At 37.5% G+C, this 72,089-nt stretch overlaps 1 protein-coding gene across 1 annotated transcript; it reads left to right on the forward strand.

Annotated features, from left to right (window-relative positions):
• Positions 1 to 24,237: 24,237 nt before the first annotated feature.
• Positions 24,238 to 26,975, forward strand: LOC145106846 (uncharacterized). Its single transcript, XM_079043774.1, has 5 exons — positions 24,238 to 24,521; positions 24,847 to 25,445; positions 25,577 to 25,885; positions 26,431 to 26,520; positions 26,617 to 26,975. The coding sequence occupies exons 1-5, from the start codon at positions 24,238 to 24,240 to the stop codon at positions 26,973 to 26,975; spliced, it is 1,641 nt and encodes a 546-aa protein (XP_078899900.1).
• Positions 26,976 to 72,089: the final 45,114 nt, after the last annotated feature.

Raw genomic sequence — 72,089 nt, forward strand, 5'->3', positions numbered from 1 at the left:
GAGCTTCCTTGATTTGTATGGTCGTGTGGGAATGGATCGTCATTGTTAAGGATTTTACTCGGCAGCCCGAGTACTCCTTCCTGCTTAGAGCATCAGCCACTACATTGGCCTTGCCCGGATGATAACGAATTTCGCACTCGTAGTCATTCAGCAACTCTACCCATCTCCTCTGTCGCGTGTTGAGCTCTTTCTGATTGAGGATATGCTGAAGACTTTTGTGATCAGTGAAGATAGTGCATTTCGTGCCGTAGAGGTAGTGTCTCCAGATCTTCAAAGCGAATACCACTGCTCCTAATTCCAGGTCGTGCGTAGTATAATTAACCTCGTGCGTCTTAAGCTGTCTTGATGCATACGCGATAACCTTCCCTCTCTGCATGAGCACACATCCGAGGCCTTGATTCGAAGCATCACAGTACACTACGAAGTCCTCGGTTCCCTCTGGGAGAGACAAGATCGGTGCGCTGCATAGGGCTTGTTTTAACATTTGGAAAGCAGTTTCTTGTTTATTTTCCCACTTGAATATCACACCTTTCTGCGTCAGGGTGGTGAGTGGTTTCGCAATCTTGAAGAAGTTTTGTATAAATCTTCGGTAGTAGCCAGCAAGCCCAAGGAATTGTCGAATTTCGGTTGGCGTCTTGGGTGCTGACCAATTCTCGATTGCCTTGATCTTGGAGGGATCCACATGTATGCCTTTCTCACTTACCACATGTCCAAGGAAATCCACTTCTCTAATCCAGAATTCACACTTAGAGAACTTAGCATAAAGCTTCTCCGCTCTTAGTGTCTCTAGCACCTGGCGTAGATGTAGGCGATGCTCTTCTTCGCTTCGCGAGTAGATCAAGATATCGTCGATGAATACGATTACAAACTTGTCTAGGTAGGGTCGACACACTCTATTCATTAGGTCCATGAATACCGCAGGTGCGTTTGTTAAACCGAAGGACATCACCACAAACTCGTAGTGCCCATAACGAGTTCTGAATGCAGTTTTGGGAATATCTTCTTCTTGAACTCGTAGCTGATGGTAACCTGACCTTAGGTCGATCTTTGAGAAGAAATTTTCTCCTTGGAGTTGGTCGAAAAGGTCGTCGATTCGGGGTAGAGGATATCGGTTCTTGATGGTGAGTTTGTTTAGTTCCCGATAGTCGATGCACATGCGAAAGGATCCGTCCTTCTTCTTTACAAAAAGGACTGGTGTTCCCCAAGGTGAGAAGCTTGGTCTGATGAACCCTTTGCTCAAAAGCTCGTTCAACTGACTGGACAACTCTTGCATTTCTGTTAGTGCGAGGCGGTATGGAGCTCTGGCTACGGGGGTAGCTCCGGGTATTAAGTCAATTTTGAAATCGACTTGTCGTCCGAGTGGTACACCAGGAAGATCTTCTGGGAACACATCCGGGAAGTTACACACTTCGGGGATGTCTTTGATGTCTTTCACGTCTTGTTTCTTGTCTACTACGTGGGCCAAGAAGGCGTGGTACTCCTTCCGGAGATACTTTTGGGCTTTGATGCATGAGATGATTTGTAAATTCGCACTAGGTTTGTCACCATAGATGAGAAGGGTTTCGTCATTTGGTAGATTGAGGCGAACGGCCCTTTCGTAACATAGAATGTCGGCACGGTGAGGAACTAACCAATCCATCCCGATGATTACGTCGAAGCTTTTTATGGTGACCGGCATCAGGTCAATTTTAAATGTATGGTTGTCTAGAGTGAGAGTACACTCTGAGTATATATCGCTAGTGCGTTCTACTTTCCCATTTGCCATTTCTACTACATAAGTATCCTTTAGTGATTGGGGATTTTGTTCAAGTAATTGTTTATATTGGTGGCTTACGAAACTCCTCTCCGCTCCACTATCGAATAGTACGCATGCATAAGAGTTATTGAGGAGAAACGTACCGGTAACTACCGTGGGATCCTCGACTGCTTCCCGATGTCCTATTGCCAGGACTCTTCCTACTCCACCATCATTAGGGGCTTGTGCTTTGGGGCAGTTTCTTTTGAAGTGACCTGCGTCTCCATAGTTGTAGCAGGTTCGGGTTGCCCCCGTACTGGCGACTTGGTTGATTGGTCGAGCCGGCGCTTTACAGAAACGAGCAGTGTGCCCCTTCCTGTCGCAGTTGTTACAGTGCATCTCCCTACAAGCACCATTGTAGTGAAAGTTGCACTTGTTGCACTTGGGTAGGGTTCCAGCATATGACTTCGGTGGTGCAGTAGTGGCAGCATTAGTGGCAGCATGGACAGCAACAGTTTGTTGCTTCTTAGCGGGGTCCTGTGCTGGTTGGCTCTTCTTTTGGTTCCAGAAATTCCTTTTGTTGTTTCCCCCTTTTGATTGATCATTGGTGGTGGTTGTAGTATTATGACCGGCTCGGTGGTCAACAAGTTGTTGTGCCAGCTCCCTGGCACTGTCAAAAGTAGTTGGCCTTGAAGCCAGGACACTACTTTGCACTTGGGGAGACAGTCCCCAAAGGTATCGCTCCACCTTTTTCTCCACCGGAGTAACCATTATTGGGCAGAGGAGAGCCAATTCATTGAATCGGGTGGTGTAGGTTTCAAGGTCGGAGCCCGTCATCCTGAGGTTCCAAAGTTCTTGTTCCAGCTTTTGAATCTCACCTCTCGGGCAGTACTCCTTCATCATCAACGTTTTTAGTTCTGCTCAGGTTATGGAGCTAGCCACTTCGAGAGTAAGTGAATTAATCCGGCAGTTCCACCAAGTAAGGGCCCGGCCGGTGAAAGTGAAGGCTGCGAACTTAACTTTGCTCGCTTCGGGGCAAGAGCACACCTGAAAGACTACTTCGGTCTTTTCAAACCATTGCATTAAAGTGATGACTCCCCCGCTCCCATTGAAGTTATCGGGTTTGCCATTGGTGAAGTCTTTGTAGGAACACTCTCTTGCACGCCACGTACTGTCTCCGTGGTTAGAGTTTGTAGCACCCGATCCAGAACCACCAGCTCCGTTTGTCCCTATCTGCGATATTGCAGCCGCTACGGCTGCTGTTACTGCAGCCTGGAACATCGCAGGATCAAACTGTGGAGGCAGCGGCAGAGGAGGTGTTGCTGTGTTGCCGGAAGGTCTTGGTCTTCTCCTTGGCGGCATGGTTCTGTCATAAGTCGTAAACCAATGTACTTTTAGTAAAAGTATATTTATAGGAAGAGAAATCTTTTATACATAAAGTATATTATTACGTTGTTTTCCGGTATGTTTACGATACATACGATTTTATACTTTTAATTGACCCAATACATTGGGTTATGAGGTAAAATGAAAGTATAAAATATTTTATTTGAGTTTCCTTGTTTCCAAGTATATGACTGTTTGTAAAAGTTTCACATATACTAATTTAGTCGGGACATAATTAATATATTATATTTTAAAATGATCTTTATCGGTTACTTAATTAGTTGCAAAGTGCATACCAGTCATATGTGATTAAGATATAATAGTCCTTCAAATAGATGACCCTAACTCCAAGACCACAACCAAACAAGGACAGAAAGTGAAACAAAGATACATAAATTCTAAGTCTATAGCATCTTAGTTACATATGACCTTAGCGCATCCACTTAGCAGCTATTGATCTATAAATAAAGACCTATTTAATTCTCAGATAATTTATTATAGTAACACAAAATACTCCTATAGTATTTGTAAATGTTTAGTTTTGAGTTCTTAAAGTATCATTTGTAGTCTGTTATTAGGTTTGTTAGATTTGTTGCCCATCCTGACCATCCCCCGGTATATGCAAGTCAATTCCCGGACAGATATAGTTGATCAGGCTATATCCTTCCCAGATTTAATCCACATATACTAAGGCATACTCAAAATGTTCAACTCTTCTTCTTTTGCTTTATGTTTTCGCTAGTTATGATACCATGCGAGCATGTAATGTATGTATGTATACTTTAATCAAGAAAATCATTTATTTTCTAAGAGTATATTTATTTGAAAAATGCACAAATCATTTATTTTCTAAGAGTATATTTATTTCTAAGAGTATATTTATTTGTATATCTTATGTGGTTTGATATACTTAATTCACTATAAACTGTGCTCTGATACCAATCTGTCACACCCCCAAACCAAGGATGGCGGAAACGTCCGGGGGTGGAGGACTTCATGTATAGTATCATAACAACAATTGTAATAGTAATTGAAGCAAACACAACCAACATATATATAATTGAAAAAGTGACATCATTGTATGAATTACATGTTTACGAATCAATTACAATATGTTGACAAAATATGAAATAGTAGACGCCTTAGCGCCCCATCCTCAAAAGCACTTGGTTACCTGTTTAATGATTTCCTGAGAATACAAGTTGTTTGAAAAAGTGTCAACACAAAGGTTGGTGAGTTCATAAGCTTTTGTTTGGTATTATTAAAAGCCTTTCGTTTGTAAAAGTAGTATTTGTGTTAGAAAATCCAATATTTTCCTTAATGTGTAAATGTAGTCTTAAAACCCAAAGACCGAAATGTACAAGTAATTTGTCATATTTATAGTAAAACAATGCAAGTTTAAATCGACATAAACTCGTTAAATTTTAATGAAGTTCCCGTAAATTCCAATGTTTATTAATACTTTATGTGAGTTTATTATAACCATACTATGACCAAGGTTGCCTAAAACGACGTTCTTCAGGCGTCGGAAATGTTATGACATTTGTCACCCCAGACCTATCGGTCTAACTGTTGCATGCAGTTTAGGTGTGGGTTTGTCAAACCCAATATAGATCTATACACAACTATCACGCTCTCCCTCAAGGAGACTCTGGTTACAATACAGGACTTAATGGTAATTTGAAGTAAATGTCTTACAAAGTCATTAACGGAATTACGTGTTATGAAAACTTGGTACCGTATGGCCGTACCTTGCTTAATGAAAATATCCTTTGTATAAATGTACCCTTTTTAAATGTATGTGTTATGTAATGTATCATAAAGTATACCTATTATAGTTTATCAACCAAGGGTAGTACGTAGTAATGTATGCAAACTATATTCAAAATAGTTTATTAAATGTTTGAATGTATCGGTTGTACTTTGATTATAATCACTTGTTATTCTTTATATTTTATATGTCCAAATCCATTTGTAAACTGATGTGTGTCTAAATATTAAGATAAAATGTCATATATTGCAATAACATATAATCACATAAAGATATACACCTTGCTCAACATGTTACAAGGTGAAATGAAATTGACAGCAACTTTTCGTTGAATACAGTTTCTGTTACTGTTCTTAGAAAATTTATAGAAAAATCATCAAGGCTCTAAATCCAAATCCGCAAATTCTGAGAGTTTGGAATATGAGTCTAGTTTGTTCGTAAATTTTATCATGATTTTTAGTGATCTCTAACAGAGGTGAAAATATTCATAATCACAGACTGGTCCGGGTTTGCCTCTGAAATGACAGGCACTTTTGTAAAAATCACCATAAATTGTAGAAAACTCATATGGAGATGTGCAAGTAGCCATTTTAAAGCTAAGAGTTTGAACTACTTGCACCTGGAACAGTTTTGAAAACTAAAATATTTAAGTTGACCAAAACAGTCCGTGATCGAAGTTCATCTTTTCTGATGTAATCTGATAGAAAAAGTTTAATTGTGTTCTTGATGATTTTACTTGTATTCCCCCCTTAAAACTTAAGAAAAACATGTAAATGTAAGGGTATGAACTCACCTTATGTGGTTTCAGTAGATAAAAGTGAGAGAGAGGAAGTGTTCAACCCAAGAACACTAAGAAGATGTCTTGATGATTCGAGAATCTAACACCGAATAAGATGGAATTTGTGTAAGATATCAATGATTCGGGTGGATGGAGTGTAATAATTATATGAATGATGAAGATACTTACTAATTGAAGGAAGAAATCCCTGAAGAAAGCCTTGAAGTTCTTGAAGTTGAGAGAAAAGATGAGAGAATTTTGGAGAGTGTCCTTTGGTTGCTAAGTGTAGAATGAAAGAACTTTATGGAGAATGAGGAGAGAGGATCAATCCTCCAGCTCTTAGAACGTGGGAAGAGCTGGAGATTGGGTGTAAAGGTCCACTAAGGAGACAAGGGGTAGTGGGAAAGAGTGGCTAATCATAGAGTGAGGTGGTGGTGGTTTGCTTTTGCCATAAATTAAGGAAAAGCAAATATTCCCTCAATAATTAGTTCAACCACTAATTCTTTTAATATATTTTTATAAAAACCCTGGAGATTTATATATTTTGGGGCCTTAGTTTATAAAATAAAGTTTTGGGTGAAAATACCACGTTAAAATAATGAAAAACGGAGTTAAAACGAAGTCGTAGTCGAAAAACCGGTAAAAAGGGGCCGTCTGCGAGACCTCTCGCATGGCTGTCTGAGAAGCTTCTCATAGGAGGCTTCTGTCCTGAGAGGCTTCTAATGAGAGGCTTCGGTCCTGAGAGGCTTCGGTCCTGAGAGGCTTCGGTCCTGAGAGGCTTCTAATGAGAGGCTTCGGTCCTGAGAGGCTTCTCATGAGAGGCTTCGGTTCTGAGAGGCTTCTCATGAGAGTTTTCGCTTCTAATAGGAGGGTTTTGGTTCCTTAAGGTTATTTTACCCGTTTTTACCCCGTTTCAAGTGGTTTTTGACCCGGTTAAGGGTCGAGATGACCCAAATGATTACAAAAAGTTAAAGTAACTTTTGAGAGAGATTCGGGAGAGATTTGGGAGAGATTTGGGAGAGATTTCAAATAGAAAGAGATAGAGTGAAAACGATTTAGAGAGGTTTCGTTTGTGATTAATTTGAGTGTCCGGCTTCACAACGCAAGGTTCGTAAACCCCGTTAAACCGTGTTTTAGTGTCGTACACAATCCCGATGATTGTGCAATAGTGTTTTATCGCTTTGGTTCGTTGTTTAGCACTGTTAAGGCTAAGGAAAATCAAACACATGAACTTTCCAAATGATGATTTCTCATTAAAATAGCGAATTGTATAGTGATTACATAACGTAAACCCTAACATACAAGGGTTATTAGAGTTGACCGGTTTGACTTGTTGACTTTGTTTGACTTTGACTTGACTGAAATTTGACGGTTGTCACATCATCCCCCCGTTAGAAGGAATTTCGTCCCGAAATTTTCATTTTGACTGGGATTTCAAGAGTTTGGGAAGAGATGTGGATACTTTTGTTTCATCTGATCCTCGCGTTCCCAGGTGAATTCGGGTCCTCGTTTAGCGTTCCAACGGACCTTCACGATGGGAATACGACTTTGTTTCGTTCATTTGATTTCCCGATCCATGATTTCGACTGGTTCCTCCACGAAGTGGAGATTTTTGTTAACTTCGATTTCGTCGAGTGGTATTACGAGTGTCTCATCAGACAAACACTTCTTTAGGTTCGACACGTGAAATGCGGGATGTACTTTGTCGAGTTCCTGAGGTAATCGAAGTTTGTATGCTACTGGCCCAATCCTAGCAAGGATTTCGAATGGCCCGATGTACCTTGGATTTAGTTTCCCGCGTTTGCCGAATCGTATCATTCCTTTCCAAGTGGAAACTTTTAGTAGTATACGATCACGCCCCTGGAATTCCAAGGGTTTGTGTCGTTTGTCTGTGTAACTCTTTTGCCGATCGCGAGACGCTTTCAGTCTTTCTCGAATTTGAACGATCTTTTCTGTGGTTTCCCTTATGATTTCAGGGCCAGTGAGGGTGCTATTAGAGACTTGCCCTCTAGCTAGCTGTGTATCCCCCACCTCAGCCCAACACAGGGGTGATCTGCATTTGCGACCGTAAAGAGCTTCGAATGGAGTGACTTTGATGCTAGTATGATAGCTGTTATTGTAGGAGAATTCGATAAGCGGTAGATGGGTATCCCATGCTTTACCGAAGTCTATCACACAAGCTCTTAACATGTCTTCCAACGTTTGAATGGTTCGTTCGCTCTGTCCGTCGGTTTGTGGGTGGTAGGCTGTACTCATGTCAAGCCTAGTTCCCAATGATTTTTGTAGAGACTGCCAAAACCGTGAGGTAAATCTACTATCTCTATCGGAGATAATGGATATCGGCACACCATGGAGTCGTACAATCTCTTTGATGTACATTCTAGTCAGCTTCTCCATCTTGTCGGTTTCTTTTATCGGTAGGAAGTGTGCTGATTTGGTCAATCTGTCTACGATTACCCATATGGTGTCAAGCCCGCCCGATGACTTAGGCAGCTTGGTTATGAACTCCATGGTTATTCGTTCCCACTTCCACTCAGGTATATCCGGCTGTTGTAATAGCCCGGATGGTTTCTGGTATTCGATTTTTACCTTGGCGCAAGTCAGACACTTGCTCACATAGGTATCAATCTCAGCTTTCATGTTCGGCCACCAGTATAATTTCTTGAGGTCCAGATACATCTTATCTGACCCGGGATGGATGGAATATCGAGTCTTGTGTGCTTCATTCATGACGACGTCTCGGAGTCCACCGAACTTCGGTGTCCAGATTCGATTCATGAGATAACGTACTCCATCATCCTTGACTTCTAAGTTTTTATCCATTCCCCTTAACGTCTCTCCTGCCACCTTTTCTGGTTTCAAATCTTCTAGTTGAGCTTCCTTGATTTGTATGGTCGTGTGGGAATGGATCGTCATTGTTAAGGATTTTACTCGGCGGCCCGAGTACTCCTTCCTGCTTAGAGCATCAGCCACTACATTGGCCTTGCCCGGATGATAACGAATTTCGCACTCGTAGTCATTCAGCAACTCTACCCATCTCCTCTGTCGCATGTTGAGCTCTTTCTGATTGAGGATATGCTGAAGACTTTTGTGATCAGTGAAGATAGTGCATTTCGTGCCGTAGAGGTAGTGTCTCCAGATCTTCAAAGCGAATACCACTGCTCCTAATTCCAGGTCGTGCGTAGTATAATTAACCTCGTGCGTCTTAAGCTGTCTTGATGCATACGCGATAACCTTCCCTCTCTGCATGAGCACACATCCGAGGCCTTGATTCGAAGCATCACAGTACACTACGAAGTCCTCGGTTCCCTCTGGGAGAGACAAGATCGGTGCGCTGCATAGGGCTTGTTTTAACGTTTGGAAAGCAGTTTCTTGTTTATTTTCCCACTTGAATATCACACCTTTCTGCGTCAGGGTGGTGAGTGGTTTCGCAATCTTGGAGAAGTTTTGTATAAATCTTCGGTAGTAGCCAGCAAGCCCAAGGAATTGTCGAATTTCGGTTGGCGTCTTGGGTGCTGACTAATTCTCGATTGCCTTGATCTTGGAGGGATCCACATGTATGCCTTTCTCACTTACCACATGTCCAAGGAAATCCACTTCTCTAATCCAGAATTCACACTTAGAGAACTTAGCATAAAGCTTCTCCGCTCTTAGTGTCTCTAGCACCTGGCGTAGATGTAGGCGATGCTCTTCTTCGCTTCGCGAGTAGATCAAGATATCGTCGATGAATACGATTACAAACTTGTCTAGGTAGGGTCGACACACTCTATTCATTAGGTCCATGAATACCGCAGGTGCGTTTCTTAAACCGAAGGACATCACCACAAACTCGTAGTGCCCATAGCGAGTTCTGAATGCAATTTTGGGAATATCTTCTTCTTGAACTCGTAGCTGATGGTAACCTGACCTTAGGTCGATCTTTGAGAAGAAATTTTCTCCTTGGAGTTGGTCGAAAAGGTCGTCGATTCGGGGTAGAGGATATCGGTTCTTGATGGTGAGTTTGTTTAGTTCCCGATAGTCGATGCACATGCGAAAGGATCCGTCCTTCTTCTTTACAAAAAGGACTGGTGCTCCCCAAGGTGAGAAGCTTGGTCTGATGAACCCTTTGCTCAAAAGCTCGTTCAACTGACTGGACAACTCTTGCATTTCTGTTGGTGCGAGGCGGTATGGAGCTCTGGCTACGGGGGTAGCTCCGGGTATTAAGTCAATTCTGAAATCGACTTGTCGTGCGAGTGGTACACCTGGAAGATCTTCTGGGAACACATCCGGGAAGTTACACACTTCGGGGATGTCTTTGATGTCTTTCACGTCTTATTTCTTGTCTACTACGTGGGCCAAGAAGGCATGGTACTCCTTCCGGAGATACTTTTGGGCTTTGATGCATGAGATGATTTGTAAATTCGCACTAGGTTTGTCACCATAGATGAGAAGGGTTTCGTCATTTGGTATATTGAGGCGAACGGCCCTTTCGTAACATAGAATGTCGGCACGGTGAGGAACTAACCAATCCATCCCGATGATTACGTCCAAGCTTTTTATGGTGACCGACATCAGGTCAATTTTAAATGTATGGTTGTCTAGAGTGAGAGTACACTCTGAGTATATATCGCTAGTGCGTTCTACTTTCCCATTTGCCATTTCTACTACATAAGTATCCTTTAGTGATTGGGGATTTTGTTCAAGTAATTGTTTATATTGGTGGCTCACGAAACTCCTCTCCGCTCCACTATCGAATAGTACGCATGCATAAGAGTTATTGAGGAGAAACGTACCGGTAACCACCGTGGGATCCTCGACTGCTTCCCCATGTCCTATTGCCAGGACTCTTCCTACTCCACCATCATTAGGGGCTTGTGCTTTGGGGCAGTTTCTTTTGAAGTGACCTGCGTCTCCACAGTTGTAGCAGGTTCGGGTTGCCCCCGTACTGGCGACTTGGTTGATTGGTCGAGCCGGCGCTTTACAGAAACGAGCAGTGTGCCCCTTCCTGTCGCAGTTGTTACAGTGCATCTCCCTACAAGCACCATTGTGGTGAAAGTTGCACTTGTTGCACTTGGGTAGGGTTCCAGCATATGACTTCGGTGGTGCAGTAGTGGCAGCATTAGTGGCAGCATGGACAGCAACAGTTTGTTGCTTCTTAGCGGGGTCCTGTGCTGGTTGGCTCTTCTTTTGGTTCCAGAAATTCCTTTTGTTGTTTCCCCCTTTTGATTGATCATTGGTGGTGGTTGTAGTATTATGACCGGCTCGGTGGTCAACAAGTTGTTGTGCCAGCTCCCTGGCACTGTCAAAAGTAGTTGGCCTTGAAGCCAGGACACTACTTTGCACTTGGGGAGACAGTCCCCAAAGGTATCGCTCCACCTTTTTCTCCACCGGAGTAACCATTATTGGGCAGAGGAGAGCCAATTCATTGAATCGGGTGGTGTAGGTTTCAAGGTCGGAGCCCGTCATCCTGAGGTTCCAAAGTTCTTGTTCCAGCTTTTGAATCTCACCTCTCGGGCAGTACTCCTTCATCATCAACGTTTTTAGTTCTGCCCAGGTTATGGAGCTAGCCACTTCGAGAGTAAGTGAATTAATCCGGCAGTTCCACCAAGTAAGGGCCCGGCCGGTGAAAGTGAATGCTGCGAACTTAACTTTGCTCGCTTCGGGGCAAGAGCACACCTGAAAGACTACTTCGGTCTATTCAAACCATTGCATTAAAGTGATGACTCCCCCGCTCCCATTGAAGTTGTCGGGTTTGCCATTGGTGAAGTCTTTGTAGGAACACTCTCTTGCACGCCACGTACTGTCTCTGTGGTTAGAGTTTGTAGCACCCGATCCAGAACCACCAGCTCCGTTTGTCCCTATCTGCGATATTGCAGCCGCTACGGCTGCTGTTACTGCAGCCTGGAACATCGCAGGATCAAACTGTGGAGGCAGCGGCAGAGGAGGTGTTGCTGTGTTGCCGGAAGGTCTTGGTCTTCTCCTTGGCGGCATGGTTCTGTCATAAGTCGTAAACCAATGTACTTTTAGTAAAAGTATATTTATAGGAAGAGAAATCTTTTATACATAAAGTATATTATTACGTTGTTTTCCGGTATGTTTACGATACATACGATTTTATACTTTTAATTGACCCAATACATTGGGTTATGAGGTAAAATGAAAGTATAAAATATTTTATTTGAGTTTCCTTGTTTCCAAGTATATGACTGTTTGTAAAAGTTTCACATATACTAATTTAGTCGGGACATAATTAATATATTATATTTTAAAATGATCTTTATCGGTTACTTAATTAGTTGCAAAGTGCATACCAGTCATATGTGATTAAGATATAATAGTCCTTCAAATAGATGACCCTAACTCCAAGACCACAACCAAACAAGGACAGAAAGTGAAACAAAGATACATAAATTCTAAGTCTATAGCATCTTAGTTACATATGACCTTAGCGCATCCACTTAGCAGCTATTGATCTATAAATAAAGACCTATTTAATTCTCAGATAATTTATTATAGTAACACAAAATACTCCTATAGTATTTGTAAATGTTTAGTTTTGAGTTCTTAAAGTATCATTTGTAGTCTGTTATTAGGTTTGTTAGATTTGTTGCCCATCCTGACCATCCCCCGGTATATGCAAGTCAATTCCCGGACAGATATAGTTGATCAGGCTATATCCTTCCCAGATTTAATCCACATATACTAAGGCATACTCAAAATGTTCAACTCTTCTTCTTTTGCTTTATGTTTTCGCTAGTTATGATACCATGCGAGCATGTAATGTATGTATGTATACTTTAATCAAGAAAATCATTTATTTTCTAAGAGTATATTTATTTGAAAAATGCACAAATCATTTATTTTCTAAGAGTATATTTATTTCTAAGAGTATATTTATTTGTATATCTTATGTGGTTTGATATACTTAATTCACTATAAACTGTGCTCTGATACCAATCTGTCACACCCCCAAACCAAGGATGGCGGAAACGTCCGGGGGTGGAGGACTTCATGTATAGTATCATAACAACAATTGTAATAGTAATTGAAGCAAACACAACCAACATATATATAATTGAAAAAGTGACATCATTGTATGAATTACATGTTTACGAATCAATTACAATATGTTGACAAAATATGAAATAGTAGACGCCTTAGCGCCCCATCCTCAAAAGCACTTGGTTACCTGTTTAATGATTTCCTGAGAATACAAGTTGTTTGAAAAAGTGTCAACACAAAGGTTGGTGAGTTCATAAGCTTTTGTTTGGTATTATCAAAAGCCTTTCGTTTGTAAAAGTAGTATTTGTGTTAGAAAATCCAATATTTTCCTTAATGTGTAAATGTAGTCTTAAAACCCAAAGACCGAAATGTACAAGTAATTTGTCATATTTATAGTAAAACAATGCAAGTTTAAATCGACATAAACTCGTTAAAGTTTAATGAAGTTCCCGTAAATTCCAATGTTTATTAATACTTTATGTGAGTTTATTATAACCATACGATGACCAAGGTTGCCTAAAACGACGTTCTTCAGGCGTCGGAAATGTTATGACATTTGTCACCCCAGACCTATCGGTCTAACTGTTGCATGCAGTTTAGGTGTGGGTTTGTCAAACCCAATATAGATCTATACACAACTATCACGCTCTCCCTCAAGGAGACTCTGGTTACAATACAGGACTTAATGGTAATTTGAAGTAAATGTCTTACAAAGTCATTAACGGAATTACGTGTTATGAAAACTTGGTACCGTATGGCCGTACCTTGCTTAATGAAAATATCCTTTGTATAAATGTACCCTTTTTAAATGTATGTGTTATGTAATGTATCATAAAGTATACCTATTATAGTTTATCAACCAAGGGTAGTACGTAGTAATGTATGCAAACTATATTCAAAATAGTTTATTAAATGTTTGAATGTATCGGTTGTACTTTGATTATAATCACTTGTTATTCTTTATATTTTATATGTCCAAATCCATTTGTAAACTGATGTGTGTCTAAATATTAAGATAAAATGTCATATATTGCAATAACATATAATCACATAAAGATATACACCTTGCTCAACATGTTACAAGGTGAAATGAAATTGACAGCAACTTTTCGTTGAATACAGTTTCTGTTACTGTTCTTAGAAAATTTATAGAAAAATCATCAAGGCTCTAAATCCAAATCCGCAAATTCTGAGAGTTTGGAATATGAGTCTAGTTTGTTCGTAAATTTTATCATGATTTTTAGTGATCTCTAACAGAGGTGAAAATATTCATAATCACAGACTAGTCCGGGTTTGCCTCTGAAATGACAGGCACTTTTGTAAAAATCACCATAAATTGTAGAAAACTCATATGGAGATGTGCAAGTAGCCATTTTAAAGCTAAGAGTTTGAACTACTTGCACCTGGAACAGTTTTGAAAACTAAAATATTTAAGTTGACCAAAACAGTCTGTGATCGAAGTTCATCTTTTCTGATGTAATCTGATAGAAAAAGTTTAATTGTGTTCTTGATGATTTTACTTGTATTCCCCCTTTAAAACTTAAGAAAAACATGTAAATGTGAGGGTATGAACTCACCTTATGTGGTTTCAGTAGATGAAAGTGAGAGAGAGGAAGTGTTCAACCCAAGAACACTAAGAAGATGTCTTGATGATTCGAGAATCTAACACCGAATAAGATGGAATTTGTGTAAGATATCAATGATTCGGGTGGATGGAGTGTAATAATTATATGAATGATGAAGATACTTACTAATTGAAGGAAGAAATCCCTGAAGAAAGCCTTGAAGTTCTTGAAGTTGAGAGAAAAGATGAGAGAATTTTGGAGAGTGTCCTTTGGTTGCTAAGTGTAGAATGAAAGAACTTTATGGAGAATGAGGAGAGAGGATCAATCCTCCAGCTCTTAGAACGTGGGAAGAGCTGGAGATTGGGTGTAAAGGTCCACTAAGGAGACAAGGGGTAGTGGGAAAGAGTGGCTAATCATAGAGTGAGGTGGTGGTGGTTTGCTTTTGCCATAAATTAAGGAAAAGCAAATATTCCCTCAATAATTAGTTCAACCACTAATTCTTTTAATATATTTTTATAAAAACCCTGGAGATTTATATATTTTGGGGCCTTAGTTTATAAAATAAAGTTTTGGGTGAAAATACCACGTTGAAATAATGAAAAACGGAGTTAAAACGAAGTCGTAGTCGAAAAACCGGTAAAAAGGGGCCGTCTGCGAGACCTCTCGCATGGCTGTCTGAGAAGCTTCTCATGCGAGGCTTCTGTCCTGAGAGGCTTCTAATGAGAGGCTTCGGTCCTGAGAGGCTTCGGTCCTGAGAGGCTTCGGTCCTGAGAGGCTTCTCATGAGAGGCTTCGGTCCTGAGAGGCTTCTCATGAGAGTTTTCGCTTCTAATAGGAGAGTTTTGGTTCCTTAAGGTTATTTTACCCGTTTTTACCCGTTTCAAGTGGTTTTTGACCCGGTTAAGGGTCGAGATGACCCAAATGATTACAAAAAGTTAAAGTAACTTTTGAGAGAGATTCGGGAGAGATTTGGGAGAGATTTGGGAGAGATTTCAAATAGAAAGAGATAGAGTGAAAACGATTTAGAGAGGTTTCGTTTGTGATTAATTTGAGTGTCCGGCTTCACAACGCAAGGTTCGTAAACCCCGTTAAACCGTGTTTTAGTGTCGTACACAATCCCGATGATTGTGCAATAGTGTTTTATCGCTTTGGTTCGTTGTTTAGCACTGTTAAGGCTAAGGAAAATCAAACACATGAACTTTCCAAATGATGATTTCTCATTAAAATAGCGAATTGTATAGTGATTACATAACGTAAACCCTAACATACAAGGGTTATTAGAGTTGACCGGTTTGACTTGTTGACTTTGTTTGACTTTGACTTGACTGAAATTTGACGGTTGTCACATCATCCCCCCGTTAGAAGGAATTTCGTCCCGAAATTTTCATTTTGACTGGGATTCAAGAGTTTGGGAAGAGATGTGGATACTTTTGTTTCATCTGATCCTCGCGTTCCCAGGTGAATTCGGGTCCTCGTTTAGCGTTCCAACGGACCTTCACGATGGGAATACGACTTTGTTTCGTTCATTTGATTTCCCGATCCATGATTTCGACTGGTTCCTCCACGAAGTGGAGATTTTCGTTAACTTCGATTTCGTCGAGTGGTATTACGAGTGTCTCATCAGACAAACACTTCTTTAGGTTCGACACGTGAAATGTGGGATGTACTTTGTCGAGTTCCTGAGGTAATCGAAGTTTGTATGCTACTGGCCCAATCCTAGCAAGGATTTCGAATGGCCCGATGTACCTTGGATTTAGTTTCCCGCGTTTGCCGAATCGTATCATTCCTTTCCAAGGGGAAACTTTTAGTAGTATACGATCACGCACCTGGAATTCCAAGGGTTTGTGTCATTTGTCTGCGTAACTCTTTTGCCGATCGCGAGACGCTTTCAGTCTTTCTCGAATTTGAACGATCTTTTCTGTGGTTTCCCTTATGATTTCAGGGCCAGTGAGGGTGCTATTAGAGACTTGCCCTCTAGCTAGCTGTGTATCCCCCACCTCAGCCCAACACAGGGGTGATCTGCATTTGCGACCGTAAAGAGCTTCGAATGGAGCGACTTTGATGCTAGTATGATAGCTGTTATTGTAGGAGAATTCGATAAGCGGTAGATGGGTATCCCATGCTTTACCGAAGTCTATCACACAAGCTCTTAACATGTCTTCCAACGTTTGAATGGTTCGTTCGCTCTGTCCGTCGGTTTGTGGGTGGTAGGCCATACTCATGTCAAGCCTAGTTCCCAATGATTTTTGTAGAGACTGCCAAAACCGTGAGGTAAATCTACTATCTCTATCGGAGATAATGGATATCGGCACACCATGGAGTCGTACAATCTCTTTGATGTACGTTCTAGTCAGCTTCTCCATCTTGTCGGTTTCTTTTATCGGTAGGAAGTGTGCTGATTTGGTCAATCTGTCTACGATTACCCATATGGTGTCAAGCCCGCCCGATGACTTAGGCAGCTTGGTTATGAAGTCCATGGTTATTCGTTCCCACTTCCACTCAGGTATATCCGGCTGTTGTAATAGCCCGGATGGTTTCTGGTATTCGATTTTTACCTTGGCGCAAGTCAGACACTTGCTCACATAGGTATCAATCTCAGCTTTCATGTTCGGCCACCAGTATAATTTCTTGAGGTCCAGATACATCTTATCTGATCCGGGATGGATGGAATATCGAGTCTTGTGTGCTTCATTCATGACGACGTCTCGGAGTCCACCGAACTTCGGTGTCCAGATTCGATTCATGAGATAACGTACTCCATCATCCTTGACTTCTAAGTTTTTATCCATTCCCCTTAACGTCTCTCCTGCCACCTTTTCTGGTTTCAAAGCTTCTAGTTGAGCTTCCTTGATTTGTATGGTCGTGTGGGAATGGATCGTCATTGTTAAGGATTTTACTCGGCGGCCCGAGTACTCCTTCCTGCTTAGAGCATCAGCCACTACATTGGCTTTGCCCGGATGATAACGAATTTCGCACTCGTAGTCATTCAGCAACTCTACCCATCTCCTCTGTCGCATGTTGAGCTCTTTCTGATTGAGGATATGCTGAAGACTTTTGTGATCAGTGAAGATAGTGCATTTCGTGCCGTAGAGGTAGTGTCTCCAGATCTTCAAAGCGAATACCACTGCTCCTAATTCCAGGTCGTGCATAGTATAATTAACCTCATGCGTCTTAAGCTGTCTTGATGCATACGCGATAACCTTCCCTCTCTGCATGAGCACACATCCGAGGCCTTGATTCGAAGCATCACAGTACACTACGAAGTCCTCGGTTCCCTCTGGGAGAGACAAGATCGGTGCGCTGCATAGGGCTTGTTTTAACGTTTGGAAAGCATTTTCTTGTTTATTTTCCCACTTGAATATCACACCTTTCTGCGTCAGGGTGGTGAGTGGTTTCGCAATCTTGGAGAAGTTTTGTATAAATCTTCGGTAGTAGCCAGCAAGCCCAAGGAATTGTCGAATTTCGGTTGGCGTCTTGGGTGCTGACCAATTCTCGATTGCCTTGATCTTGGAGGGATCCACATGTATGCCTTTCTCACTTACCACATGTCCAAGGAAATCCACTTCTCTAATCCAGAATTCACACTTAGAGAACTTAGCATAAAGCTTCTCCGCTCTTAGTGTCTCTAGCACCTGGCGTAGATGTAGGCGATGCTCTTCTTCGCTTCGCGAGTAGATCAAGATATCGTCGATGAATACGATTACAAACTTGTCTAGGTAGGGTCGACACACTCTATTCATTAGGTCCATGAATACCGCAGGTGCGTTTGTTAAACCGAAGGACATCACCACAAACTCGTAGTGCCCATAGCGAGTTCTGAATGCAGTTTTGGGAATATCTTCTTCTTGAACTCGTAGCTGATGGTAACCTGACCTTAGGTCGATCTTTGAGAAGAAATTTTCTCCTTGGAGTTGGTCGAAAAGGTCGTCGATTCGGGGTAGAGGATATCGGTTCTTGATGGTGAGTTTGTTTAGTTCCCGATAGTCGATGCACATGCGAAAGGATCCGTCCTTCTTCTTTACAAAAAGGACTGGTGCTCCCCAAGGTGAGAAGCTTGGTCTGATGAACCCTTTGCTCAAAAGCTCGTTCAACTGACTGGACAACTCTTGCATTTCTGTTGGTGCGAGGCGGTATGGAGCTCTGGCTACGGGGGTAGCTCCGGGTATTAAGTCAATTCTGAAATCGACTTGTCGTGCGAGTGGTACACCTGGAAGATCTTCTGGGAACACATCCGGGAAGTTACACACTTCGGGGATGTCTTTGTTGTCTTTCACGTCTTGTTTCTTGTCTACTACGTGGGCCAAGAAGGCGTGGTACTCCTTCCGGAGATACTTTTGGGCTTTGATGCATGAGATGATTTGTAAATTCGCACTAGGTTTGTCACCATAGATGAGAAGGGTTTCGTCATTTGGTAGATTGAGGCGAACGACCCTTTCGTAACATAGAATGTCGGCACGGTGAGGAACTAACCAATCCATCCCGATGATTACGTCGAAGCTTTTTATGGTGACCGGCATCAGGTCAATTTTAAATGTATGGTTGTCTAGAGTGAGAGTACACTCTGAGTATATATCGCTAGTGCGTTCTACTTTCCCATTTGCCATTTCTACTACATAAGTATCCTTTAGTGATTGGGGATTTTGTTCAAGTAATTGTTTATATTGGTGGCTCACGAAACTCCTCTCCGCTCCACTATCGAATAGTACGCATGCATAAGAGTTATTGAGGAGAAACGTACCGGTAACCACCGTGGGATCCTCGACTGCCTCCCCATGTCCTATTTCCAGGACTCTTCCTACTCCACCATCATTAGGGGCTTGTGCTTTGGGGCAGTTTCTTTTGAAGTGACCTGCGTCTCCACAGTTGTAGCAGGTTCGGGTTGCCCCCGTACTGGCGACTTGGTTGATTGGTCGAGCCGGCGCTTTACAGAAACGAGCAGTGTGCCCCTTCCTGTCGCAGTTGTTACAGTGCATCTCCCTACAAGCACCATTGTGGTGAAAGTTGCACTTGTTGCACTTGGGTAGGGTTCCAGCATATGGCTTCGGTGGTGCAGTAGTGGCAGCATTAGTGGCAGCATGGACAACAATAGTTTGTTGCTTCTTAGCGGGGTCCTGTGCTGGTTGGCTCTTCTTTTGGTTCCAGAACTTCCTTTTGTTGTTTCCCCCTTTTGATTGATCATTGGTGGTGGTTGTAGTATCATGACCGGCTCGGTGGTCAACAAGTTGTTGTGCCAGCTCCCTGGCACTGTCAAAAGTAGTTGGCCTTGAAGCCAGGACACTACTTTGCACTTGGGGAGACAGTCCCCAAAGGTATCGCTCCACCTTTTTCTCCTCCGGAGTAACCATTGTTGGGCAGAGGAGAGCCAATTCATTGAATCGGGTGGTGTAGGTTTCAAGGTCGGAGCCCGTCATCCTGAGGTTCCAAAGTTCTTGTTCCAGCTTTTGAATCTCACCTCTCGGGCAGTAAGTGAATTAATCCGGCAGTTCCACCAAGTAAGGGCCCGGCCGGTGAAAGTGAAGGCTGCGAACTTAACTTTGCTCGCTTCGGGGCAAGAGCACACCTGAAAGACTACTTCGGTCTTTTCAAACCATTGCATTAAAGTGATGACTCCCCCGCTCCCATTGAAGTTGTCGGGTTTGCCATTGGTGAAGTCTTTGTAGGAACACTCTCTTGCACGCCACGTACTGTCTCCGTGGTTAGAGTTTGTAGCACCCGATCCAGAACCACCAGCTCCGTTTGTCCCTATCTGCGATATTGCAGCCGCTACGGCTGCTGTTACTGCAGCCTGGAACATCGCAGGATCAAACTGTGGAGGCAGCGACGGAGGAGGTGATGTTGTGTTGCCGGAAGGTCTTGGTCTTCTCCTTGGCGGCATGGTTCTGTCATAAGTCGTAAACCAATGTACTTTTAGTAAAAGTATATTTATAGGAAGAGAAATCTTTTATACATAAAGTATATTATTACGTTGTTTTCCGGTATGTTTACGATACATACGATTTTATACTTTTAATTGACCCAATACATTGGGTTATGAGGTAAAATGAAAGTATAAAATATTTTATTTGAGTTTCCTTGTTTCCAAGTATATGACTGTTTGTAAAAGTTTCACATATACTAATTTAGTCGGGACATAATTAATATATTATATTTTAAAATGATCTTTATCGGTTACTTAATTAGTTGCAAAGTGCATACCAGTCATATGTGATTAAGATATAATAGTCCTTCAAATAGATGACCCTAACTCCAAGACCACAACCAAACAAGGACAGAAAGTGAAACAAAGATACATAAATTCTAAGTCTATAGCATCTTAGTTACATATGACCTTAGCGCATCCACTTAGCAGCTATTGATCTATAAATAAAGACCTATTTAATTCTCAGATAATTTATTATAGTAACACAAAATACTCCTATAGTATTTGTAAGTGTTTAGTTTTGAGTTCTTAAAGTATCCTTTGTAGTCTGTTATTAGGTTTGTTAGATTTGTTGCCCATCCTGACCATCCCCCGGTATATGCAAGTCAATTCCCGGACAGATATAGTTGATCAGGCTATATCCTTCCCAGATTTAATCCACATATACTAAGGCATACTCAAAATGTTCAACTCTTCTTCTTTTGCTTTATGTTTTCGCTAGTTATGATACCATGCGAGCATGTAATGTATGTATGTATACTTTAATCAAGAAAATCATTTATTTTCTAAGAGTATATTTATTTGAAAAATGCACAAATCATTTATTTTCTAAGAGTATATTTATTTCTAAGAGTATATTTATTTGTATATCTTATGTGGTTTGATATACTTAATTCACTATAAACTGTGCTCTGATACCAATCTGTCACACCCCCAAACCAAGGATGGCGGAAACGTCCGGGGGTGGAGGACTTCATGTATAGTATCATAACAACAATTGTAATAGTAATTGAAGCAAACACAACCAACATATATATAATTGAAAAAGTGACATCATTGTATGAATTACATGTTTACGAATCAATTACAATATGTTGACAAAATATGAAATAGTAGACGCCTTAGCGCCCCATCCTCAAAAGCACTTGGTTACCTGTTTAATGATTTCCTGAGAATACAAGTTGTTTGAAAAAGTGTCAACACAAAGGTTGGTGAGTTCATAAGCTTTTGTTTGGTATTATTAAAAGCCTTTCGTTTGTAAAAGTAGTATTTGTGTTAGAAAATCCAATATTTTCCTTAATGTGTAAATGTAGTCTTAAAACCCAAAGACCGAAATGTACAAGTAATTTGTCATATTTATAGTAAAACAATGCAAGTTTAAATCGACATAAACTCGTTAAATTTTAATGAAGTTCCCGTAAATTCCAATGTTTATTAATACTTTATGTGAGTTTATTATAACCATACTATGACCAAGGTTGCCTAAAACGACGTTCTTCAGGCGTCGGAAATGTTATGACATTTGTCACCCCAGACCTATCGGTCTAACTGTTGCATGCAGTTTAGGTGTGGGTTTGTCAAACCCAATATAGATCTATACACAACTATCACGCTCTCCCTCAAGGAGACTCTGGTTACAATACAGGACTTAATGGTAATTTGAAGTAAATGTCTCACAAAGTCATTAACGGAATTACGTGTTATGAAAACTTGGTACCGTATGGCCGTACCTTGCTTAATGAAAATATCCTTTGTATAAATGTACCCTTTTTAAATGTATGTGTTATGTAATGTATCATAAACTATACCTACTATAGTTTATCAACCAAGGGTAGTACGTAGTAATGTATGCAAACTATATTCAAAATAGTTTATTAAATGTTTGAATGTATCGGTTGTACTTTGATTATAATCACTTGTTATTCTTTATATTTTATATGTCCAAATCCATTTGTAAACTGATGTGTGTCTAAATATTAAGATAAAATGTCATATATTGCAATAACATATAATCACATAAAGATATACACCTTGCTCAACATGTTACAAGGTGAAATGAAATTGACAGCAACTTTTCGTTGAATACAGTTTCTGTTACTGTTCTTAGAAATTTATAGAAAAATCATCAAGGCTCTAAATCCAAATCCGCAAATTCTGAGAGTTTGGAATATGAGTCTAGTTTGTTCGTAAATTTTATCATGATTTTTAGTGATCTCTAACAGAGGTGAAAATATTCATAATCACAGACTGGTCCGGGTTTGCCTCTGAAATGACAGGCACTTTTGTAAAAATCACCATAAATTGTAGAAAACTCATATGGAGATGTGCAAGTAGCCATTTTAAAGCTAAGAGTTTGAACTACTTGCACCTGGAACAGTTTTGAAAACTAAAATATTTAAGTTGACCAAAACAGTCCGTGATCGAAGTTCATCTTTTCTGATGTAATCTGATAGAAAAAGTTTAATTGTGTTCTTGATGATTTTACTTGTATTCCCCCTTTAAAACTTAAGAAAAACATGTAAATGTAAGGGTATGAACTCACCTTATGTGGTTTCAGTAGATGAAAGTGAGAGAGAGGAAGTGTTCAACCCAAGAACACTAAGAAGATGTCTTGATGATTCGAGAATCTAACACCGAATAAGATGGAATTTGTGTAAGATATCAATGATTCGGGTGGATGGAGTGTAATAATTATATGAATGATGAAGATACTTACTAATTGAAGGAAGAAATCCCTGAAGAAAGCCTTGAAGTTCTTGAAGTTGAGAGAAAAGATGAGAGAATTTTGGAGAGTGTCCTTTGGTTGCTAAGTGTAGAATGAAAGAACTTTATGGAGAATGAGGAGAGAGGATCAATCCTCCAGCTCTTAGAACGTGGGAAGAGCTGGAGATTGGGTGTAAAGGTCCACTAAGGAGACAAGGGGTAGTGGGAAAGAGTGGCTAATCATAGAGTGAGGTGGTGGTGGTTTGCTTTTGCCATAAATTAAGGAAAAGCAAATATTCCCTCAATAATTAGTTCAACCACTAATTCTTTTAATATATTTTTATAAAAACCCTGGAGATTTATATATTTTGGGGCCTTAGTTTATAAAATAAAGTTTTGGGTGAAAATACCACGTTAAAATAATGAAAAACGGAGTTAAAACGAAGTCGTAGTCGAAAAACCGGTAAAAAGGGGCCGTCTGCGAGACCTCTCGCATGGCTGTCTGAGAAGCTTCTCATGCGAGGCTTCTGTCCTGAGAGGCTTCTAATGAGAGGCTTCGGTCCTGAGAGGCTTCGGTCCTGAGAGGCTTCGGTCCTGAGAGGCTTCTAATGAGAGGCTTCGGTCCTGAGAGGCTTCTCATGAGAGGCTTCGGTCCTGAGAGGCTTCTCATGAGAGTTTTCGCTTCTAATAGGAGAGTTTTGGTTCCTTAAGGTTATTTTACCCGTTTTTACCCCGTTTCAAGTGGTTTTTGACCCGGTTAAGGGTCGAGATGACCCAAATGATTACAAAAAGTTAAAGTAACTTTTGAGAGAGATTCGGGAGAGATTTGGGAGAGATTTGGGAGAGATTTCAAATAGAAAGAGATAGAGTGAAAACGATTTAGAGAGGTTTCGTTTGTGATTAATTTGAGTGTCCGGCTTCACAACGCAAGGTTCGTAAACCCCGTTAAACCGTGTTTTAGTGTCGTACACAATCCCGATGATTGTGCAATAGTGTTTTATCGCTTTGGTTCGTTGTTTAGCACTGTTAAGGCTAAGGAAAATCAAACACATGAACTTTCCAAATGATGATTTCTCATTAAAATAGCGAATTGTATAGTGATTACATAACGTAAACCCTAACATACAAGGGTTATTGGAGTTGACCGGTTTGACTTGTTGACTTTGTTTGACTTTGACTTGACCGAAATTTGACGGTTGTCACAAATTTTCGGCAAAGTTCAAGCATGTAATTAAAACTATATTTTTTAATTTTTTATAAAACATTGATCTTATTATTATATTTTAAATATGTTTTTAAAATCTAATCACATTTTCTTTTTTTTGCAAATTCTTTTACAGATGTTTATACCATTGAATTTCAAAAAAGAGGTTTGCCGCATAGTCATATATGTCTATTCATGCATTCTGACAACAAGCTACCAACTGTTGAACTTATCGATCCGATAATTTCAACAGAGATAGCAGACAGAATTGAAGATCCTGAATTGTATTTACTTGTGAATGATTTTATGATTCATGGTCGATGTGGAGCTGAAAATATGAATTGTCCATGCATGGTGGATAAAAAGTGCTCTAAAAACTTTCCAAAACAATTCTGTAATCATTCGTCTGTTGATCAAAATGGTTTTCCGTTATATAGGCGAAGAAACGATGGTCATTTTGTAGAAAAATCAGGTGTAAGGTTGGATAATAGAAATGTTGTTACATACAAAAAATATCTATTGAATAAGGTTGGATAATAGAAATGTTGTTCCATACAAAAAATATCTATTGAAAAGATACCAGGCACATATTAATATTGAATGGTGCAATCAGGGATCTTCTATAAAGTATTTGTTTAAATACATAAATAAGGGTCCTGATAGAGCTACAGTTGCTGTTGTACCAACCAACAATGAATGTGAAAATAATGATGCGGTCAATGAAATAGCTGAATATTACGATTGTAGATATTTATCAGCATGTGAAGCATCATGACGAATTTTTAAATATGATGTTCATTGCAGATATCCTTCTGTTGTCAGACTACCTTTTCATCTTCCTAATCAACAGCAGATTGTATATGGCGAAGACGATGATATTGATGATGTTCTTGACAAACCTTCTGTTGCGGCTTCAAAGTTCACATCTTGGATGGAGTGTAATGCAATCGACAGTGAAGCACGAAAACTCACATATGTTGAATTTCCTACAAAGTGTGTTTGGATATTAAATGGTTGGTTTTGGAAGCAAAGGAATGTAGGAAAAGCCATCGGTAGAATTCATTCGGTTTCACCTAAACTAGGTGAAGCATATTTCTTAAGGATTCTTTTAAATAAAGTAAAAGGTCCTACATCATTTGATGAAATTTGTACGGTAAATGGTGAAACACATTCTTCTTTTAGAGATGCTTGTTATGCACTCGGGCTATTAGATGATGACAAGGAATACATTGATGCAATTAAAGAAGCAAGTCATTCTGGATATGGTTTTTATCTACGCTTATTATTTGCTACATTGTTGATGTGTAATAGTATGTCTAAACCAGAGGTCGTTTGGGAAAATACATGGGAATATTTGGCAGATGGAATTCTATATAACCAACGACAAAGATTTAAGTCTGCAGGTATTACATTTTTTTCTTATTTTTTATTTAAATTAATTTCTTTTTATTATTCAACACCCATTAAATAATTAGTAATAAAATTATTAAATATCGACCACATATTTTATTAATTATTTAATATTTTCGTGCAGAATTGTCACTCGGAGTAGATGAACTTAAGAACTTAACTTTGTTCGAAATAGAACAAATTTTACTTCGAAACAACTCTACCCTCAAAAACTTCAAAAACATGCCATACCCAGATGTTGAATCCGTTTCTTCTTCAAACAATCGACTTATCACCGAGGAGCTAAATTACGACATTCCCGTTATAAAGAATGACTATGATCGTATGTTTCTTGCATTAACAAATGAGCAACGTAACATTTTGCTAAACATCATGAGTGCTATTCAAGAAAATAAAGGAGATGTCTTCTTTGTTTACGGTTATAGTGGAACGGGTAAAACTTTTTTATGGAAAACAATATCTGCAGCAATTAGATCGAAGGTAATATTGTTTTAAATGTTGCTTCAAGCGGTATTGCTTCCTTATTATTGCCCGGTGGTAGAACAGCACACTCTCGATATATAATTCCATTTGAACTTACAGAGGATTATTTTTGTAAAATAAATCCAGACGGTGAGTTGGCTAGCTTAATAAGAAAAACCTCTTTAATAATTTGGGATGAAGCACCTATGGTCCATAAGCATGCATTTGAAGCTTTAGATCGAACTTTGAAGGATTTCTTAAGGTGCGGAAATTCAACCATCTCAAATATTCCATTTGGAGGGAAAGTTATTGTCTTTGGAGGAGATTTTAGACAGATTCTACATGTTGTTCCGGGTGGCAGTAGACAGAACATTGTAAATGCTTCTTTGAGTTCTTCATATTTATGGCAACATTGCAAAGTCCATAGATTAACAAAAAACATGAGGCTAACTATTGGAAGGGATCAATCTGATATAGGAAAAATAAGATATTTTGCAAATTGGCTATTGGATATAGGAGAAGGCAAACTTGGTGGTCCGAACGACGGTGAAACGATTATCGATATTCCGGATGATATTCTCATTAATGATTCACATGATCCTATAGGTTCCTTAATTGTGTTTGTATATCCTTCAATTTTGGAGAACTATAGCGATATAAATTATTTCCAAGAATGAGCGATACTTGCTCCAATAAATGAAGTTGTCCAGGAAATAAACGACCGTTTGCTTAAGAAGTTTCCAAGAGATGAAGTTGAATATTTAAGTTCAGACAGCATATGTGACTCCGAATTTGTCCATGATCAATTTGATGCAAATTTATACTCTCCTGATGTATTAAATGGTCTCAAAGTATCCGGTTTACCAAATCATAAGTTAGTTTTAAAAATTGGTGTTCCAGTAATGTTACTGAGAAATATTGATCAGAAAAACGGCTTATGTAATGACACAAGACTACAAGTGTTATCATTGGGCAAACGTGTTATTGAGGGATGTATAATAACTGGAACTAATATTGGAAACCGGACTTTTATTCCAAGAATGTCTTTAATTCCATCATAAAAAAAGATTCCCTTCAAATTCACAAGAAGACAGTTTCCTTTGGCCGTATGTTTTGCAATAACTATTAATAAAAGTCAAGGACAATCGTTATCAAATGTTGGTTTGTTTCTGAAAGATCCAGTTTTTTCACATGGACAATTGTATGTTGCCTTATCTAGAGTTCAAAGCAGAGAGAGATTAAAATTATTAATTTTAGATAAAGATGGCAAACTCACAAATAAAACTTCCAATGTTGTTTATAAGGAAGTTTTTCGAAATTTATAGCCAACTTTTTTGTAGCATATTTTATTCATTTTTAGCAAATCACACTTAATCCATCATATTACTTTATTTATTTATAATTACGTATTGTTGTATTTTATGTTAATTTCATTACACACATTGGTAATGTATCATCTGCGTATGTCCAACAAGAATCATCCACCAAAAATAAGGGTTTTCAAAAATCTCCATTTCTAATTAAATACTTACCATTTAGTTTGTAATTAAATACTTACAAATCAAAAATTTATTGAAAAATGCAATATTACAATTCATAAGTTATCAAAATTAATGAAATATTATTTTATTAAATAATTCATTTTTAAATTCAATTAAAAATCAACACCCGTAGGTTCCACGGGTTTTAACCTAGTCATCCATTAAACATCTATACAACCTCATTCATAACCAATAAAACACTATTCAATCCTAATCATCATTTTGTTTCTTCTATTAAACCACTAATTGTGAGAACCATTTATTACACGAGTTAATTTAAAAAAAAAAAGTTAAATATAAATGTCAAAATATTTGAGAACTTTGAATTTATAAGAAAATAAGAAAAATAATGAATTATTATAATGTAAATGTTTTTTTTTTAAATTTAAATAAATAAATAAATAAACTAATAAGCTTTAATTTTGGGAATTTTGAAATTAAGAAGGTAAGTTGATTAATGAAATTGATATCCATTTATTACTATATTTATTACAGTTATTACATTAAAATATTATGTGAAATTTAATAAAATAGAAAAACTTATAAAATAACATGTGAAAAAAAATATTCTAAATAACCACAAAATGACATTTGACAAATTGAATAAAAGTGTGACAAATAACAAAAACATTCATTTATTAGAATAGATTCAATAAACATTCAACTCCTCCGTTCAACCCTACTTTATGTCATCAACCACACTCAATCCAACCTATATTCAATCCTAGTTATCACCCTATTCAATTCTTATATTACTTGTATTGTGGATGTTCTTAATAGAAAAGAAAAACTGTATTAACATACAACTCCGCTTCAACTCCCAATCCCTGCATTATAAATAAATTCTTTCTTACAATGCACAATTTGCATTCTCAGATCTCGCTACGATTTTTTTTCGTTTTTGCGCTCAAGTTTTTGAGTTACGATTGACAGTCTATGAGAAGAAAACAAAGTCTGGAAATATGAAAATACATTAATTAACAATCAAACCAAATTTGCTTATTGTCTTGAAGGCTATGATGTAACAAGACAAAGATGTGACAAGACAAAGAAAGCGAGTAAAAATAACCTCAAATAAAGGCAATCAAATTTTATTTTCTTATATGTGTACTTTTTGATTTTTATTAATTATTTTCCAATTAAATTTTATATGTTTTATTCATTGTTTTCCAATTAAATTGAAGGAAAACATAGATTGACAACACATATTTCTTTACGATGATTTATGACTTGTGAAGAATAATAAAAAAGTAATATAAACATTTTGTTTTGCGACAATGATTTGAGAAGCTAACGAAGTTTCAATTTTATTTATATTTAGTTATTGAATTTATTTTCGTGCCTGATTTACCCCTAAATTATATGAAATTGTTCACATTTTACCGTTATGACCGGTTATAACCGGTCATAAGGGTAAAATATAAACAATTTCAAATAATTTATAGGTAAATCAAGCACAAAAAAGTTTAATGACTAAATGTGAACAAAATTGAAAGTTTGTTACCCTTTCAAGCCATTATCCTGTAAATGGTTCTAAATATTATTAAGAATCAACTCAAGGTGAATAGGAAGGTCACAAAAGTGAGTATGTTGTAGTAATCGTTTGATATACATTTATTATATAAGCTACTAAAAACAACACTTAGAAATACAATAGAAACGACTTTAATCACATAGAAATTGAAAAAACAAATATTGTTGTGGTTTTAGAAATATACTTAGGATATAGGCAACAGTTTTCACTTCAGATGGTGGAAACGGTCGTTGTAGATTGTGCGATTACGAGAGAATATATAATAAATAAGCGTGAAGATAATGCAGTGTTAAATTTGAATGAGGTTTATCTCTTTAAAAAGACATGAGCTTTGATTCAAGAGTGTTGATGTATATGATCAATGTCGTGGAGTAGTATATGAGTAGTCTAGGTGCTAGTTGCCTTTACATTGTTTGTGCATTTTGCTTAGTGTTCATTGTTTTTATGTTGAACTTGTTTTGTCGATATTTTTTTTCCTAGTTATTATTTGTATTTACCTTTTCTATTTGTATGTTGGTTCTATATGTACCTTCTCACCATGCTCCTTTTGATTTCATTTTATTGCTCGTATATGTGTCTTTTTGCCTTTGTGAAACTCTATTGATTATATATTCTTTATGGGTTGGCGTTTCAATTATACGTGAATAAAGAAACTCTAGTTAAAAGTTTATCTCATTGACTAGGATTAAAGCAATGAACTACAACATGCTTATGTGATATGCATTTTATTCTGTAATACTCTTTACAAACACAACAAAAAACAAAACTTAGTTACTGAAATCAAAATTATTAATCTAAGTAATTGATGCCAATAAGCAAAATAAAATAAGAGATTATTACAAAAATGAATAATGACTTGAAAGGGTAACAAACTTTCAACTAGTTCATACTCAGTCACTGAACTTTTTTTCATGCTTAATTTACCCATGAATTATTTGAAATGTTCACGTTTTATCCTTATGACTGGTTGTAACCGGTCATAAGGTGAAATTTGAACAATTTCAAATAGTTCAGGGGTAAATCAAGTACGAAAAAAAATTTTAGTGATACCCCCTCAAGTTATTATCCCTTTGTTTTTATATTGCTTTTGTGGTTTTATAGTTTGTTTATAAATATTTTATCAGTAAAAAATGTTGTTATGATATTTCTACGTGCAATGTATAATATATTTATATAAGTGTTTTCTTAATATAATATAGATTAGTTATTTAATTTAGAATTTTTAAGTTTAGTGTACTTAATCGGTAGCATTATTTTCATTCAATTTTTTTCGTAAATTATATATTTTGTATTTTTTTTATCGCTTTATCTATTTCTTATTTATTTATATTATCCCTTTAGGTGACTAGTATAGAAATAACATTTTCAACACTGACTTATTTTTATGAAGAACAAGTTACGTCATAGAATAGATTATCGGTTTTTACGAAAACTCTATATTTTTAAAGTAGGTGTCAAACATATATTATAGATCACTTTCAAAGTAAAAAAAAAAGGTAAATCATACGCACCCAACCAGAAAATGGTGGGGTCATATACGTTGGTTATATTAGAAGTAAATAGTAGAGTTAAATTTGTATTTTGCATGTAATTCAATTTGATCGCTATATATAAGTACTGTTTGTGTTTTGTTTAATTGCTAATCCTATCACTTTAATATACAACAATATAGTTATATACATGAAAATAGCTTATAGCTTTAAAAATAAGTTTTGGCGAATGCAATTGAAGCATCGATTATGGGTGCTTGTAGATTTTGAAGAAGAAGAGAAAACAAGTTATTTTTTATACTTTCTCATACAACGATTATTCTTTAATTTCTCTTCCCCATATTGCCCTTTAGGGGACAACGTCCCTATGACACCTCTAAATTATTTCTCTTAACTTCTAAATTTTGTGACAATCAAATTCACCTTTCTTCAACTGTAACGCATTTTTTTTGCATCACAATTTTGTATAAAAATGATGCAGAACATGATAAATCTCCAGCCATTTGGTGAATAATAAATGAAGTTAGATTGGAACATTGTACTCACTATTCAAACTCATGAATGGACGAACGGTAGTATGTTTATCAGTAAATCAGTTTCTCAAAAGTGACATTTCTACTGAAAACTTTGTAGGTTTGTTTGTTCTTATTTCATGTTGAAGATTGTAAAATATAAATATGTAGTAATAGACAGAGATAGCGGTTCTGGACTTTTAAAACCACAAAAATCTCCTTAACCGGTAGACCCGGACCCAGAAAACCCGAGATCCGGTTAACGAGATTTTTTAGGACCGGAAACCGGACCGGTATATAGGAACCGATTTCGGTTCGGTTCCGGGTAAGGTACCGGGTAAAGTGGGTCTAGAACCGGAAAACCCGGAAATATCAAAGTGGTTCGAATGGAACCGGGTAAAGTGGGTCGAATGCATGTTTTAAAATTTCACAAAATACAAAAATAAAGCTGAGAAAAAAAAAAAGAAAATTCGCAGCTTTGATATCCCAACTTTGGGAGACTATAAATCAATGAATATGAAACCAAAAATGACAAAATTATACTCTAAAATCATGTACAAACTCTATATTACACTTTGGAAAAAACCGCATGCTATTCCGACTTCAAACAAATTAGATATGCATGTTTTAAATCTATCACAAAATACAAACAAAACTGAAAAAACATAAAATTTTCAGCTTTGATATCCCTACTTTGAGAGACTATAAGTCAATGAATAAACACCCAAAAGTAACAAAATTGTAATCTAAAATCATGTACAAAATATAAACTACACTCTGGAAAAAACCTCATGCCAATCCGACTTCAAACGAATGAGATATGCATGTTTTAAAACTATCACAGAATATAAAAAAAGCTGAAAAACATAAAATTTCCAGCTTTGATATCCCAACTTTGAGAGACTATAAGTCAATGAATATAAACCCAAAAATGACAAAATTATAGTCTAAAATCATGTACAAACTATAAACTATATTATGGAAAAGACCTCATGTCAATCCGACTTTAAACAAATAAGATATGCATGTTTTAAAACTATCACAGAATACAAAAAAAAGCTGAAAAACATAAAATTTCCAGCTTTGATATCCCGACTTTGAGAGACTATAAGTCAATGAATATAAACCCAAAAATGACAAAATTATAGTCTAAAATCATGTTAAAATTATAAAATATACTATGGAAAAAACCTCATGCCAATCCGACTTCAAACGAATGAGATATGCATGTTTTAAACTTTCCATAGAAACCGGTTCCGGCCCCTAAAACCGGTTCCGGTTCCTAACATGGTTCCGGTTCTTAAACCCGGTTTACCCGGACCCGAAACCCGGATTACCCGGAACCCGGATAGAGCCATTCTTTAAACCCGGGACCCGGACCGGTTTTACATATTCCGGTTCTAACGGTTCCGGTTCCGGACCGGTTTTCCGGTTCTAAATCTCATCCCTATAACCCACTTCCAATATGAAAATATTTTAAATGAAAATTTGGATTTTAAAACCGTTGGAATTGGCCCAAATATTTTTAATCAAAACATATCGATTACAATAACTATTTACCAAATCATTATAGTTAAAAACATATTTACGAAAAGATGGTGAAAACAGTTTGGACCTATTTTATAAATGAAAAATTAAATTAAAAAGACAAAATTATAAACATGGTCTCAGTTGTTTACAATCTTTATCATGAACACGGTGAGTTATTTCCAGCTCAGGTGAGGGTTCCTTCTCCATCTTTAGCCATTTATTCTCCCCCTTCGAATCCATTTATATACCATCATTTTTATCGTACACAAAGTCGCAGTCTCTCATCTCCTATATGTATGTCACTGCAAAAAGCTTAAATCTTTTGCACACCATAGTCACTATTAGTTATTAAACCCACGTTGTAGTCATCATATCTCCTTAGGTAGTTCTAAAAGGATCGATTACTATGGATTTCCTACAAACGGTTGTTTAATTTGCAGCTTGCTCGAGTTCTGGAGGAACACTATAAGAATAACGACTATTACAGGCGACAACCACCTTTAGCGGCGACATATAACTCTCGCGTTATATGTAACTGCTAAAGGTGGTTGTCGTCGCTAATACTCATTGACCCCGATCCGTGTCAATCCCTGATATTAAACCCCATCCGTTGATATTTTTACTAATCCAACAAATGATAATACGCGGCGTACATCGCAATAGTGGCGACGGCTGACGCCGTTGTTAGAAATTCAGGGGAATAAAGGCACTTGGATATTCTGAGAATTGTGATTTCACTATCAAATCAAAGTATTGGGTGGTACTCCCTAATCTTTGATTGGATAAGACTCAGAAGAGAAAAGAACAGAGAATGAGATATATGAATTTCGTAAGTACCAGAAAAACTGACAAAAATTGGTTAAATACCTCATTTGTCTGAAAACTGTCAAAACTGTCATAAAACAGTTTGGCAACAGTCAAAAAACTGTCATAAATCCGGGTTTTCTATAAGGATTAATACCAAGCCAAAAAACGGGTCAAATATTCTAAATTTGGATTTTTGATGCATTTTCGATCCCAGCCAGGGGCTCTGCCCCTTGGACCCCTTCAGGGGCTGCCGCCCCTTGGACCCCGCTCCCAGGGGCACTGCCCCCTGACCCCCGTTCGTTCAGGGGCTTCGCCCCTAAATGACAGTTTACTTTTAATCTTGAATAAACTTAAACAAGTGTGCACTCCACACCTTCCTTACTTGTTTAATATTTATCAAGATCACTTTTGGTCAACAAAGTAATCCCATTACACTTAAATCACATTAGTGAAGCAAATCACCAACAAACCTCCCCCATTTAAGTGTAATCTTGATTAATTTAAAACAAAAAACATAACAACAAACTGATGCATAAATGAAATATCATGACAATTGAATTTCACATTAGTATATTACTCATTCTAAATATTCGAATATCAGGGTGTCACTAAGGATTGAACTCTTTCTATTCTAAGTGAATACACGAAGATAATATACACAACAGTTTACATTCTCAAAGTTCTAACTTGACACTATATTTTACTAGCTTGTGTCCCATCCTTCAATAAGCATATCAAAGTCAAGTCCCAACTTCTTGAAGCAGCTAAACTTCATGCTTATATAGGTAGTTCTTTTGTTCTTGCACCTGCAAATGCAATTTTTCAAAGAACTATTAAGAAATTAAATTTCAATCTCCTTAACTTGCAGTATTGAACACATACCTTGGGATGATGATAATAATGTGTTCCAATCTTCAAATATCAAGCTTTCCACATTGAATTCAGCATATAACATTACATTAGATGGGAATTGGGTATCTCAATATAAAAGATTATAAGTGGACTTTAAACCCATCCCTACAGCCGCCTTGTGCACAAGATCTCTTGCTAACCCTTTGGTTAGATGATCAGCTAAATTCAACTGAGTTCTTACAAACTCCACGAATATCACACCAGTCATGATGAGCTCACGAATCATGCTATGTCTAACACCTAAATGTCTAGACTTTCGATTGTACACTTGACTATAAGCCTTAGCCAAGGTTGCAGCACTATCACATCTGATAGAAATGGTAGATATCGGTTTGGGCCATAATGGAAGTTCATAAATCAAATTACTTAGCCACTCAGCTTCTTTACCAGCACCAGACAATGCAACAAACTCAGACTCCATGGTTGAGTTAGTAATACAAGTCTATTTCTTAGATGCCCAAGAAATGGCACCTCCTCCAAGAAGAAACACCCGACCACTTGTAGAGGAGTGATCCTCTAAGTTGTTAATCCAGCTGGCATATGAATAACCTTCCAAAACAGAAGGATATCCACTATAAGTTAAACCATAATTCATGGTCCCTTTCAAGTACTTGAATACTTTACTCACAGCTTGCCAATGATGCGAACTAGGATTACTAGTATATCTACTAAGCCTTCCTACAACATATGCTATATCAGGCCTAGTACTAATCATGGCATACATTAGACAACCAATAGCCCTTGAGTATTCAAGTTGAGACACTGGAGATCCTTTATTAGGTAGAAGCTTAAGACTAGGATCTATAGGAGTGCTAACAGGAGAACAATTCTCAAAGTTAAACTTCTTCAATATCTTCTCAATGTAATGAGATTGAGAAATTGAAATCCCATTGTTTCCTTTTCTTATTCTTATACCAAGAATTACCTCAGCCTCCCCCATGTCTTTCATGTCAAAACTAGATGATAAGAATTTCTTAGTTTTATCAACTTCATCTTGATCAGTACCAAAGATTAACATATCATCAACATATAGACAAATTATAAATCCTTTACCAGAAGAATCAAATTTGATATATACACATTTGTCAGCCTAGTTTAATGCAAAACCATTAGACAATATCACATCATCAAACTTTTGATGCCATTGTTTTGGTGCTTGTTTCAAACCATATAATGATTTCTTCAACTTACACACCTTATGTTCATTACCAGGCATTACAAACCCTTCAGGTTGCTTCATATAAATTTCCTCATCTAAGTCACCATTCAAGAATGCAGTTTTCACATCCGTTTGGTGAATCACAATATTATGTATCGCTGCAAGAGCTAACAATAATCTAATTGTGGAAATTCTAGCAACAGGAGCATAAGTATCAATGAAGTCAATGCCTTCCTTTTGCCTAAAGCCTTGGATAACCAATCTGGCTTTATACTTATCAATTGTGCCATCCACCTTCATTTTCCTTTTGAGGATCCACTTACTTCCCAATGCCTTGCAACCAGGAGGTAAATCAGACAATACCCATGTATTGTTATGCATGATAGAATCAATTTCATCCTGAGTTGCTTCTTTCCAGAAATGAATATCCCTAGAAGCCATAGCCTCATTAAAAGTCTTTGGATCCTCCTCAATATTAAAACAGTATTGATGTTGACATATAGTCTCATTCCTTGTTCCTTCAACCAGATAAAGTTGAAAATCAGATCCAAAAGACTTAGCTTTTCTAGCTCTTGTGCTTTTCCTAGGTTCAGGTACAGAACTTGCACCACCAGAAACATCTTCAGCTTGAGTAATATTCTTGCTGGAAGATTGATGAATCATGTCCCTTGGTCTAGGTATAGATGTGAATCTTTCTTCATCAAAGATAGCATCTCTTGACTCTATCACTGTGTTTACAGACACAGAGTCATTAGATTCTAAAACATAGATTCTATATGCTTTGGAATGCTCAGCATATCCAATAAAGATACAATCTACACCTCTCTCACCCAATGTTTTCCTTTTAGGTTCAGTGAGCCTTACAACTGCTCTACATCCCCAAACTTTGAGATAACTTAAATTTGGTACCTTTTTACACCAAACTTCATAAGGAGTATTCTTACTCCTTTTATTTGGAGTTCTGTTCAAGATGTAACATGCAGTTAACATTGTCTCACCCCAAAACCCATCACTTAATCCAGAATAGGACAACATGGAATTAACCATTTCTTTCAAAGTCCTATTCTTCCTTTCAGCTACACCATTTTGTTGTGGTGTATAAGGAGCTGTGGTTTGATGTATCATTCCAGTTGATTCAAAATAAACCGGATCATAATACTCACCACCTCTATCAGTACGCAAGACTTTTATTAATTAGTTTTTATGAAGCTCAACTTGTTGTTTATAAATTTTAAATTTATCAAGTGCTTTATCCTTAGAATGTAGCAAATAGACATAACAATATCTATATGCATCATCAATAAAAGTAACAACATACTTTTTGTTTCCAAGGGAAGGTGTTGCATGGAAATCACATAAATTACTATGTATAAGATCCAACACCTTGCTTTCCCTAACAACATCTTTGAAAGGTTGTCTAGTGATTTTAGTTAGCATGCATGTTTTACATTTTTCATTATTTTGCATATCGAAAGCAGGAATTGAACTCATTTTAGACATGTCTTTTAATCTCTTGTAATGAATGTGTCCTAGTCTAGCATGCCATAATTCAGATTTATTAAAATTATTGCTAGTACTAGTAGAAGTCATGCAAACAGAATTATCAATAAAAGGATAATTAATATTAAGTCTAATCATTCCATTGCATATATATCCAAATCACATAAAAGAACCATGTCTTGACAATATATACTTGTCACTTTCTAATACTTGTTTGTAACCACAATTATTTAAAACAATATCAGACACAAGATTCTTTCGAATCCCCGGTACATATAAAACATTGTTTAGACACAAACACTTTCCAGAAGTAAAATAAAGTAAAACATATCCTAAACCATTGATTGGTTCAGTTGCAACATTTCCCATTTTCACCACAGATCCATCTTCAATTGGTTGAAAGTCCTTGAACCAATATAGATCTTTGCAAACATGACTTGTTGCTCCCGAATCAACCCACCATGCAACATTATCATCCTGCGCATAAAATGCTTCAGAAATCACAGAAATATAATTCTAAATATATTTAGAATTATGCATGAAAACGAAAATCTGACCTTGTTGCTTATCTGGATCCTTGGATCCACTTGGTCCAGCACCATCCTTGTTCACTTTTCCAAGACGACAATCTTTCTTGAAGTGACCCGGTTTGTTACAATTCCAACAAACCAACTTAGCCTTCTTGTTGGAACACTTGTCATCCTTTCCTTTAAATTTCCTTTTTCCATTAGACTTCTTGAGATTCTTTGAACTTTCTCCTTCCACCATGTTCACAGAAGAGGACCCAACTTGGTTCTTGCCTTTAGGATTGTCGTCAAGTTCTTGAGTCCTTATGGACTCTTCAATCCTTAAATGGCTTCCAAGTTGAGTCAAAGTCAATTCCTCTTTGTTATGTTTCAGATTGTGTTTAAAATCCTTCCAGGAAGAGGGCAGTTTGTCAATGATCACAGCCACAGAAATGGCTTCATCCATTTTCAACTTGTGTTGAGCAAACTGTCCCAGAATCCTTAACATTTCATGGAATTGTTCCATAACAGGCCTGAAGTCAATCATCTTGTAACCCATAAAGTTACTAACAAGAAACTTCTTACTAGAAGCATCATCAGCCATGTACTTGGATTCAAGAGAATCCCACAGTTCTTTTGCAGATTCGAAATTTTGATAGATATCAAAAATAGAGTCAGACATACCATTGAGAATATGACCACGACATATGTAATCATCATTTTCCCACTTTGATCTTCTTCTTGTTGCCTCCAAAGGTTCATCTTCAACAGATTCTGGTAAGACACACATGGGTGTATTCAGAACATACACCACTTTCAGAGTGGTAAGGAGAAACTTCATCTTCTTCTGCCATCTACGAAAATCTTGCCCTTCAAACTTGTTCAGTTTTTCAAACTTACTTGTCATTTCCATCACAGAATCACTACTTGCCATGATTACAGAATACTTTGATTTTTGTTAGAAATTCAGGGTAATAAAGACACTTGAATATTCTGAGAACTGTGATTTCACTATCAAATCAAAGTATTGGGTGGTACTCCCTAATCTTTGATTGGATAAGACTCAGAAGAGAAAAGAACAGAGAATGAGATATATGAATTTCGTAAGTACCAAAAAAACTGACCAAAATTGGTTAAATACCTCCTTTGTCTAAAAACTGTCAAAACTGTCATAAAACAGTTTTGCAACAGTCAAAAAACTGTCATAAATCCGGGTTTTCTATAAGGATTAATACCAAGTCAAAAACGGGTCAAATATTCTAAATTTGGATTTTTGATGCATTTTCGATCCCAGCCAGGGGATCTGCCCCTTGGACCCCACCAGGGGCTGCCGCCCCTAGGACCCCGCTCCCAGGGGCGCTGCCCCCGGACCCCTGTTCGTTCAGGGGATTCACCCCTAAATGACAGTCTACTTTTAATCTTGAATAAACTTAAACAAGTGTGCACTCCACACCTTCCTTACTTGTTTAATATTTATCAAGATCATTTTTGGTCAACAAAGTAATTCCATTGTAGAACTGATTTATTGAGTATTAGAATCAGAATCAGAGTAAAGATGAACACAAGAAGTAAATAAGGTCTGGTTTAAGCTCTCATTACTTCCAATGAACACGAGTACAAAATGACAATAGAAATGGGAAAACTCTATCATCTACTCTATGTTCAGCTCCTATTTATAGGAGGCTGAAAGTACAAAAAATACTAAGGCTAAACTTCAAAGCTTCGTAAAAACATATGCCTTAGTAAATACATAACGAATATACGAAAAAGACTATTACACAGATTTCGACATATTACAACAAAATTCGACTCTACAATCTCCCCCTTTGTAATAATGTCGAAGTTCTCAATTCGTGAGAATCTGTGCAGCAAAATGCATCATCCTTTGTATTTCAGAATACCAAGTCATCACTTTCCTTAACTCCACTTTATCACCATCATTGTTCTTCTTGCAGCTATTCATACGAACAATAAAGTTCGTATATTGTGAAGTGGTATATCTTTCAATCTCTGAGGCCTGGAACAAAAACCTCTTAGCTTTGCTATTCTTGTCCTTCCCAGCAAAGACTAATCCAAAGGGCTTCAATTCTTCTTGAGTCTTCAACAACTCCATAGCAACTTTTACTTCCTTCCCAAGAGCACTTGACAATTCAACATCTGTCAATGCTAGACAATCATAATAATTGTCTATGAAAATTTTGATATGACAAAGACCGAGTCTCAAAATTTCCTTATCAGTTCCTTGAAGTTGAGAAGCATTCATGTCTTTCAGAATTAAAGCAACTTGAATAAGATCATTCAAGTTCATGAGTGGGAAGTCTACTATCATAAAATCACATGAGATATTGTTTGCTCTAACAACATGATAACGAAATTTCTGTATCATGTTCTCGAACATTACATCTTTCGTAATACTCAGCACCCTTTTGATCTTGATGAGAGACCACACTTCTTCTTGATCCTTCCCAAAACAGCATGAAACCTAAGTTTCATATGAAGAAAGTCATATTCATTATTGAACTTTTCAATCACCTTATATTGAGCAGTGATGAACATCATTTTGTTTACAGGAAAGTCGAGTTGATTCATATCTGAATTTTCGATAGAATAACTCCTTCGTGGTTTCTTCTCGAATGCATACACTTGATTGTATGACACTCCGGCTTTAATGTTTTCGTAATATGTAACTTCTTTGGATCTCCCTTCTCCATACCAGGTGGATCATTTTCACGAAGCCTCAAGATGCTTTGAATATGTCTTTGTTTCTCCATTTCAGCTTCTATCTCACCCTTCTTCTCTTCTTTTGATTTTTGAATCACAATCCCATTTCCTTTTCCATCACCTTCAGAAGGTTTTGGTTTAGAGGAACTTGAACTTCCTCCTCCAATAGTTAGACCAATAACAATTCCCTTTAGAATGGGTCTTGTTGTTGTCTTGATTTCTTATGTTGTATTTGTCTTTGGAACTATAGGAATTGTGACTTGAGTAGATACAACTTTCGTTACTTCACCAGTAGTAGTAACAATCTTCTCAATCTTTTTCGGCTTTTCCACCACTTTTATAACTTTCAAAGGTTTGCTTTCTTGAGTTTTCTTTTCTCCCCCTTGCACCCCTATGACAACAGGTGGGGCACCAGTTGGTAACATATGAGCAAACTTCGAAATAGGAGCCACAACCTTCTGAATGGCTTGATCCAAAGAATGTAACTTCTGAGTTAAAAACTCAGGAATTAAGAATGAAGTAGGAGTTGGCTTTGACACTAACTCTTTTAATTCCCCAAGCAGAACACCCATCTTCTCGAAATGCTGAGCATCAGCTTTATTCTTTTCATCAAACTTTGGAGTTAAAGATTGATACCATTCAACAAATGTTTGGACAGCAGCTGCAATAGTGTCAACATTCGTCTGGAGTGTCAAATAATTGGAATTTAGTGCATTCAGTTCTTTGGAGACTTCAACCTTCAGCTCCTCCAATTTTCGATTCACATCCTCCCGAACTGTCTTGACATCCTTAACGAAAGAACATGTCGTTCTTTTGTTGTCAAACGAAGATCATTGAGAGCAGAATTAAACGAATCCGTCTGAGCTTTGACCCTCAATTCGTTATTTTTATCCATATCATCCAATTGCTTTTTCATACGAAGCTCCATAGCTTTTAACATGAAATCAACTTCTATTCCTAAAAGTGAATGCTTGGCACCAAAATCAGCTTGTGACTGAAGAATAGAATTGAGTTTGCGATTGAGAATCTTAAACTGCTTCCCCAACATGAGCATATGATCAGGTATGTTCTCCTCTTTAGAATCAAATGCCAAATCTTCAAAAGTTCCTCCGAAACCTCCTCCATCTGTCTCATCATCGGAAGTTGGTTTTGGTGGATCAGTGTATTGTGATGGGAAGAGTGTAGTGAAGGGTTGTTGTAATACTTGGTCGAAAGTTGGTGAAGGATTGGTAGTGGAAATATGATTAATGAATGGTGGAAGTGAAACAAAGGTACTGGAAATGGTTTTAGGAATACCTTGAGTTGAAGGATTAACACTCACCACAACATGTGCACCCGTATCAGATACGTTTGCAACAATGGGAGTAATTGGAACCTCCTCAGGAAGTAATTTGGTGACAACTACTTCAAGTGGAATTGTGGTGATTGGCAATGAAACAGTTTCGATGATGAGTGGTTGTGAGACTTTTGGGGAATTCGAACCCAAAGGAGATTTTGGAATAATCTCTTCTTCTGAGGACTCATCTCGAACTACCAACTTTTGCTTCTTCCTCTTCTTGTTGATATGTTTCGCCACATCCTCAACTCTTCGCTTCTTGGAGGATGGAGAAACAGGTGCAAGAATTTCACAAACTATGACTCATTGGCTATTAAGCTGCGGTTTGCGAATATTAGGAGATTGATCTTTTAACGAAGTTCATTTCTGATAAGTGAAATTCCTTACTCTTTTGAACACTCCTGATTTCGAAGGGATGTATTCCTTCGAAGATTCAGAAACAACCTTCTCCTTAGGCTTCTCAGTAACAATATTTTTCGGAGACTTGGTCTTAGGTTGTTTCTTCGGAGTCTCGTGAATAACAACTTCTTCAGACACCTTCTTTGTCTTCTTCGACTTCTTGGATGAACCTTCATCACTTATTTTCAACAAAATTCCAGTTTCAATTGAAGGATTAACATTCTGCAAGTATGCCACCAACACAGAATTTGTTGGATCAACTTTCTTCAACATCCCATCAGGATTTCGAGCAACATTTGGAAATTCTTCTGAATCATCTGCAACAGTCTTTGGAAAATGATACTTTTGCGAATTCTGCCTTAGCCTTATCAGTAGGAACTGGAATTCCTTCCTTCTTATATACATACTGAAGAATCAGACTTCAGTAACGTGCACACGAAATTCCTTTGACCACATTCATGTTCTCCAAGCTCTTGATAAACTCTTTCCAAATCTGAGTTGCATAATCAACATTGAGATCATAGTATATCCTTGCTACCATATCATAAACTTCCATTCTCCCATTATCAAGCCCTACACTTCGCCCAGTTAAGCAACGAAGATATATTCCAAACAGAAAATTCCATATGCAAGGAAGACCAGATTTCTTGAAATCACTGATCTTAATGAGTGGTGGCTGATGACCCATCTCGTTAAACATGAACATGACTTGATCAGCATTAGGTTTTAAGAATGGAGGGGAATTTGGAATTACCAAGATTTGAGTAAACAACTTCTTCGAGAGTTGAATGTGCTTCTCATTCACCAGATTGAATGTGATAAGATCAGTGGCTTTGCTGTAAGAAGCTGTAGAACCAGCCATTGACAACCATGACATCGGAACTTCAAAAGCATTGAACATTGCAGTTGCGAGACCATAATGTTTAAGAGCAACAATCAGCATCTTGAGCTCTTCTAGATACAATGACACATCTCCTTCAACCTGATAGTTGGTGCTTTGAATCTTCATCAGTGGTTGAGATGCAACTTCTTCAGTAGTGGAGGTTGGATCAACCGCCATTGATTAGGGTTTTTGAGAACATCTTGAAGAACAAAGAATTTAGGGCTTTTTAATCGTCTGAGAGTTTGATCGCGTAATGATAAAAGGAGAGTAGAATTACCTTTTAAATGTAACCCTATTGAATTCCAAACGTTTTCTGGAAAGAGAAAGCCACGTCTGTCCTTGAAAGTCGAACCACTAGCCGTTAAACATGCCATGCCAGATAAAGTTCCTTGAAAGTCGGGCCACGTTGCCAAACCGTCACATCAAACTGTTTGTGAGTACCAAGTGGATAAGATCGAAAAACCTTCGGCATAGAGGTTAGGCTCTTTCATCTTTGGGATTATAAACGAAGTCATTTGCCAGATTTTCGAAATCGTCGGCCTGAGTTGGTAATACTCACAACCTCAAGGATTTCGTGAGTGCAGTGTGCCAAGAGAATAAGATAAGAAGCAAACTAACGAAAATTTGGGATCTGTGATGTCGAAAAATAAAATTTCGACACAAATGCAGTTAAACCCCGGGCAAATGTTGCTTCGTTAATTATCAAGAGAGATAATCAACTGCTTGTGTATTTTCCCGTGAATTTCAATTGAATACTTATAGAGAAGTATCGAAGGGCTTCTTTTTTAAGGCTTCGTCGGTAGCTTAAAAATTTCGTTACATATCAACCTAAACATAAGGTGAGTAATTGTAACAGAAATTTACCCGTTTGACCAGTGTAGTCAGGGACAAGTATGCTTCGGAAAATTATTTGAAGTGACCTAGAATTCTCATGAAACTCATGCGGAAATCATATTCAAGAGAAAAATTGTTGCTTGGATCCTGTTGGGTAACAAATATCGTGGGTTTCGACTATTTGATCAAGATCACTCAAAAGAGTTGAATATGATTTGGATTTTCGAAATTTGGTACTGAAACAAATGTTTCGTGAAAATCTGGAACATAGTTCCTCGTCAATTCCTTAAATGAGTTCGATAATGTGGGTTTCACTTTCATCACGGTCTCATGAGGTTAGATCATTAACACAGAAGTTTGATCTGTCTAAGTCATGATTGGTTTGATCAATGACCTCTTGGACATACGTCATTGTATGTGAAATGTGTTAGAAGTTATGTGATGAAAAAGATTGTTTTACGAAATCAATTGTACCTCTGTTCTAATTGGACCAAACAGAAAAACTCTTAACTCATTTGAGAAGAGTTAGGTAGCTCAGGAGACTAATGTGAATGCAAGCCTGATTGGGAAGAAATTTTCGTAATGGAAAATTTCATTAAGGCTTTCGGAAACACACATTGAGTCAATGGAGGCTTGGGTCGACATGTTGCAGCATGCTTCTAGGGACATTCTAACTAGTACAAAGTGGTCGAAATTTTACCTTCCCCTAGAAACGCAAGCATGACCCTTGTAGAACTTTCGTGAAATCTGCACTAAGAAAAAAAATACAAAATACAAAATAACGAAAATCTTTTTGTTCTTTTGTGTTTTTGAAAAGAAAGAAAATATTTTTGTGTTTTTAAGTTTTTCGAAAATTAAAACAAATAACAAAAGAAAATCTTTTTGATATTTTTGATTTTTCGAAAATAGGACAGATTAACGAAAATACTTTTGGTATTTTTGATTTTTCGAAAATAAGACAAATTAACGAAAATATTTTTCGTATTTTTGATTTTTTCGAAAATAAGACAAATTAACGAAAATTTAAGAAAAATAACCAAACTAACGAAACTTTCAAAATTAACGAAAATTTAAAACATTATCAAACTAACGAAACTTATCTTTCCCAGATGTCGAAAACGAAGCGTGTCGAAGCGATGAACGTGAACAGTAACCTCTGAATGGTTAATACGATCAGCCTCTGAATGAGTCATTATTGCCTCTGAATCGACACATTTGCATAACTCTTCTTTGTCATTCTTTCGAATTCAGTCCTGGAACAGAATTTGCATCGATCATCCCCAATCATGTCAAAATTCGAACAAATGATTTTTCGTCCAAAGATTTTGTAAAAATATCAGCAAGCTGATCAGTTGTTTTTACAAAATGAATTTCAATATTGCCATCTTCCACATGATCTTTAATAAAATGATAACGAAGTGCAATATGTTTGGTTTTCGAATGTTGTACTGGATTATGACAAATGCGTATAGCACTTTGTGAATCGCAATACAATGTAATCTTTTTCATATTAATTGCATAATCACTCAATTGACTCTGGATCCAAATGATTTGCGAAGTGCAAGCGACAGCTGCAACATACTCAGCTTCAGCAGCTGAAATAGCAACACATGTTTTCTTTTTCGATTGCCAACTTACAAGCTTCCCATTTAACATCTGGCATCCTCCACTAGTACTTTTTCTATCAAGAGTACATCCTCCAAGATCCGAATCTGAAAATTCTTGAATGAAAAATCCTGATTTCGAAGGATACCACAATCCTAACGAAATTGTTTCCTTGAGATAACGAAATATATTTTTCACTGCAGTCAAGTGTGGTTCTGTTGGATTTGCTTGATACCTAGCACAATTAAATATAGAAAACATGATATCAGGTCTACTTGCAGTAAGATAAGCAATGAACCTATCATACTCATGTATAAAGTAAGATCAACAGCAGGTGTTTCTAGTGAAAGTGTTAGCCTTGTTCCAACTGCCATTGGTACTCTTAACTTCGTGCTGTTTGTCATTCTAAATTTTTCGAGCAAATTCCTTGTATATTTTTCTTGATTGATGAAAATTCATTCTCTACTTTGATGAATGTTTAATCCAAGAAAAATTATTTATTTTACCCATCATACTTATTTCGAACTGGCTTTTCATCAAACTTTCAAATTCATTAGACAAAGTAGGGTCAGTAGAGCCAAAAATAATATCATCGACATAAATTTGAACAAGCATTAGATGATTCCCAACTTTCTTTCGAAATAATGTGGGGTCAATTGATCCTTGTTTAAATGTCGATTGTTTTAAGAAACTGGTAAGAGTTGCATACCATGCTCTTGGTGCTTGCTTTAACCCATATACTGCTTTATCTAAAATATAAACATGATTAGGATATTCTTCATTCACGAAACCTGGAGGTTGTTCAACATAAACTGTTTCTTCGAGTTCACCATTGAGAAAAACACATTTCACATCCATTTGATAGACATCAAAATCTTTGTGAGCTATATAAGCCAAAAATATTCGAACAGCCTCGAGTCTTGCGACAGGGGCAAAGGTTTCTTCATAATCGATACCTTCTTGTTGCGAATATCCTTTAACTACCAATCGTGCTTTATTTTGAACAATATTTCCATCCTTGTTAGTTTTGTTTTTGAAAATCCATTTTAATCCGAAAATCGAAACATTTTCAGGTTTAGGAATTAACCTCCAAACCTTGTTTCTTTCGAATTCAGCCAATTCCGATTGCATTGCAACAACCCAATCTGAGTGATCCATTGCAACCTTAACTGACTTTGGTTCTATTTTTGAAATGAAAAAAATTAAACATGCAAAATTCTTGATGAGTATTTAGTACCTCATTCTTTGCAAGAATTTGAGCTCTAGTCAAAACTCCATTTCTCCAATGGTGGATATGCTGGATCAAAGTCCAAAGGTGCATCTTGGTACATCTCTTCATTTTCGGATCCGGCAACAGAAATATTATCATTTAGGTCATGAAATTCATCATTTTGATCAAGATTTATGGTTTCAGTTTCATCATGCTCCCCCTGAACATAATTATCATTTTGATGCTCCCCCTCGAAATCATCATTACTACTCTTCTCCTCCTTGAAAGGATGCCCCCCTCAGCAGTTGAAGGTATATTCAAGTGCTCCCCCTCCACTTGAGCATGTAGCATACTTTCGCCATTAGCAGTAGTATCTGACGTGATTGTCGAATCATCAGTATGTTTCGAAGATTCAGGAGTTTGATTATCAGGAGCATGGACTTCAGCATCAGCAGCTCTATCTGGAACACCAAAAATTAAATCATAAAAAAAATCAGATGAATTATAACTTTCAGATTCTTCATTTGATTCATTAAGAATTGGTTTTTGTTCGAAACATTTTTTAACTTGTTTCACATAGTAATCATCAAAAGTGAGGTTAAATGTCTCTTCAAGTTTTCGTGTGCGTTTATTCAACACTCTGTATGCAACCGATTTATTTGAATATCCCAAAAATATTCCTTCATCAGCCTTAGCTTGAAATTTCGAAAGATTATCTTTGAGATTCATGATAAAACACCTGCAACCAAAAACATGAAAGAATTTGACATTAGGTTTTTCGTTATTTATGATTTCATACGGAGTTATATTAAAATGAAAATGAATGAAAGATCGATTCTGAGTGAAACATGCTGTCGAAACTACTTCTGTCCATAGATATTGAGGTAGATTCGCATATGTCAACATAGTTCTTGCTGCTTCACAAAGTGACATATTCCTCCTTTCAACCACACCATTTTATTGTGGTGTATATGGTGATGAGAAATTATGCGAAATTCCTTTCTCAGTTAAGAACGAATCAAGCACATTGTTTTTAAACTCGGAACCATTATCACTTTTGATTTTTCGAACTTTCTTTTTGAGACTCATCTCAATTTTCTTGATAAATTCGATCATTGTTTCAGCGACTTCAAATTTTAACCTGAGAAAATACACCCAAGTAAATCGTGAAAAATCATCAACAATAACCAAAATGTACCGTTTCTTGTTGAGAGTTTCAACTGTTGAATCATAAAAGTGACCCTCTTGAACTTAGCTACCGCAGCCACTTCAGCTACCGCAACAGTTCAGCACCCGCAGTCAAATCTTGTTCATCAGCAACCGCAACCGGAGTCTACCTACCGCAGTCACTTAGCTAGATTACTTTACTTGTCTTTATTGTAATACACTCTATTGTCCAGTATGCCTTGCATGGCTACTCATAGAGATGTAATCTAGTACTCTTCATGAGACTCTATTAATAAGAGCTCATTCTCTTGTATTCAATACCGATAACTTATGCATTCTATCTGAATACACATTTCTGAAGTTATCTTTTCTATTTCTCTATTACTCATCTCTTTCTACTTCAATCTTACCAGAATTCATCTAAATATAATCTCTCTTCGGAGCAAGTCTTCTGTGACTTAATCACTAAGTTTGATCTTCCTTATTAACTTGGTTTGAATGCATTCCTCGTTATGAATCAACTTATGTGTATACTTGATATAACAATTGTTGTCATTTCTATTTCTTTACTTTTCCGCAACTAACTCTCTAACTATCTACTTGTTCTAACATTTGTTCAAGTGTGTCTCTAAGTTTTTCTCTCAACAATTGGTATCAGAGCCATAGTGGTTGCTTTTTGAAAACGGAACTCTGATTTTTCAAAGGGCCTTCTATACCACTGAAGCTCATTTCTCACAAAAATTTCAATGGCACAATCGTTATCTCTGAACGTTTCCAACAGTGTTGGTGGTTCTACCAGAGCCCCAATACTGATAGCAAATGAATATCATCACTGGTCACAAAGAATGGAAAGATACTTAAGGAGACTTGGTAGAGATGTATGGCGATCCGTAGAAGAAGGACCACATGTCCCAGTCCTTACACCTGTCCAAACCGACGACGCTACAACCAGACTAGGAGGAGGTCAACCAGTTATGAGCCGTCCCACCAAGGATGATCTCGATAAAATGGAAAATGATGCTGTTGCTTTTTATGAAATCTCCTGTGGAGTTGCTCCTGACAACTTCGATATTATCATAAATTGCAAATCAGCAAAAGAGATCTGGGAAGTTCTCAAGAATCTGTACGAAGGCTCAAAACAAGCACAAGATAAGAAGCTTACTACCGCACTCAATGAGTTCAACAAGTTCAAAGCTCATACCGGCGAAAGTTTGGAAGACTCATTCAAAAGGTTCAATCTGATAGTCACAAAGTTATCCAATGCGGGCACCATCCGCAGTAACCATGAAACAAACCTTCAGTTTCTTAATGGTTTGGGAAGACATTGGACTACGGCTAAGATGATAGTCCAAGGCGATAGACTTCGGAGGACCACTTTCTCTCATAGCACAAGCTCCACCGCAGTCAAAGACTGTGTTGACTTCGGAGGACCACTTGCTCTCATAGCACAAGCTCCACCGCAGTCACCCTACTCTTCATCGTATGACACTCCACCGCAGTCATACGAAGCTGACTCAGAGTATGATGATGAAGAAGAATTTCAGAAGGCTATTGCTCTGGTTAGTCAACAGTTCAACCGTCTACCACCTCCTTCCTTCCGCAAGAATCAACAGTTCAACAAACCTCCATTCAACCGTAACTTCGGTTCCCAGAATAACCATTCTCGATATCCCAAAAATTCACATCCTCCACCGCAATCTCAAATTAATCAACCAAAGGAGGTACCGCAGTCTCTTCAAACCACTGACTCCAGTACTCCCTCAGAAGACAAAACTGATGTTGTAATTTGTCACAAATGCAACAAAGAGAACCACTTTGCAAGAGATTGTAAGGCCAATGTAGTAAAAGACAGAGCATTCTACCTTAGAATGGCTCAAGAGTTGGAAGATAAAGAAAAGGCAAGGGCATACGTAGCCCATGTCAAAAGAGACCATCAAGTGTGGTCATCCGGAGATGAAGATGAAGCCATCATCAGTGTCAAAGAAAAAGGGAAAATCTGCATGCTGGCAACTGCGGATGATGATGAGTCCACAAAGCTGGAAAAGAACTACTGCTACATGGCAAAGGATGGAACTCTAAGCATCGTCGAACAGGTAAAACTCATGACCCAAACTCTAAACTATAGCATGCATGACTGTCAACCATACATAGATGATCTTAATGACACATGTGCTGCCGTCCTTACAGACTATAACAAAACCTTAGATGAGAAGAACATTGCGTCCCAAGAGATGTTCCACGTGAGAGGATGACTGGATAACAAAAGACTCAAAATGGCTATGTTAGAGAAGGACCTAGAGTTAGAAAAAGATGCAAGAATTTTAAGTGAAACCCAATTAGAGATAGCTTTGAATCAGAGAGATTTAGCCCAGAGAGAAGTTGTACGCTTAAATCTCTTAATTGAAAAATTGTTTAATGAAAGTGAGGCTATTGAAAATTTGGTAAAAAATGGAACCGTAGACAATACATATAATTGGGGTTGGTCAAATGGATATCCTACCGCAATGGATTCCTCACCCCGGTTCAACAAAGACAGACTGTATGTCCCTCCAGACCGAGAATTTCATTTCCCAGTCAATGAAAAAACTTTTCCCGAAGACATCAAAACTCACTTCGGTAGACTACATAGTCTAAGAAATAATTGTGTCATTGAGGAAATTGTGCCTGAGGTTTCGGGTCACACATGTGATCTAATCCCTATTTGTGGCACCATTTACCCAAATTCTCAAACATCATCCATAGTTGATGAAGAAATTGTCCTTGAGGGCCCCGAAGTCTCAAAAGACTTTCCACCTCTGTCCTCAGACCGCAGTGAATCACACCGTAGTCAAAAGTCCCACTGCAGTCTCAACTCAGACTTACTCTGCAGTAGTTAAAACGTCACTACCGCAGTCCTTAGTAAAAGGAACTGTGACTCTTCAGGCGATTCATCATGAATTACCTATAGAGAACTTTGAAGTGGGTTAATGCTCACAAACCCCAGAATCTTCAAGTTCGGATGACTCAAGCCCACGTTTTCAAAATCATTCTAAAAAGTCCAGGAAACCGTAGTTGAACAACAATGACTGCGGTTCACCAAAATCTCTGGCCAAAAAGGCCTTCAAAGAGGAATTTAGATCTCGAGGCACATATAGACAAACTTTTTCGAAAAACAAGAAGCATGTCAGAATTCCAAAATCCAAGAGTCCAGAAAAATTTGTTTTCTCTCACTACTTTTCAAAAAACTCCTCAATCAAGAAAACAAACAAAAAGGAATGTACCGCTTCAAAAGTCATTCCTACTTCTTCTGACACAACCCAAAAGGGTGTTCAGTCCTTTCGAAACAAAGATTTTCAGGTCTATTCCTCAAATGATCCTAAATGGAAAGGTATTTTACCCACTCCAACACCTTTAAAGTCACGTCAAAATTTCAACAAATGGAAAGGTATCCTACCAAATCCACCAAAAAGGACTCAAAGATTTGCATATGCTAAACCTTGTTCAAAACAAACTTTTCAGAAATTAAACAACACTCATGTCAGATCTTTTCAACCTCGGACCGGTAACAAGTCCAATTCATCCTATGGACCGCTGACCAAGCACAATGTCAGATCCAATGACGAAAAATCCTTTTGCAAATGTCAGTGTAGTTGTCAAAAAGATTCATCCTATATCAATTCTAGTCAGAGTCAGAAACGTAGTGTTTTTTCAAAAATTCACAACACTCCAAATTTGCACAAACACCCAGGACTAGGAATAAAAGTTGACAAGAGACCCGTCCCTGCAACCTCGGTTCATGCATCATTCTGTAATTCACCAATTGCCCCAGGCTCCAAACTAGTTTGGATGCCTAAACTGACCGTGTAATTCTCAGGCCTTGTGCAAGGAGGAACAAGAAGAAGAATGGTTAATCGACAGTGCCTGCTCCTTGCACATGACCGGAAGGTTAGCATACCTTCGGGATTTTAAGCCAATATGCAATGGTGGAAATGTCACATTCGGCAACAATACGAATGGGGTCATCCAAGGTTACGGTGTTCTCACTACGGGGAACTTTTCCATTCAGAAAATTGCTTATGTAGAAAGCCTTAAACACAATCTCATCAGTGTTGGCCAACTATGTAAAGCAGGACATCGAGTTGAATTTGATGATCAGTTTTGCTACGTAATGACAAGTGATAGGAACACATGCATGATCAAATCCCGATCCGAAGGTACCATGTACCCTTTGGATGTCTCTCTGATCATTGGGAGACCGCAGTTGTGCTTCCTATCCAAAGCCGTATCCGAAGTCAGCTGGATATGGCACCGCAAGCTAGCTCATCTCAACTTCAGGTACATCAACAACTTGGTCACTGGAGAACTAGTCAGAGGTCTCCCTATTCTTAAATTCAGCAACGATACTCTCTGTCCGGCTTGTGAATGTGGTAAACAGTCCAAAGCAAGTCACCCTCTGGTAATGGATTCTTCAATTTCTGAACCACTGGAGCTTTTGCACATTCATCTCTGCGGTCCATCAACCGTAGCCAGTCTCCATCATAAGAAGTACATACTGGTTATCGTAGATGACTTTACACGCTTCACATGGGTCTTCGTCCTCAGACTCAAGTCAGAAACACCGCAGATTTTCATCAACTTCATCAAAGAGATCGAACTTCAGATCAAGCTTCCAGTAAGACGTATCCGTAGTGACAATGGAACCGAGTTCACTAATCATATTCTCAATAGTTTCTTGGTGTCCAAGGGGATCTCTCACAACTTCTCAGCTCCCTACACACCGTAACAAAATGGAGTAGTAGAGAGAAGGAATTGCACTCTAGTAGAAGCAGCCAGATCCATGCTCAACTTCGCACACCTTCCTCTCTACTTCTGGGCTGAAGCTGTAGCAACCGCATGCTTTGCTCAAAATCGAAGCATTGTGTGCAAATGCCTCAATAAAACACCATATGAGGGCCTAAACAACCACAAGCCAAATGTTCGCTTCTTTCATATCTTTGGGTGTAGATGTTTCGTGATCAACAACCGAGATCAGCTTAACAAGTTTGCACCAAAGTCTGATGAAGGCATCTTCCTTGGTTATTCCACTAACAAGGTTGCTTATCGAGTGCTCATCAGACGTACAAGGCTAATCATTGAAAGCTTCGATGTGAAATTTGATGATTCTCACATCCGTAACCGCTCCTTCATTATCGCAGAACAGTTCCATAAGTTCCTGGATGGTTGGAACAACTCCGAGATCTCCGATGAAGTTCCTCAACCAAGCTGCTTCTTTCGACACTTCACTCGCTGCTATGTACTCTGATTCACAAGTAGAATCAGCCACCGTATCTTGCTTGGAACTCTTCCAAGTAACTGCTCCTCCATTCAGTAAAAATACCCAGCCTGACTGAGAACGGAAGTTATCTCTATCCGTCTGAAAGCTAGCGTCACTGTAACCATCTACTCTCAAAGTATCATTTCCACCAAGCACAAGGACCCATTCCTTTGTCCTTCGCAAATACTTGAGTATATTCTTAACCGCTATCTAATGAGCTCTACCTGGGTTTCCCTGATAGCGACTGACCATGCTCAAAGCAAATGCCACATCAGGGCGAGTACATGTCATAGCGTACATGATCGATCCGACATCGGAAGCATCAGGTACACGACTCATGTCATCTATTTCCTCATCTGTACTCGGGCATTGAGTCTTACTCAATTTGGTATTGCTATGGATAGGTAGCTCTCCCTTCTTGGAATTTTCCATACTAAACCTTTTTAGTACCTTATCCAAGTATGTGCTCTGACTAAGTCCAATTAGTCTCTTCTTTCTATCTCTTAATATTCTAATCCCAAGAATATAGGTAGCTTCTCCAAGGTCTTTCATGGCAAAACACTTTCCAAGCCAAGACTTAACTTCTTTCAAGGTTGGAACGTCGTTACCAATGAGTAATATGTCATCGACATATAACACCAGAAAAGTTACTATACTCCCACTAGCCTTGATATACACACAAAACTCATCTTCACTTCTAGAGAAACCAAACTCTTTGACTTTCTCATGGGAGCAAAGATTCTAGCTGCGAGATGCTTGTTTCAATCCATAAATGGATTTCTCAAGCTTGCACACTCTATTGGGAAACTTTGCCTCAACAAAACCCTCTGGCTGATTCATGTAAACATCCTCAGCCAACTTCCCGTTAAAGAAAGCAGTCTTGACATCCATCTGCCAGATTTCATAGTCATGAAAGGCAGCTATGGCGAGCAATATCCTAATAGATTTAATCTTAGCTACTGGCAAAAAGGTCTCATCATAGTCAACCCCTGGGGTTTGAGTGAAACCTTTTGCAACCAGTCGAGCCTTGAATGTATGCACATTCCCATCCATGTCTGTCTTCTTCTTGAAGATCCATTTGCACCCAACTGTCTTACGACCTGGTGCACTATAAACCAAATTCCAAACTTGGTTGTCATACATGGACTTAATCTCGCTGTCCATTGCCTCTTTCCACTTGGAAGCCTCTGGGCCTGCCATTGCTTCCTTATAAGTGACTGGTTCATCTAAGTTTACCAGTGTTCTGTCACTTATGAATGTGTCACCATCTGAAGTAATATGAAAACAATACAACTCAGGTGGCACATTCACCCTAGTGGACCTTCGAAGAGGTAATGAGTTATCAACTGGTTCAACAGGAACTGTTTCCTCTGGTTGAGTGCTATTGTCATCTAAGGTTCCTTCATTGGCTAACTCTTGAATTTCTTCAAGTTCAATGGTGCTCCCACTGCCCTCTTTGAATATGAGCTTCCTTTCTAGAAAGACTCCTTTTCGTGCTACAAAGACCACGTTTTCACTAGGCCTGTAGAACAAATATCCAAAAGACTGCTTTGGGTAACCAATGAAAACACATTTCTCACTTGTAGCTGCTAGCTTGTCGTAAGTATCTCGTCTTACGAAAGCTTCACAACCCCATACTTTAATATGTGCCAAAGAGGGAACTTTCCCCGTCCACATTTCGTGAGGTGTTTTGGCAACCTTCTTTGTAGGGACAAGATTGAGGATGTGGGTGGCTGTCTCTAAGGCATACCCCCACAAGTGAATAGGAAGCGAAGCACGACTCATCATAGAACGAACCATGTCTAACAAGGTTCGATTACGCCTCTCAGCTACACCATTTAACTGAGGTGTCCTAGGAGGAGTCAATTGTGAGACTATCCCACATTCTTTCAGATAGTCGTTAAACTCGATACTAAGATATTCCCCGCCTCTATCGGATCTAAGTATCTTTATCTTCCTGCCCAATTGATTTTCGACCTCATGCTTAAACTCTTTGAACTTTTCAAAGGTTTCTGACTTATGCTTGATCAAGTAGATATAACCATATCTGCTATAATCGTCAGTGAAAGTCACATAGAATCGATTAGCATCTCTTGTAGTTGATATGAAGGGCCCACACACATCTGTGTGTATGAGATCCAACAGACCTTCACCTCTTTCACAAGACCCTGTGAATGGTGATTTTGTCATCTTTCCCAAAAGACAAGATTCACACATATCATCTGATTTTAGGTCAAATGATTCCAACACTCCATCCTTTTGGAGTTGGGCTATGCGTTTCTTGTTAATGTGTCCAAGACGACAATGCCACAAGCATGCCTTGTCTACACTATTAGACAAGTCAATATTAAGTACACTATTTCCTAAGCTATCAACACAAGTCACTGTTTCATACACACCATCACAAGGTAAATCTTCAAACATAAAAACACCATTCTTATAAACAGAAATTGAACCATTCAAATCATTAAAATAATATTTAAAACCTTGTCTGAACAATGCATGAAATGAAATAATGTTTCTCGTCATCTCAGATGAATAACAACAATTTATCAAATCTAATCTAACATCATTACTAAGCAAAAGCTGATAAACTCCGATCTTGGTTACTGGTGAAGACTTTCTGTTTCCCATGATCAAGTTTATCCTTCCTCGCTCTATCTCCTCACTTTCCTTTAGCCCCTGCATATCAGAACAGATATGAAAACCACATCCTGTATCAAGGACCCATGAACGAGAAGATAATGAGTTATTAGCAGAAATAGTGTAAATACCTGCCGAAGATGGCTTCACTTTGCCATCCTTAATATCTTGCAGATATTGAGGGCAAGATCTCTTCCAATGCCCCTTTTGATTGCAATAAAAGCAAATGGCCTCTTTTGGATCAGAAACATGGGGAGTGGTAGCATTGGGCTTAGCCTTTGGGCCACTACTAGATGACCCCACTTGAGCCTTGCTCTTCCAGTTTTGCTTGGGAGGACCTTTCCTCTTTTTCCCCTTTTCCTGTCCAATAGCCAAGACAGGGGCACTTGCAGGTGTGGAGGGTATACTTTTACCCTTCATCCCTGCTTCAGCTGTCTGCAACAAGTTGTGCAATTGGGCTAGAGTCTGCTCAGTGTTGTTCAAATGGTAAGCTAGAATAAATTGACCATAACAATCAGGTAGTGAGTTCAAGACCATGTCAATGGCCAATTCCTCATCAAAGTGAATGTTGAGCTTGACCAAACGCTCTATGTAGCGTTGCATTCTTTGCACATGTGACACAACCGACTCCCCTTCTTTCATCTTGCAAGCCATGAGTGACTTGACTACTTCAAACTTTTCTTGACGAGCTCGCTTATGGTACTTTTCCATAAGGTCCTTGTTCATCTCGAAAGGCCAGTAGTCCTCATAGTACCTTTGCAGTTCTGGGGACATGGTTGCCACCATGATGCATGCCACTTTGGTAGCATCATCGTAATGTTTCTTGTAGGCAGCAAGATCTTCAGGAGTAGCTTCAGACTCATCAAGCTCTTTGAGCTCCTTTTCAAGAACATATTCTTTGTTCTCAAAACGAAGCGCCATCTTGATGTTGCGCATCCAATCGTTATAGTTTGAGCCATCCATAACGACTTTGGAGCAAATATTGAGCAAAGAGAAGTTTTGGTTGGAGGAGCACGAAGTAGAAGTGTTTCCAGGAGTAGACATCTGAAAAGAAAGAAAGTTTTAGTTAGATTTCAAGATACCTTAATAAAATAACCCAAAGATATGATATCAAGGATAGGATCCAACTATGAACATTCACAACTTAGAAATGGGATGCCGAGATCCAAGAGTAAATTTCATAATGGTAGGTGAATGACGATTCACCAATTCCACCATTAGATGAAACAAACGAAGTGAAATTCCTAATTCTTTTGAGATACATTGAAACTATTCAATGGCATGTTTTAATCTCAGATTATGCTCTTCTATTTGTGACTGGGATGCCGAGGATCACAAACAAGATGTGAATAACCATGCAAATGTGCTTGGTAACCTCATTGTCTTTATCATTAACTATTGATGTGCTGGTAAACCACACACGCTCCATCAAAATGACAATTATGAGATACCCATTACTACTCATTATTAGTGCCTTTTAGTGCGCTGGTTAACCACACACGCTCCACTAACGACCAATAAAGCATAATGTGCAATTTCATGGATTAGCATACTTTTCATATTTTTCCTAAAGTAACTAGAGTTGGGATTTTGAAAAATAATGTTCTAGTACTTTCTTTAATAGCATTATACTTTTAATGAGAAGTAGTTGTCCTATCAAATCCGTTCTGCTAACGACCCTCCACTAATCAAGGGAGCGGTGGGTGAGAGTGGACACCCATTCAACTACCATTTTATAGGTAGTTTCCTTATACCCCCCTTATAGACTAGCTTCGTGAATGAGGCATACTAGCGATTTGACTGACCATATTCTTATACATATATAATATTAAACATTTAATCATAATACAGATATAAGGTGTGTTTTAAAACCTTTTAAAACTTCAAGGTTTATATAAATTTCGAAATTCAAACTATTAAATTTAAATTTAAATAAACCAATTAACTAGATTTAATATTTATCTATTAATTAAGTTTTAATCAATTTATTAAATCTTGTAAGGATTATCTAATCAAATTAATCAATTAATTTAATCCTAATCCTTATCCCTCTAAATTTCGAAAAATAGGGTAAGGATAATTATCCAATTAATCTAATCAAGTAACAATTATCCAAAACAAGAAACCCTAAAACAACTAGGCATATTTCGAAATTCTAAAGGGAGGAGGCTAGGGTTTTTCAAAACCCTAACCCTAATTTCGATTAGGGTTCTTTGGAGGCTAGGGTTTTCGAAAACCCTTTTATCCAAAACCCTAATTTTGAAAATTTGGCCTTTAGGGTTTAATAGTTATAAACCCTAATTTGAAATTCAACAATTATAGCAATTCAATTTAAAACAAACAATGACTCTGATACCACTGATGGTTTTAGGTAAAACAAATAAACCAGAAAACAATTCCTAAGTTCACATGCAACCTACTTTGGATCTATGTTTTAACTATTGAACATACAACTTTGAATTGAAAAACAAGAACCTTAGAGGAGGAGGCTATTTTCGAAAATAGTAAACTTGGGTTTAGGAGTTACATACCTTTCAATTGTTATAGCAAACAATTGATAATTCCCTTGTTCTTGATCTTGATCTTCTTGGAAGCTTAGCACCACAAGTGTAATGCCTCTAATGGAATCACACCCAAGAACTAGCAAGAAGGAAAATAGAAGAAGAGAGAGAGGGAGGGAGTATGCAATTCGGCCTAGGGTTTCTTCCAAAGAACAGAATGGCCAAAAATGTGAGCCAGGAGGCTCCTTAAATAGCTGAGGGATCTAGGGTTTTGGGAAAACCCTAATGCTCCTTGCTTAAGGCCTAAGCAAAGCCCAAGGGCCTTATCTAGAACCCCTTGGACGAAATCTCTAGGGTTTTCCCTATGGATTTCATCCACCTCCTTCCAAGGAGGTTCTGGATCCTTCCACTCAACTATTAGTTAATTGCAAACTAGTCCCTGCACTTTATAATTAATTCTTTTAACCCCAAAATTAATTCTGATTAATTTCTGGCTAACTATTAATTAAACATAATGATTTCTAATTAATATATTAATCCACTAACATATTAATAAATCATTTATATATTAATTTATTAATCTTATAAATTAATATCTATCCTTTCATAATTTCCTTGTCCAGTTGCTAGGTTGAGGGCAACCCAAAAGGACTGTGCTGCTATCAATTCAAGTACATACCAATTATAATTATGGGCTTAGACACCTAATCCAACAATAACAACATCCTACACACAAGGACACATACTGCAGTACAAAGTATAATGAGAAAACTCACTTCGCCAACTATCATATATCCACACAACTTACTAGAAGAACCGAAAATACGAGTCACCTATTAATCAAATAGAGATAATTCCTCAATATAGGGTCCTAAATCCCCCAAGTTGACCCAAAAGTTAACTTGGTCAAAAGTCAACGGTCAAAGTCAAAGTCAATAGTCAAAGGTCACACAACCAGTCGCTACGACGTGGCCAAGCTTCTGCCACGTCGTGCAGACTACATGGCAAAACAGTCGCGAGGCTACCTCTCGCCATGTTGTGGAGGTCAGTACTTCATGTCGTGGGAGCTGCTCTGGCCAGCTTAAATCACTAAGCTCTTAATCCTTTACCCCACTCATCTATAATTTCTAGAAGGCTTTCTTACTCCAAAAGGATAATAAAAAATTGATGCTTTATAGACATGCATGTCCTATGCAAGTCTTGAGCTCAAGCTAGGGCATAAATGGTGAAAAAGATGTCAAAACCTCATGCATGAGTTCAAAACTCTACCAAACTTTAGATCTAACATTTATAACAACAAAGGGACTCTAAGGATCAATAAAATTGCCAACTTTATGGAATCCCAACACTCCAACTAACCTAAATATGGAAAAAAATACATGAAAGTCTAGATCTAAGCACATAGAATCATAAATCTTTGAGCTTGAATACTTACAAAGGTCTAGAGTATGTGCTAGAAGATGACGATGAGGCTAGTAAGCTGGATCTATGCACCAAAAGTTCTTCCTTCTTCTTTATGACACCAAAAACACACTAAAAGCTCACAAATGTTAAAAGGAGGCTAGGGTTTCCTTGAGAGTGAAAGGTAGGTGATGGAGGTTGAGGGTGTGCAAAATCTAGCCCTCACATTCCTTAAATAGGGACACAACCCCCAGAATTAGGGTTTAGCAAAAAATGGTCGACACGTCGTGTCACACACTCATCTGCAAGTTATCGTCGACTAATGCCACGTCGTGGCCCTCGAAAATCCTTTCTTTGTGAATTTGAATGCCATAACAATACAAGAAGTATATACTTGGAACTTGGTGTTACAGTCCCTTAGGGGTTATATGTTCCAGATCTAGAGTTATATAGTGTATTTGGTCTTATGTACAAGTTTGAGTTCATTTCTTCCATGTTTTTGACCTAGATTGGAAGAGACACGCATGTCCGTAAAGCACCGATTTTTATGATGCATTAGGTGTAGGAAAGCCTTCTAGAAAGTATGGATAAGTGACCTTAGCGATTAAGAGCTTAATGCATTAAAAAGACAGAGTAGTTCCCATGACGTGAACAATTGGCCTTCACGACGTGAGAAAAGGCAGTCTTCGCGACTGTTTTGTCTCGAGACCACCACGACGTGACAGAAGCTCGATCATGATGTGGCGGACTGTTGTGAGACTTCTGACTGTAGACTTTGACCGTTGACTTTTTGACCAAGTTTGACTTTAGGTTAGTTTGAGGGTTTTGGGCTATAGTTTGAGGATTGGTCCCTAATTGTTTTAGATGTGACATGTAGTACCAGTTTTTGGAATTACGAGAGCTGTGATGTTATCTGCTAGATTGAGAGGTGAGTTTTCTCAGTATACTTTGTACTGCAGTATGTATCCTTGTGTGTAAAATGTTGTTATGTTGTAGTGATCTATCAGATTGGTAAATCTATTATGATTACCTGCATTGCTGGTTATTTTTTGTTTGTTTTCATATGTCGACATATTGTGGTATGTTGGGTTTGTTGGGTTTTGAGCATTCTAACACTCCTAAGCGTACATGCAACCCTAAATACCTTGGATCTATGTTTTCTCTATTATACATGCAAATATGAATATTGCAAGGTATTACCCTATCTAGCATACAATCCTTGATACTTGGGTAATATAACAAGTTAGAATACATACCTTTTAATGAAGCTTGAAGTCTTGAACTTTAAGAGCTTAGCCCCAATAGTGTGGAAGCCTCAAGTGGAATCACAAATCACCAAAACACCTTGGAAGACTTTAGAGAATATGGATACTTGGCTCACACTTATGAAATCGGTTATTGCCCTCTTTAGTGTATCCACACTAGCCACTCTCATAATTTCATGAACCATAAGACCCTTTATATAATGTGGAGGATTAGGGTTAAACCCTAATACCCATGACCTTTCATTTCCTAGGATCCATGGGTTAAAGCTCCATGGACTATCCATGAAGACTTAGCCCAACCTAAATGAACTTGGCCCACTACAAATATATATATCTAAGAGTCCATATTTAATTAGTTCCTTTTGATCACTTAATTAATTATAAATTAATTCTTGATCAATACTAATTAAATAATATGATTATATATTAATATATTAGAACTTATAATATATTAATATAAATCATAAATATACTATTCTCAAAAGACTATCCATATTAATTGTGTTGGTGAAGTGCAACCCAAATGGACCATGCCGGGTCGGGTCAAGTACATACCAAATATAGTTATGGACTTAGACATTAATCCAACAGTCTCCCACTTAGATAAGTCTAAAACTATTATTGAGTACGACTTCAAAAACCAACTGGCAATCGTAGCTCTTAAAGCCGCTGTGAAACTCTGATCTTGTCAATGAACTCTGACCTTTGTCAATGACTTGTCCATTAGATAAGGGATCATATATTCCTCCATTCTAGATATCATATGGACTGAGACATGGATTATAATCATTCTCTCTATCCATTTGTTGTTTCCCGATTTTCGATTTATGATGACTGACTGATTGAACAAATCAAATCAGTCCTGGCTTGGCCAAGCACTCACATGTTTCATCGCTAAATCATCGAAGGGCCTACATATATCGCTTTTATCCCGAAGGTAAAAGGAATGGATAAACTTCGACTCATATGGCTTGTTCTACTACTTGTTGAATCATACACAAAGGCACGTTTTATAACATCGAGTTACCAATGTGTTTTCGTGCAATCAATGTATAACCAACTCATAGTAACAACTCATATCTCTAGGTTTGAAGAATATAAGATATTATCATCTCATGATCACTCGTGATAAAATCCATGAAGTGATTCAAATGAGCGCGGGTTGAATCCAATATTCAGAACTTATGAGCACTCATGAGTGTTGTATCACCACTTTGTCCACCAACTTGGACCTCTACAAACCAACCCATGACAGTCTTGATTCATATCTACTTCCAACATATGACCGACTGTGGATGGTTTGAATAACTTAATCATTCAGGAAGAGTGACTTAGTTATTCTGGAAGTCAAAACATGCAAAGTGAAACACAAGAATAAATGAGTCAAATATGGTATCAAACCCTATGAATATAAATAAACACTTTTATTTATCACCATACTGATTACTCATTATTCATTGTTTCGGTTTTATCAACTTTATACTTGAATTAAAAACACTAGTTGTCCCATGCTCCAAGCATGTACACTATGTTTTTCTTAAACAATAGCTTTGCCATACACCAAGTATGCACTCTATGTTTGTCTATGATCCTTACTTTGTGAAATAAACCAATTGAACATAATTTCAATGATTCTAATTTCACACTCCCAAATCCTTATCGAAAAATGTGAGAATTTCAAATTCCTATCATTTATCGAAATCTGTTTAGATTTTAAACTTATATGCACTGACCCTCCTGTAATGAATATGTACAAAGTCACAAAGACTTGTCAACAGTCATTATAAGGTATTCCAATGGAGATCAACTCCATGGAAACTACGTCTCATATTCAAAGTAAATTGCTTTGGACATGCTTCTTGCATTAAGTTTTCTAATCTTACACATATGACTTCCACCTATGGAGACAACTCCATATTCTCATTTTGACCATCACTTCTGAATAAGAGATGCCACTTTTCAGAATATGTCAATATGGTCCTTCCAAAATTAGCACTATACTTCCAACTGTCCCTGAGCAACCAATCTTTGGTAAACCTCACATTGTCCTCGACAATTGCTTAATCATTTTAGTCATATCCAATTCTAGACCTTTTCCCTTCTTAATGCCTCTGGGCATTTGGAAAAATTTAGAAATGACAAATATTATAGCACATGCAATCGATCCTGTACCCAAAGCAAATGGTACACGATTCATGATGTCTCACATAAAGACATGATTCTAGACCAGTCTTTTACTATAATATTTTTATTTGCCATGTTTTCAAAATTTGACTATGAAGAGGGATGCCGTAATCATAATCGAATTTTGAGAACGCAATATATAGAATTTCCTTAAGTTGAACCAATCCAACATGAAATTCATATATATATTATTGACTAAGGTTGATTAAGGTCTCAATCTAAGCCTTTAGAACTGAAATGAAGTATATCCTCTCCCTTAATTATAGCAAAACAACTTTTTCAATCCCTGCAGCCTCACGAATTGAAACTTTTGTTTTCTATAATTAACATTGCTAACTTGCAACACTAACAATAATTATCATGCTCCCACTAACATGATGATTATTAGCATAACACTTATGCTCCCACTAGCTTTGACATGTACTCAGAAATCAGCTGGACTTCTAGAAATCAATACTTTATTGACTTTCTTACCAAAGTTCAGATTTCTGATACGAGATGTTTTGATAAAACTTTATCAAAATCATACACCTTTCCTTAGATAGCATGCATGTGTGTCTAAACAATTTCAGAACTATGAAAAGGGATGTCGTAATCATAGTCTCAATTGGTTAGACCTTTTGCCATCTGCTTCTAATCTACTTGGTGGAAGTGTTTCCTCACCATCATTTTCATGAATCGGAGAGAAACCTTATGACCCTTAGATTTTATGGTGTATGTGTTCTTATCCATGTGAATCGTCAAAACCATAGTCACAAGACAAGGATAATGACAAATCCAAACTCATATGGACTGAACTTATGCAATCTTAACTTCTTGCCACCTGGCAGTACAGGACCTGCCATTGCTTCCAAGATGTTATGCAACCAATTGAGAACTTTCAGAACTCCTATGCAAAGCCAACTTTAACTGGAATGGGCACAGAATATGTCAACACGATAGGTTATAAACCTCAAGTCTTGTGCTAGTGAAGAACCTCAGGTTTTATTCTTGATTAGTTCTTGAAATTCTTTTTAGGATCTTTAAGACTCCCACTATCCTCTTGACATATAAGACTATCTTGCCAAATATTCAAGAGATAGTGCGGATTCTTTATCAAGACAAACACTTCACACAATTGGCCTTAGTTGGTCTTTCTTTTATCCAAAGCATCACAACTTACCAAATTTAAATGTACAAGAGTAGGACACTTTTACTCTTACATTTGACAAGTGTTTTAAACCTTTCTTTAAGATATGTCACTCAAGTTACAATCTTGGAGTATGAATCTAAGAATTGTTTTGGAACGAAGTATGACTCATCTTCCTGATCTAACCATTTCAACAATTCATGACTCCTCTTCTTAGTCATAATAATGCACTAAGATGACCTTTAGAGGACTAATTGTGATATGATTTCTAAATCATTAAGATGATCACAAACATGATACTAAAGTACTCTCCCATCTTTTCAGATTTGAGAAACTTTTATCTTTCTGCCTAATTTGATTCTTCCCATTCGTTCTGCCATACATTGAGACTTTTCCAATGTTTCAAAATTATACTTAAACTTGTAAGTATAACCATATTTACTAAACTTTAGTAAATCAAATAGTCTTAACGAGCTTTGTGGTGGACATGACCAGTGCACAAGAATGTGTACTCGATCCCTTTAGTCCTTCACTTGACTCACACATCCATGTGAACAAGTAATTAGTCTTGATTTTCCAATGCTTGAAAGTTCTCATTCATCATACTATTCAACTTGCATGATTCCAAGTTTTGGTCCAATTGAAACTTGGGTGATGAGGAACTTTCCTGATTTGGTAAATTTAGACACTACCACAAATGAAAGAATCAAATCCATTTTCCAATATTGCTGTCAATGGAATCATATAAGCAACAATTTTCCACCAATACCATTGTAAGGATACTTCAAATAAATAAAATTAAACAATTTTCTTTTATTTTAAAACTTTGCGGAAAAACTTATCCTTACAATCCACATGGAAAATTGTTCTTATCTATTCCTTAGCAATATATCATAACTTCTTAAGCAACTGCTCAAAATTCTGATGCGATCGAAATCCACCTTCGCGATCAGAATCAGCATATACTTCCTTTAAGATTTCTCTCTATTCTTTGATTCCTAAAACATAAACATGTGACCCAGTCACATCATGTAATGAGGATCTCAGAATAGAACTTAACAGAGTTAGATAATGGGCTCTACCTGATGTAGAGTCAAACCTATTGACTTTAACATCCTTAGGTAAATTTGGCAGCTTTGCAATCAACGCCCCTTCCTTTGGCAAAATAAACATATGGATCCTTTGGTAATGGGACTATCTCAGACTTAGCCTTTCTCTTTAACATTTGGTCAACCGGGTTAACTATGGTCAATCCCTTTCCATTGGGAAGAGAATGATTTTTCTGGATTTCGAGTGTCACCATTGTCACTGTCCATAAAGTTTTTGGGAAGTTGATCTTCTAATCAAATTTGCTTTACTATCGTTCCAAATCATTGCTGATTCAGCAGCACCAAGCAAATAGATATGATCATTAAGGTTCATGTCATAGTCTGTTTCATAGTAGTCCCAAAGGAACTCACTATGTGACTTAGAAAGTGATTAAATATCCAACTTTCTCAAGACTTTGACACCCAACTCTCCCGGCTTGTCAATATGTGACTTCATCTCTAAGATGTGATCACACATAGACCTTGCTTGCCATTAGGGCTTGAGTGACCTTGAACTTGTGGGTTAGGGAGAATAATTGGAGGAGGTGGAGGAAGAGAAGTATGACTTCCATGAGCCAAACTCGGGAAGTCATAGTCATTAGGAAAGCTTGGTTTGGGAAGATCATTGTTGTCTAAACCAGACATCAACAATGGGAGAAATTCACGTAAAGTTGATTTAAGTCCTTAATATAACACCCAATATGATATATTAAGGCTAGGACCCAACAAACTATTTTATAACTTGGAAGAGGGATGCCGTAATCCAAGCTATAAATTATTTGAAGGTAGGTGAATGACGATTCACCAATTTCCACCAAGATAAACGAAATGTATTATTAGGTTTTAATTGGTTTTGAAACTCCTAGATTATTTTGAGATTCATTGAACTTTTCAATGGCATGTTTCAATCTCGAGTGTGCCCTTTAGGTTTTTGTGACTGGGATGCCGAGGATCACAAAACAAGGTGTGAAGTAACCATGCAAATATACTTGGTACCCTTAATATTTACCCCTCAATCGATGTGCCGGTTAACCACACACGCTCCAACGATACTATGATAAACATTAAGTTACCCTTTGCCTACCTTGTTAAGTCCAGGTTAGTGTGCCGGTTAACCACACACGCTCCACTAACAGCTTAAACAAAGTGCAAAGTGTAATTTCATGGATTAGCACCTTATTCACATTTTCCTAAGTAACTAAGATTGGGAATTTATAAAATGTTTAGTTACTTAGTATTTATCATTAATACTTTTAATGAAGGGAGAATTATAGTCCTTGTCCTACCTGTTCGGCTAACGAGCCTCCACCAGTCAAGGAAGCGGTGGGTGAGAGTGGACACCCATTAAACTGCCATTTTATAGGCAGTAACCTTATACCCCCCTTATAGACCGGCTTCGTGAATGAGGCCTACTAATGGTAAGACGACTTGCTCTTATACATATAATATATTAAACTTTTAATATTATAATAGTATAAGGGTGTATTTTAGACATTTAAAATACTTGGTGGTTTAATCTATTAATTAAACTATACTCTTAATTTAATTAAATTTAAACCATGTCATTATGGAATTATTAATTCTCTTTTAATTAAACACTTTAATTATCTATTAATAAAGTCCATAAGAGTTAATTGAATTACTCAATAAAAACATCATAATTCCAATTATTAAATTCAAAATTAAAACCATTTAATTAATTGTTTAAGTTATGAACCCAATAGTTTTAGAATTCAATTCTTTTTTTTTATCATAAAAAACTTTATCCAAATTCCAAAACTTGAGGGCAAGTTTTGTAACTCTTGAAAACTTTTGGATTCCATAACTTATGGAGTTAAATACTTGTTTTATGATGAAACTTTTCATGTTCCATAACTTAAGAACAAGTTATGGAATTGTTTAAAACATTAAGACTAAGTTTTGTAACTCCATAAAAAACTTTGAATCAATTTTTTTTAAAAATCTTTTCATATCCATAACTTATGGAGGTTTCAAAAAACTCTTTAGATCAAACTTTTAAAACTAATAAAATAATCATATCATTTTATCTTTTACTAAATTTGACCTAATTCAACTCATATAGCAAATGATTCAAATTTTACAAATAATTCGTTTTTCACAAACACAAGTAATTATCTTAAAATTTGACAAACGTCATGTTTTTTTCCTTTTTTTTTCCAACTTTGAAAATAAAACATTTGCATCAATATAACAGAAAACAACCCATGGTTTTGATACCACTGTTGGGTTTTGAGCATTCTAACACTCCTATGGTGTACATGCAACCCTAAATACCTTGGATCTATGTTTTCTCTATTATACATGCAAATATGAATATTGCAAGGTATTACCCTATCTAGCATACAATCCTTGATACTTGGGTAATATAACAAGTTAGAATACATACCTTTTAATGAAGCTTGAAGTCTTGAACTTTAAGAGCTTAGCCCCAATAGTGTGGAAGCCTCAAGTGGAATCACAAATCACCAAAACACCTTGGAAGACTTTAGAGAATATGGATCCTTGGCTCACACTTATGAAATCGGTTATTGCCCTCTTTATTGTATCCACACTAGCCACTCTCATAATTTCATGAACCATAAGACCCTTTATATAGTGTGGAGGATTAGGGTTAAACCCTAATACCCATGACCTTTCATTTCCTAGGATCCATGGGTTAAAGCTCCATGGACTATCCATGAAGACTTAGCCCAACCTAAATGAACTTGGCCCACTACACATATATATATCTAAGAGTCCATATTTAATTAGTTCCTTTTGATCACTTAATTAATTATAAATTAATTCTTGATCAGTACTAATTAAATAATATGATTATATATTAATATATTAGAACTTATAATATATTAATATAAATCATAAATATACTATTCTCAAAAGACTATCCATATAAATTGTGTCGGTGAAGTGCAACCCAAATGGACCATGCCGGGTCGGGTCAAGTACATACCGAATATAGTTATGCAGTTAGACATTAATCCAACAGGGTTGAGGCCGTCGTGCTTTGTGCTATAGGCCAAGATACTCGGGTGGTCCAGTGTACTATAGGCCTTGCAAGGCGGTCCAGTGAGACTGTAAGACGAAGGAAGCGGTCCAGCTAATGTAGGCTTTTCGAGGCGAGACAATAGACTGTAGGTGTGGTTGACCAGTCCACGCATCCTATAGCCCTTGCAAGGAGGTCCATGCAGATTGCAGGCTCATGTGTGCATGTATTGTATGTCTATTGTTGTATGGGATATTTTGGGGGAACTCACTAAGCTTTGAGTTATAGTTATGGATTTAAACGTTTTCAGGTACTTCAGACGATCAAGGCAAGGCGAAGGCATGATTGTACACATCGTTCTGCTGATTTATATTTTGAGAGATGATATTGATACTCTGATTTTTATGGTTTTGTCTTAGAAACAATCTTTTATTTTTCTATGAATGTTATTAAAATGTCTTTTAAAAACAAAAAAAAATTCATGGTTTTGAGGACGTTACAAGTTGGTATTAGAGCTCTGGTTGGAGGGATTTGGAAGAACACTCGTGTGACTCCAGACTCAAACTATGAATCTGTAAAAAGGTTTTTCATAAATGATTTCAAAAATAACTAAAGAAAGGATACGATGTGTACAATCAGCCGGAGCTCAAGGAAAAGTTATTCCCCACAATACCCGCACTTGTTATATTTATACTGGTTGTATGATTAGAGCTGCCTGCTAGTTCACAAGACATATATTGCATGATAGAATTGTCTGATTTATGTTGCCAGATAACTTAGGGGATTTCGTGTTATGCTATGTGAAACATACATTATTACTGTAGTTGTTTTATGTATGCATCATGGTTGTACATAACTAAGATTTTATAGCCTGATAATGTTTGATTTAGCCTTATTTTCCGTTCCATGTTTGGTTGTGGGTTTAGGGTACAATCATTTATTCAACTGTCTATCAAATCCATTGTTATGTATGGTTAGCATACACAAGGCGTCTGCAGAGTTACTGAAGGTTTTATGAGTTGGATGTCGTTGTGAGAGTGCTAGCAAAAGTAAGGAATTGATACTTACTCTTGTGAGAGGGAGTATATAGCATATGCGTACCCTAGTTTTTTTAGGCCTAATGACCCAGGAACTTCGTGGCAATCCATGAGACAAATACGGGTAGGTACGGAAGGTAGTATGGCCTGTACTATCAGAAGCACAAGACTATTATGAGTATCAAGGAGGGTCATGGGATTATGTGAAATAGGCAGTTGAATGTATTATGGGTTAGCATTGCAAATTGATGTTGAATTGAGCAAGTGGGGAATGGTTCGGTGCCTTGCAATCGTGTTGAATCGAGTTCAAGTGATGTAGACTTACATGAGTTTGATAGTTCAAAATTATCGAGGGCATTGTTTGAGGTGGTACCAAATTTGGTTGCAAGTGTCAAGAAAGAAGTAAATGAGATGATCGATAAGAAATTGGCATCCTTAAGAGCATCGGAACATTTATCGGGTGGTGATGCTACTTGCTTCAACATGGTCATTTATCAGAGAATGTTAGGGTGCTTAGTGTGCGTTGGATTGAAGAAATGTAGGTTGCCTTCCACACCAATATCTTCCCCGTAGAAGCAAGGTTCGATTCACATTAGTCCTTTTGCGTAGTGCAACAAGGAGTTGTTGGGAGTTGATAGCACAATCTATTTCGGTTGCCTAAATAGAGACCATGACATGGGATGAGTTTACAAACCAGTTCCGGGAGGATCAAACATTTTCTATGGAGACCAAGAGTATGACTCTAGAAGTGGGATTGGGAATCAAGGAAGAGATGGGGAAGCGGGTTCAGGACCAGGTCCCTACTCAACCAACAACTAAACGACTCAAGGTTTCCAGCCCAGGATCAAGAAGCCCGAGGTTCTCAAAGTGTGACAAGTGCTAGAAGGACCATGATGGAGTGTGTCGAGGGTCAAGATGCTACAGATTTGGCAGGGAGGGGCACTACCGTAGAGATTGTAAACAGAATATGTGGATATGTTACCGATGTGATCAGGTGGACCACATCAAGGTTCATTTCCCCTTGAGAGCAATAAGTGCGGTATTAGCAAACGACAGGAAGGGACTAATGTCACAAGGTTCGAGAGCGGGGCCTTCAAGGATTGATGGTATGTAGTCTTCTAAACTTATATATATATATATATATATATATATATATATATATATATATATATAATTATGTTCTTCCCTTTTCATCCTTCCCTACATGAATATTGCTATATTTTCTAGTGAATCTTTTGCTGTTTAAAATGATTATTGGTTGGGCAAGCCTTGAGACTCTGAGGTGTGCATCTGATAACCGAGTATTATAATTAGAAGGATGTCGTACTATCCAACCTTGTGGTTACAGCGCAAGTAATCAAGGTGTATGCGGCTCAAGTATGTAAGATTTTAGTTCATGATTATTGTTGCATATGGAAGTCAACTAGGTTACCCTTGAGGTGCTCAGGTTGTTTTAACTGGCACTTCTAATGTCTCCATCATAGTTCTCTATGGTCGCAAAGGTTTTAAGAATTGATTGGGTCATGGTGTAGGGCATGGTGTCATTAGGCCTATGTCTCCAAAAACGCATGTATTGTTCTCTCAGCAGAAGCTGATAGGTAAGGTATTCGTTGGGGTCAATATTTCCTTTTGGAAGCTTCGAGGATCTTGATAATTGATTATCACACCCCCGAACCAGACGGTGGAAACGTCTGAGGGCTCGCGTGACTGAAATTTAAATATCATCACAATGAATATACATGAAACACAACACATTCATCATCAAACATTACATAGTACAACTGGCATTGTTTACATCAAGTACATGGTTTACATTACATGGTCCCAAAATATAAAGTGTTTGGTGATTAGCAACTACAAAAGAAACTTTCAACACACTGGATGCTTCCTTGTTTTAACGATTACCTAAGAATACAAGTTATTTTGAAAACGGTCAACATATATAATGTTGGTGAGTTCATAAGTATGTTTGATGTAAAATAGTTTATGTCGTTCGTGAAACCCAGAAAATCCGATATTTTCTGTAATAAGACTTTCATGAAAATGTTGTGATGATCCTGTAAGTATATGCGTGAATGATTTCAAAACGTGTATAAATGAGAAGTTTTGCATTATAGTTTTTGAAAGTACAAGTGTGTAAGATTGGTTTCCCCGGAAAACCCGATGTTTTCCGATAAACTGTTATGATTGTTTTGTATTATTGTATCGTCACAGCGAATGAATATGATTTCCCTTGATTACTTAGATGGTATTGGATCTCTATGTGAGTCGTTATAACCATGCATGATAATGACTAGTTCGTCTGTCTTGGCATTCTAATGAACACCAGAATTGATCTTAAGATTTTGTCACCCTTGACTGGTCGAGTCTAACTGTAGCGAACAGCTTAGGTGTGGGGGAGTCACCCCCGTATAGATCTATACACAAACTCTCGCTCTCCCTCCGGGAGACTTTGATTACAACTACAGACTACGACCGACACTTATTGGTGTCGCCCGTTATTACTCACTTAATCCAAATGAATTTGATTAACCGTGATTAATGACCCGATTTTAGTTTACTTGAAGTGAAGGTAAGCCTAACAGACGAGGAAAAGAGGACTACTAGGCCCTACTAATTACGTATGTTATTTAAGGCTGTCGAGTATACGAAAGGCGCGTTGGCCCATTTCGCATAAGGTTTATTTGGACCTTACTAGCAATGCTAATGGGCCACTGAGGCCGAATAGTATGTAAAAGCCATTGAGGGTCCCTTAAGCATGTAATTGGGTCACAAGAGGCCCAATAACATGTATTATTTATGTTGGGCCAAAAGTCATGTTAATGGATCACGAAGGCCCAATAAGCATGATTAGAATCTCTCAAGCCCAACAATTTGAATGTTTACTTGTTTTGTATAGTATTAGTGTTGCGAAGTTGTTTAATCGATATGTCGTAATAATCACCAATTTGTTTTATAACGATTCATAGATTTATAAAAATAGT

The sequence above is a fragment of the Lactuca virosa genome, chromosome 4 (assembly GCF_052849685.1).
Source record: "Lactuca virosa cultivar CGN04683 chromosome 4, Lactuca_virosa_CGN04683_v6, whole genome shotgun sequence".
Lineage (NCBI taxonomy): Eukaryota > Viridiplantae > Streptophyta > Magnoliopsida > Asterales > Asteraceae > Lactuca > Lactuca virosa.

What these genes read in the sequence shown, in the direction of transcription:
- LOC145106846 (XM_079043774.1), top strand. Translation starts at nt 24,238, where the DNA reads ATGCATTCTGACAACAAGCTACCAACTGTTGAACTTATCGATCCGATA. An exon ending in GTAGAAAAATCAGGTGTAAG is followed by an intron (nt 24,522 to 24,846) that starts GTTGGATAATAG and finishes TGTTCATTGCAG; the next exon opens with ATATCCTTCTGTTGTCAGAC. An exon ending in ACAAAGATTTAAGTCTGCAG is followed by an intron (nt 25,446 to 25,576) that starts GTATTACATTTT and finishes ATTTTCGTGCAG; the next exon opens with AATTGTCACTCGGAGTAGAT.